The 72,089-nt window shown below is 40.4% G+C and overlaps 2 protein-coding genes across 4 annotated transcripts in view; both read right to left on the bottom strand.

Moving 5' to 3' along the window:
* Nucleotides 1-3,631, bottom strand: part of si:dkey-30c15.13 (uncharacterized protein LOC558731 homolog) — a 191,242-nt gene extending 187,611 nt beyond the window's left edge. The window contains exon 1 of one of the 3 annotated variants that reach the window (XM_051922419.1): nucleotides 3,499-3,631. The gene's annotated coding sequence lies outside the window, so the exon portion shown is untranslated. Of the gene's footprint in view, nucleotides 1-2,444; nucleotides 2,583-3,419; nucleotides 3,455-3,498 lie in introns of those variants that run through there. The other 2 variants (XM_051922416.1, XM_051922417.1) reach the window with 2 other exon arrangements.
* Nucleotides 3,632-20,325: 16,694 nt separating this feature from the next.
* LOC114645732 (apolipoprotein L3-like) lies at nucleotides 20,326-49,136 on the bottom strand. The gene is made up of 7 exons (XM_028793558.2): nucleotides 49,010-49,136; nucleotides 42,352-42,472; nucleotides 39,146-39,202; nucleotides 36,077-36,121; nucleotides 34,932-34,971; nucleotides 26,246-26,297; nucleotides 20,326-21,268 (listed from the first exon to the last, which is right to left on the bottom strand). Exons 3-7 carry the CDS (start codon nucleotides 39,188-39,190, stop codon nucleotides 20,473-20,475), a joined length of 978 nt encoding a protein of 325 aa, XP_028649391.2. The 5' UTR covers nucleotides 39,191-39,202; nucleotides 42,352-42,472; nucleotides 49,010-49,136; the 3' UTR covers nucleotides 20,326-20,472.
* Nucleotides 49,137-72,089: the final 22,953 nt, after the last annotated feature.

Here is a 72,089-nt window from a genome sequence, read left to right as displayed (position 1 = left end):
ACGAAGACAAAGGTGGTAAACGATTAATCTACTGTGTATAACAGAGTCGTGAGACTTTGTCTGGAGGATTGTGTGCAGATTTGGTCTCCATATTATAGAATAATAATCAATAAGACGGTCATTCAGGACGATGCCATAATAATGTGGAATTTAAAAAAGAAATTTTAACTTGGTTAATTAATTATTACCCTGTGTTTGGATTCAGCGGGTTGGAAAATTGAATTAAATATTAGTTTTGCCTTCAGCAATACAGGTAATTAATTAAATAATTCAGCAAACCTCCTATTTTATTTACCTTTCCATTCTCTGTTGTTGGCAATGGTGGTCTCAGCCTTTAGACTTGTATCAAGGTAACTGAGGCACACTCGTTATAAGAAACAGAATAATACAATAACAAAAGGATTATCAAAGTATAATAACTACATATATATATATATATATATATATATATATATATATATATATATACAGTAGGGCGGCACGGTGGCGCATTGGGTAGCGCTGCTGCCTCGCAGTTGGGAGACCTGGGACCTGGGTTCGCTTCCCAGGTCCTCCTTGTGTGGAGTTTGCATGTTCTCCCCGTGTCTGTGTGGGTTTCCTCCGGGCGCTCCGGTTTCCTCCCACAGTCCAAAGACATGCAGGTTAGGTGGATTGGTGATTCTAAATTGGCCGTAGTGTGTGCTTGGTGTGTTTGTGTGTGTCTTGCGGTGGGTTGTCACCCTGCCCAGGATTGGTTCCTGTCTTGTGCCCTGTGTTGGCTGGGATTGGCTCCAGTAGACCCCTGTGTTCGGATTCAGCGGGTTGGAAAATGGATGGATGGATTATTACAGTGAACTTCCTAAAGAAAGGGCCTGAGTTGGCTTGAAAGCTTGCATATTGTAATCTTTATAGTTAGCCGATAAAAGGTGTCATTCTGCTTGACTTCTCGTTGCATCTATAATGGCTAACACGGTTCAACACCCTACTACTACAGTGATTCCAACTGCTATTTTAAAATAAGCTCTTCAGCCCCTCCATTTTATCTGTTCTTTTTGCGTCTGTGAGGGTTTTCTGCTATATTACCAAATATATTCAGGTTAGGCTGTTAAAGGATGATTCCAAATTGGTCCTGTCAGTATGCATGTACTGTAAGTGGGCCCTGTGAAGAACTCGTGCAATGCCCCACCTGTTTAATTCCTTGATAAACATATGAAAAAAAACTAATTGGTTCAAAAGTTGTAATATTTATAGCTGTACTCACAAAGGTTTTATTAGAGGGGTACATCCAGACGGGACATGAAAGGGGTACAGAGTCACCTGCTACAGCAAAGCCATGTCTGACCTCTCCTCAATGGAAATGCAATATAAGAAGTGTTACTCAAGGCATGAAGGAATCTTTAAAACACACTTTCCACTGTTGACATCCTTGACCAAGATGTTGAAAGAGAGTTAGGGCCAACAATGGAGACATGAGCAAAGAAAAGCCACACTCCATTGTTCTGAATACCTTTCAAAGAAAGCTGCCACAAATGCGATACAGTGAGACATGCACTTGAAATCGTGTCACAATCCTTACACATTAATTTGTTTCTGCGGCATCATTTTACATAAGCTCACTGATTAAATGCTTAGGGACACCTGTACACCTGCTTATCCATGCAGTTATCTAATCAGCCAATCATGGGACAGCATTGCTATGCATAAAGTCATGCAGATACAGGTCAAGGGCTTTGGTTCATGTGCACATCAAACTACATAATGGGGAAAAAATCTGATCTGAGTGACGTTGACCGTGGCACGACTGTTTGAGAGTTTCTGTAACTGCTGCTCTCCTCTGATTCTCGTGCACAACAGTCTGTAAAATTTACTCAGAAAGGTGCAAAAAAGCAAAAAACACCCAGATTAGCGACAGCGAACTGATGGAAAGGCCTTGTTGATGAGAGGAAAACAGCCAGACTAATTTGAGCTGACAGAGAGAGACTACAGTAACTCAGATGACTATTCATTTCAAACTGGGTGAGTAGAAACGTATCTCAGAATGCACAACACGCCGAGCCTTGAGGCAGCAGAAGACCATGTTGGGTTCCACTCCTGTCAGCCAAGGACAGAAAGCAGAGGCTGCAATGGGCTCATCAAACCTGGACAGATGAAGACTTGAAACAAGTAGCCTGGTCTGATGAATCTCAATTTCTGCACACAGATGGTAGGGTCAGAATTTGGCTCCAACAGCATGAATCCATGCACTCAACATGCCTTATTTTAACAGTCCAGGCTGCTGCTGGTGGTGTAATGGTGCAAGGAATATTTTCTTGGAATATTTAATACCAATCCATCATTGCTTGAATGCCATGGCCTATTTGAGTATCGTTGCAGACCTTTATGTCTGTGGTTTACCCATCTTCTAATGGCTGCTCGCAAAAGTCTCAAAGTGATTTCATGAAGCTGGTGTTCTTCAGTGGCCTTACCAGTCACTGGATCGGAATCCACTAGAACATCTTTGGGATGCAGTAGAACAGGAGATTCCCAGAGGGAATTGTGTGATGCAGTCAGGCTAACATGGACCAGAATCTCAAACAAGTTCTTCCAACATTAAGGCTGTTTTGAGAACAAAAGGAGGCCCGACCCTCCATTAGTATAGTGATCCGAAAAATGTACTCAGCAAGTGTATATTGCATTGTTGTTCTATTTTTTGCACTATTGAACTAAAAGAAATAGTTTTTATCAAACTACGTTACAGTGACAATAAATTGAATTAGACTGAAGTCTTAATTCACTTAACTTAATTCACTTAATTAACGTAAAAATGTTTTCCTTGCTTACTTTTTAATTCTTTTCTTTCTTCCTAGATTATTGTATTGTACAAATGAATATTGATTTATTTTTAAATTGTATCAAATAAAGGTGTCTTAACTAACAAGGAAAATATTGTAAATTTAAAATGATTGCTATCCCTTCTTTTCTATTGTCCATGTTTTTAGTGACTAAGTGACATAAATTTAATACATGAAATGAAACTTTACAAATACATTTATACTGTACGCATACACATCGAAGAGGTCTCCTCCTTCCAGTCTTTACTGAGTTGTTATTCTCTGAAACTGCAATCTAAAAAATTAATTATTCTTCATTTTTGTAATTTGAATTAAAACACTCCAATGAGGAAGTGTTACTTTCCGTTACACTTTGCCTTACCTGTCGGCCACAACTGGCCACTAATTACATTGAGACACTGTCAAATATTACATCTGTCATATCATTCCTCAGTATACTAATATAACATGAAGGCGCTGCAAATGGTAAAAATAATCAAATGTTATTTAAGCAGCTTTGATTTTTTTTAAGGTTTCTTTGGAGATTTTCACGTCTAACTTGTTAAAAGGGATAGACTGTTCTGCAAATTAATGTTCATTTTCTATAAAGTTTAATACAAACTCACTCACTTTTAATGAAGTAAAGAACAGACATTTCACAGATTTTTACAATTCCAAGCTTAACAGAATAAATGTAAGATAGTCTCACCTCTGTTTGCATTCACTAGCATAAACTTGAACTCTGAGCCCGATCAAAGTTCATTGAGTAAATTATGACGTGACAGGCTGTTCAAAGCCCAAAGCCAACAGGATACAATCAAACCACAATTTTTTTTTTCTTATTAAATTTAATCAGAAGCAAATAACAATCCATACAATCCATACAATCAAATCAAATTTAACAAACCAAATTTCAACCACCACCCGAAAGAAAGAGAAGAGAGCCAGACAACAAAGCAAAGCGTTAAAAGCAGCAAGGAAGGAAGAGTATCCTTTCCCCGATATAGAAGCTTATTCTAAAATGTTAATGATTAGATCGTGTCACATTTTAAAAAGCTTTGAACAGATCCTTTGAGTGAGAATTTGATTTCAGGTAGTACAGAACATCACTTACCCCCTGACTTAAAAGTGGTGAGGTGGGATTCTTCCAGTTGAGCAAGATAAGTCTGTGTGCTAGTGGTGAGGTAAAGGCAATTACGATTTGTTTGTCCTTCTCCACTATAAACCCATCTGGGAGTCCATCAAACACAGCTGCTAGTGGGTCAGGAGGGATTGTGACACCAAGGCTGTCTGCTCATCAGCTAATGACAGGGGGGCTAAGATGCCAGCTATGAGACGAGTGTGTAGGGTACAATGATTTAAGCTTCGTGGTTAGAGGGGCATGGATGTAGATAACAATAGCGCCATACTTACTTTGGTTACACTGGCCAACAAGCATTTTGCTACTGGGATTCTTTCATCTGTACTTCAACAAATTTTACTTGCTGACTCCAAATCTGGAAACCGTTTTCGTCTAGCACGTCTCTTTTTTTTAGTTATGATGTTCCAGGTCTTGGACAACTAGGGTGACTGGACAGTAAAGGCGATGTGTTTCAGCATTTAAGAAAAAAGTGAAGCCAAAATTAAGGAAGGTGTTTTTGTTAGCCCTGAAATCCGTGAACTGATGCTTGATGAGGAGTTCAAAAGGAAACTGAAGCCCACTGAATCAACACTCTCATTCGTGCGGGTTGTCCAGAATTTTCTTGACGGTCACAAAGCAGAGAATTATACTGAGCTTGTGGAGAATATGCTGAAAGTATATTAGCTTATGGGAGCCAGAATGTCACTGAAGACGCATTTTTTACATTCTCATCTCAACTTTTTTCCACCAAATCTAAGTGATGTCAGAGATGAGCATGGGGAAAGATTTCATCAAGATATAAAGGTGATGGAAAACTGAAATCAGGAAAAATTCACTCCGAGCATGATGGGTGACTACTGTTGGTTCTTGCAAAGAGAGATGGATGTGCAGTACAAGTGCAAAAGCGAGTGCCTCCAACATTTTTGGGCACGCTGACCTCACTTTTATATTGAGTTAAATTGACATAAATATGCTGTAACGTGTCTCTGGTATCGTCTTCTGGTTTGTTTTTCTGAATAAACACTTCAAAACCATTTTTTTTTGTTCTTTATTTCGCCTTATACAATTTCTTGTATTAGGAATTTGTTAGTTTTTGCATACCCCTTGGGGTCAGCGCGCAGGGTCAGCCATTGTACAGCGCCCCTGGAGCAATTTCAGGTTAAGGGTCTTGCCCTAGGACCCAGCAGAGTAGGATCTCTTTTGGCAGTGACGGGGATTCGAACCAGCAACCTTCTGATTACCAGCACAGATCCTTAGCCTCAAAGGTTGGGACATATTCCAAACTCCAGATATCGTGTTGATATATTCTATTGATATTCAAAATTGTCAAAACGTCAATGATGTGTATTTCAAAAACCTGACGTGCTACCTTAATTCTGATTTCATATATGAAATCAGTGTAAAAAAACTTAATAAAGAGTTGGTCTGAAGTTCCCAGAAGCAAACAAAAAATATTTTTTTGTAGACCAGTGTAATGGGCAAAAAATGATTGTCTATGAAGAAATGATCAATTCATCAGTAACTATGATGAACTTATGAGAAGAAGGAGTATGTTCTTAGGCTAGAATTTAAAAAGCTCCATTGGTCTGATAAATTCTGATTCATTACAAACTGTGTAATTATTTTTGCATTAAGAGAGCCATCCTTTGGGAGATGAAGAGACTGGAAACATTTCTACAGGAGCAGCGTCACAGACAATAGAAGAGCCCTCACCAAACACAGGATTTATGCCTACTACTAAACTGAACTATTTAAGGAATAAAAACTTGTAAAATATGAAAATAAAAAACCATTTGAAACCAAACTTGACTGCTTCACAAAGGAAGACTCGAGACTAAACAGTAAGTTTATAAACCAGCTTCATTGACTATAGTTTTTTACCCAGTTATCAGAATGATCTCCTCTTGTCTCAGCAGAGGTTCCTTGAACAGCTTTTTAGCTGCAGCTCTGGTGAAGATTTGTGAAATGCCAACCACCATGGCCTGACATCCATCTTGCCTGTTTCCTGCATAAAGCACCTCTGGTCCCTTCTAAAAAGAAAGGAGACTTGGCTCCAAGGCTTATTCAATAAAAGTGAAGGATAAGTTTGGTATTTTCTAACCCTAAAATGTTATTGAGTATTGAGGCACATCTTAACATTGCACACATATTGCAATACAGGGTATCCATATCATTTTAGAAAGCAAAAATAAAATGGAAAAACTTACACCTTTGTGAGATTCAGACATATTAAATTGTGCACTTCACTTAGTGAGATTGACAGGCGGATCAATGCGGCATCCGCAGTAATGCGTGCTCTGCATCGGTCTGTCGTGGTGAAAAAGGAGCTGAGCCGCAAGGCGAAGCTCTCAATTTACCAGTCGATCTATGTTCCTACCCTCACCTATGGTCATGAGCTATGGGTAGTGACCGAAAGAACGAGATCGCGAATACAAGTGGCTGAAATGAGTTTCCTCCGCAGGGTGTCTGGGCTCCCTTAAAGATAGGGTGAGAAGCTCAGTCATCCGGGAGGGGCTCAGACTAGAGCCGCTGCTCCTCCGCATCGAGAGGAGTCAGATGAGGTGGCTCGGGCATCTGATCAGGATACCTCCTGGACGCCTCCCTGGTGAGGTGTTCCGGGCATGTCTAACCGGGAGGAGGTCCCGGGGAAGACCCAGGACACGCTGGAGGGACTATGTCTCCCAGCTGGCCTGGGAACGCCTTGGAATTCTCCCGGAAGAGCTGGAAGAAGTGGCCGGGGAGAGGGAAGTCTGGGCATCTCTGCTCAAGCTGCTGCCCCCGCAACCCGACCTCGGATAAGCGGGAGACAATGGATGGATGGATGGACTTCACTTAGCTGCTTGTCTTCCTCCACAGCAGGGCTGAGCACCAATGGTCCTGGAGGGCCATAGTGGCTGCAGGATTTTGTTTCAACCCAATTTTTAATTAATGAGAACTCAATTATTGCTGATAAAGCACTTATTGCTCAATCAACACTTTTCTGTTTAATTTTAGGTGTCTTGCTTGTTAAGATTTTTAACTCTTAATTGCTTATTTTAGTCTTAAACAGCAGCATTTTTAATTGGCCCTTATTAGCAATAAGATACAAATATCAAACGAACCAGCAGTTCTCCATTTAACTTGCTTTCATTTACACCTGTGTGTATTTGTAGTGGACCATCTATCCAGCCCTGCAAGCTGGTCCTCCAACCTGGGGGATGACGGCAGGATTGGCTCTTTAGCCAGAGGCGTAGCTTGAGTTCGTGTCACTCGGGGCGGGGCGGGGCTTCAATTTGCCACCCTCCAACGAATCTGAATATGTTAACCTATTTAAATAGAAAATTAAAATGACGTATAGAGAAAAATTAAAATACATTTTGCATAGATTTATTTATATACAGAGAAGCAGCAATATTTTTTTCACATATAATTATTTATAAGCATCAACTAGACAAAAATATAGTATAGACGCACTGATAAGCCATGTTCTGATTATTAGTTTAATATAATTACGCTGCGAAAACCAGAACCAGTGTGGTGTACAAGTGATAGGTGGGGATGAGCAAGAACGAATTCGGATTTATAACGAAACGAAATTATACATTGTGAATTAGTTGTTTATCTTCCTAGAAATTATTATCGGTGTAATGTTTCTGTTTATTTTTGTTATTGCCTCATAAATTTCAACTGCCGTGTCTGAAGCCGTCACAGAAGGACCATCTGAAAATTATTTTTGAAGCATTTGTGGATGAAAATCAGAGAATTTGACTTTTTTTCATTCATGAGTGATATTTGTCCGAACCCTGCTGCTTACACGTGAAGTGTTCTGAGCCTTTTGGCCAATAATGCCACCCCCAAAAATGTGCCGCCCGGGGCGAACCGCCCCCTCCGGCCGCCCCTAGCTACGCCACTGTCTTTAGCCACCATAAAAAGACTCACAATGTTCCAATGTGGTGCTGAGGTGTCACCCGCTGCATTCGGATCCCAATTCAAGTGGTTCGTCGTGTGTTTGGTGATATCAGTGCATGCTCCCAGCATATGAGGGTTGTCTGGGTTCCGCGCGGAATTTTATCGTTTGTTGAGTGTCAGCCTGTCGAAACCTGTTCTGCTGTGTAGAGGGATTATTCAAGTGGTTGCATGTTTTTGTTCAGATGTTTTGCTCCCTCTCTTCCTTCAGAATGAACACGAGAAGCAAACGAACTGAGAGTGCGCAGCCGGTGCTAGCGGTGAAGCTCCCGACTCCGTGCGTGCGTGACTTTCGAGTGATGATTTTTTATGACTTTTCTGATGGTTTAATCGCTCGTGGAACACACCATGTTTGCCATCTTTTTTAACATCGATGGCATTGTTGTGTCAATTCCGCTGATAGAGAGGAAAACTGTGACCTCTGAGTGGTACACCACTCAGTGCCTGCCTGACGTTTTTTCTGCGATGGCTAGAGGCTGGTCCAAGAACTTGCAAAGGCACTTTTTGCATCATGACAATGCGCCAGCCCACACGGCTAATGCGACGAAGCATTTCATTGAAGACAGTGGTGTCAACGTTTTGAACCTGCCACCCTACTCGCCTGATCTTGCACCATGTGACTTTTGGCTCTTCCCGAAGGTGACAGAACCCCTACAAGGCCACAACTTCGAAACTCGGGAGGAACTGATTGCAGCTGTCAAAGAACAGCTGGACAACCTCCCAAAGACAGCCTTTCGCGAGTGTTTTGCGGCGTGGGTCAGAAGAGCCCAAAAGTGCATTGATGTTGGCGGTGAATACTTGGAAAAAGTTTAAAAAGGATCGAAGTACATGAGAAAAATAGAAAAAAAAATCCTTGGCTACTTATTTCGAGTGATTCCGCTCGGAACCCAGACAACCCTTGTATCTAGTTTAATGAAATATTTGGAAGGACAATGAAAAGGAATAAGTGAAGGACTGAGGATTATTCATCCATTTTAGTCTTCAACTCATTTGGATGATATCCTTGGAAAGGAAAACACTACGATATAAAAATGACCTGGCATATATTACAGAGCTAATATGTTAACATGTCAAGAAATTAAAAAAGATCTGTCATTGACAATGACTTGTTTCTAATTAAAAAATTGGGTGGGAACAAAAACCTGCAGCTACTGTGACCCTCTAGGGTTGATATTTCTCACTCATTCACCATAGCAGCCTTTCAGAGCCAAGGGTGTGGATTTAATATTAAAAGTCATCGGCAAGAACTGTTATTGACTGTGGCAGGCAGCCGGGGTCCATGCCCACCAGGGACGCCCCTGCACTCTATATCCAAGGGAAGCAGCCCTGAACGGTGCAATACCTCCCCCTGGACGCTAGATGGCTGCCCCCCTGGGTTGGAGCGGTACCTTGGTTTCCCGCAGGGCTCCATGGGAATTGGAGTTGGATGCAGCCCTGTTGGGTCCTGCAGGCACCAGCAGGGGATGCTGCAACTGGGACTACTGAGCCCGTATGGGCAACACATTCGCCACACCTGGAAGTGCAGCCAGAACACGGCAATCAAGCACCTGGAGCACTTCTGGGTGAACTATAAAAGGGGCCAGCAGCCACCACTCGAGGAGCCAGAATTGTGAGGAGGAGGACAGGGAGGAGTGGTGGTGGAAGAGAGAGTGCTTATTTGTGTTTTACCTGGTGTTGGTGCTTGGGAACTATGTACTGCCTGTGGGACACAGGGAAGATGTGCACCCAACAGGTGAAGACAAAAATAAATAGTTTATTTATTTTACATGTGCCTCCATATAAATCTGTGTCAGATCGGTGCCTATATAGCACCTTTTTCACATGACATAATTGAAAACTGAAGCCCAGACAAAAATTGCTGTCTCTGTTCTATAGACAACTAGACAATAGTAACTGAAAAAGTCATATTTTTGATTGCTGACATTCCTTTACGATACAGAAGCTTATTTTGTTATTTCACAAAGATATTGTCTGCTGCTACCAGTATGGTAATGCACACCTATACTTCAGTGGTCTAGAGAGAGAAAGACTAAGCAGGAGTGTAGCATGCAATCAAATAACTTGAACTGAACAGATGTTATAAGTATACATTTTATTTTATTAAGTTGAAATTTAATAAGTTCAGTACAGATGTTTTAGCATAGGCAGAGTTGTGCAGAGCTGTCATTTTGGGCTCACAGCTCCATTTTCTTCATGGAGTTTGCACATTCTCCCCATATATTTACAGACTAGTGTCAATGAGTTTTCTTTCAGAAACGTACTCAGTTATTTTATTACCATATCCTCAGCAAGAGTAACTTATCAAGTCAAGTCAAGTCAAGTTGGGGAGCATGCACTGGTACAGTGCGTTGCCGCACCCACTACATGGAGAAACAACTCAGGATCCCAGTTTGCAACCCCCCAGGCAGACATGTGGTCCAGTCCCGCCCTCCGGAAATAACACTCTATCTGCCGCAGCCAGGTGTTACATGGGCAATCCCATGGCCTGGTCCAGCCACTCGAGTCCCCAATAAGGAGTATCTTACGAGCTGGATCACCCTCGGGGAAACACGCCATATGGCCGTAGTGCCGTAACTGACGCTCCCTCACAATGCAGGTAATGTGCCTCATTCGGGACTCCATAAGCAACCGCTCATTCAACAAAAAGTCAAACCAACGGTACCCAAGGATTTTCCAGAGAGACACAGTACCAAAGGAGTCCAGTCTTTGTCTCAGGTCACTGGATAGCGTCCATGTCTCGCAACCATATAGCAAGACAGAAAGCACCAGGACTCTAAAGACTTGGACCTTCGTCCTTTTGCATAGATATCGGGAGCGCCACACACCCCTTTCCAGTGACCTCATGACCCCCATGCTCTCCCAATCCATCTACTGACTTCACAGGAAGAGTCACCAGAGACATGAATGTCACTGCCGAGGTAAGTAAACCTCTTGACAAGGTCAACACTCTCTCCGCAAACAGACACACTGCTGATGGCTGTGCCCAAGAGGTCATCTTGGTTTTTATCCAGGACACTCGCAAGCCCAGACACTCAGACTCCTCACTCAGCCTCCCGAGTGTCCTGATCAGAGCCTCCATTGACTCCACAAAGATCACAGCATCTTTAGCAAAGTCAAGATCTGTGAACCTTTCTTCACCAACAGATGCCCCACAGCCGCTGGACTCCACGACCTTGCCCAACACCCAGTCCATACAAGCACTGAACAGAGTAGGAGCAAAAACACACCCCTGACGAACCCCAGAATCAACTGGGAAAAATGCAAAGGTCCTGCCTCCACTCTGCACAGCATTCACAGTACCAGTGTACAGGCCAGCCATGATATCCAGCAACATTGAAGGATGTCCACATACAGTTAAGTCAGGATAGGGAGCATGTGCTAGTACAGTGTGTTTCCACACTCACCACTTGACAAAACAGCTCAGGATCCTGATTGGCAACCCGCAGGGCAAACACACAGTCCAGTCCCACTCCTGTGAAATGACCATCTATGCTGCAGCCATGTGTTACGTGGGGAGTTCCCTTGGCCTGGTCCAGCCACTCGGGTCCTCAACAATGAGGATCCTGTGAGCCAGATCAGCCTCGGGGAATTGCACCACACCAGTTTCGATCTCCAACAGGCCTCACCCCATTTGACTCTTCCAAGAAGGAGGCTCCCGAGGGCTTTCCCCCATCCCCTTCATAATGTGAGCAGCCTTCCTATGGTCAGTTGCAGCAGAGTTAATCCCACAGAGAGCAGAAAAAAGTTCTGTCTGCTGTTTCAGAGCTGCGTGATGTTTTTATGGTGGCTGATGTGCCAATCCTGCCCCCAATCCCCAAGATTTCCCTGCAAGGTTACCATCATGAGTAGTGAGAAAAGATCTAAATAAATGCAAAGAATTATTATTATTATCATACCCAGGACATACAGTGGATTTAGAAAATATTAAGACTCCTTCAGTGTCTTCAAATTTTGCTCTGTTGCATCTTTGTGATAAAATCATTAAAATGTATATTTTCCTCAAATAAAGAAACACTCAATACCCCAGAATGAGTGAAAAAAAGGGTTTTATAAATAACTGGAAACTAACTAAAAATAAAAAAATGAAATACCACATTGACACAAGCATCCCCTTTGCTATGACACTATGAGCAAGACTTGTTGCTTGTATGCAAATGCTCATTTAGACAAGCCAGATTCATTTTGGAACAAAGTGATTTGGACTGATGAGACAAAAATTGAGTTATTTGTTCATAACAAAAGCACTTTGCATGGTAGAAGAAGAACCAAATTCCAAGAAAAACACCTGCTACCTACAGTCAAATTTGGTGGAGGTTCAATCATGCTGTGGCGCTGTATGGCTAGTTCAGGGACTGGGGCCCTTGTTAAAGTCGAGGGTCAGATGAATTCAGCCCAATATCAACAAATTCTTCAGGATAATGTTCAAGCATCAGTCACAAAGTTGAAGTTACACAGGGGTTGGATATTCCAACAAGACAATGACCCAAAACACAATTCGAAATCTACAAAGGCATTCCTGCAGAGGGAGAAGTACAATGTTCTGGAATGGCCGTCACAGTCCCCTGACTTGAATATCATCAAAAATCTATGGGATGATTTGAAGCAGGCTCTCCATGCTTGGCAGCCATCAAATTTAACTGAACTGGAGAGATTTTGTATGGAAGAATGGTCAAAAATACCTCCATCCAGAATCCAGACACTCATCAACAGCTATAGGAGGCGTCTAGAGGCTGTTATATTTGCAAAAGGAGGCTCAACTAAGTATTGATGTAATATCTCTGGTGGGGTGCCCAGATTTATGCACCTGTCTAATTTTGTTATGATGCATATTGCATATTTTCTGTTAACCCAATAAACTTAATGTCACTGCTGAAATACTACTGTTTCCATAAGGCATGTCATATATTAAGAGGAAGTTGCTACTTTGACAGCTCAGGTAAAGATAAACAAAAATCCAAAGAATTAAGAGGGGTTCCCAAACATTTTCACATGACTGTAGTAGGGAAGAATGAGGTCCTGCATCCTTGGTTTTAATTTCATTTCTGAATTCTCTTACGTAGAATTTCACTTCCTCACTGTATCTGTTGTTTTTTTTCATTCCAAATCATAAAAGACCTACATGTTATTTTATAGGTTTACAGGGTAATTACTATAATGTGTATGGAGTGCACTGAAATCTTTTACTTGCATGTACTAATCATACAACACATCGCCACATTCAAGTGACATGATGTATAGTGCTGTAATGACCCCTGAGAAAATAAAAAAATTTGCAGGGCTAGCAGTCAGCTGGACTTTAGAGAAAAGTGTGTCTGCCAGGTCAGAGGGTATCGAATATGCTAAATGAGGCAGCCAAACTGTAAAAGGTAACAGACCAATCAAAATCATGAACCTGGGCAAGAGCAAATCCATCAAGCAAAAGAGCAGCTGAAAGTCACAATGGGCAGAACTCCCTGAAAAGATGATAAAAGAAGGATCATGTACTGCTGAGAAGCATTGTGGATCATTTCTGTCTATGCCCTGATAGATAGATAGATAGATAGATAGATAGATAGATAGATAGATAGATAGATAGATAGATAGATAGATAGATAGATAGATAGATAGATAGATAGATAGATAGATAGATAGATAGATAGATAGATAGATAGATAGATAGATAGATAGATAGATAGATAGATAGATACTTTATTAGTCCCAAGGGGAAATTCACATACTCCAGCAGCACCTTACTGATGCAAAAAAACATTGTTGTAGTGATGCGAGTGTGCCATGCTCCAGGACCGTGATACCAAGATAAGTCTAGTGAAAGTAGGACTGGAGTAGCAGTAAATGTATTGATGTGTTCTGGTGACCTAAAACCAACAAGAACAACAAAAAGGGCATCCCCCTCCACCATCAACAGACGGGGTATGTAAATATTTACATTTTGATTAAGTTTTTTGTTTTAATGAAAAGCCATTGTGCTGTCTTTTTGTTCTTCATTCTAGTGAAAGTATTTTATTTTTTCCTTAAGCCATAAGGTGATTGCTAAATAATTATGCCTTACCACAAAACCTCAGACTTCATTACCAGAAAAATCTCAAAACTATATGATGCTGTGTACTGAATTGAAATATTTTGTCTTATAATGTAAAATTAGCACTAACCATTACAATTGAGGTGCTCGTACTTTTTACTGGTGCCTCTCAGTTGGTTTCCTTTGAGTGGATGTGTGTGCCCCATAAGGTTTAAGTTCCTGAATTCAACTGGCCAGAACTGACTCATCCCCTAAGTCATTCTACTTTGGATGAATGAGACTGCAGAATGTTGTGTTTTGTAAATGAAAGTGTATATTAGACAAAAACAAACCTGCAAAAAGGACTTTGTAATAAGATGATGTGATAGACTCCGACTCCTTGCTGTCCTGTAACAGAAAAAGCAGGTTGGGTGGATTAAGAAATCTGCAAAAGGAAATACTGAAACATGTTATCTCTTCAGTCATCTGTTTTCTTCATTATTTTTCTCTTGGAACATCTAGTATGTTGTTTTCAACATATTAAAATATCATATGGTAAGGGAAGACCATGCTGGGTCATATGTAGGCTTATACAGTATATGGAGAGACTCGTGAGGTCCTGTGTTACTTCTGAACCACTCAGGGTCTTAATTAGAAAATTAGAGCAATCAAGATGAAAACAGGCCATTCAGACCAACAAAGCTCGCCAGTCCTATCCACTTCTTCTTAAAAAACATCAAGTCGAGTTTTGAAAGTCCCTTAAGTCTTACTGTCTACCATACTACTTGCCAGCTTACTCCAAGTGTCTATCGTTCTTTGTGTAAAGAAAAACTTGCTAATGTTTGTGTGAAATTTTCCCTTAACAAGTTTCCAACTGGGGTGGCACGGTGGTGCAGTGGTAGCGTTGCTGCCTCGCAGTTAGGAGACCTGGGTTTGCTTCCTGGGTCCTCCCTGCGTGGAGTTTGCATGTTCTCCCCGTGTCTGCGTGGGTTTCCTCCAGGTACTCCGGTTTCCTCCCACAGTCCAAAGACATGCAGATTAGGTGCATTGGTGATCTTAAATTGTCCCTAGTGTGTGCTTGTTGTGTGTGCCCTGCGGTGGGTTGGCACCCTGCCCAAGGTTTGTTTCCTGCCTTGCGCCCTGTGTTGGCTGGGACTGGTTCCAGCAGACCCCCGTGACCCTGTAGTTAGGATATAGAGGGTTGGATAATGGAAGGATGGATGGAAGTTTCCAACTGTGTTCACGTGCTCTTGATGAACTTTATAAAAACAATCTTGATCCACCGTACTAATCTCCTTCATAATTTTAAACACTTCAGTCATGTCACCTCTTAATCTTCTTTTGCTAAAACTGTAAAGGCTAAACTCTTTTAATCTTTCCTCATAACTCATCCCCTGTAGCCCTGGAATCAGCCTAGTCGCTCTTCTCTGGACCTTTTCTAGTGCTGCTGTGTCCTTTTTGTAGCCTGGAAACGAAAACTGTACCCAGTACCCAAGATGAGGCCTCACCAGTGTGTTATAAAGCACCTTGAGCAGAACCTCCTGTGACTTGTACTCCACACATCAAGGCGCTATATAACCTGACATTCTGTTAGCCTTCTTAATGACTTCTGAACACTGTCGGGAAGTCGATAGCTTAGAGTCCACTATGACTCCTAAGTCCTTCTCATAAGATGGACTCTCGATTTCCAGACCTCCCATTGTGTTTTCAAACCTTACATTTTCCCTTCCTATGTGTTGTCCTTTACATTTACTGACATTAAATTTCATCTGCCACAAATCTGCACAAGCTGCTGTCCAAATTCTTCTGCTTCAACGGATTCCAGATTATCTGCCAATCCACCTATTTTGGTATCATCTACAAACTTAACCAGTTTATTATTTCTATTCATTATCTTAATGAATGGTGTCTGGTGATGCCAGCTCTGTGTGAAATCACACCTCAGTCCTGACTCTTTACATCAGTAACTCTAGATGGTGCAATGAGCTGCCCACCTCCATCTGAAATTCCGACTCCATCAATGAGTTTAAGAAATGTTTGGGGACTTTTTTGTTTGGAGAATTTTCTAACTTATATTAGCTGTTAGGTTTTGCAGCATAGAAAGTGTAACTTGTTTCAACTTTGTTCTGAGGGCATATGATGATCACTTATGACAGTTGATTTTGTAGCTTTGTCTTGTAACATTTGTTTTTAAACAGTCCCCCAGACTGATGTGTACTCGATTAGGTTGACCTCTTTTGTAAGTTGCTTTGGATAAAAATCTGTTAAGCAAATTAATGTAAATGTAAGATATGCAAATCTGAAGTAGATAATAATGTAATGTGCAAAGAAAAACAATGCCACTTCCTCTTCTTTGTCTTCCAGCTGCTTCTGTTAGGGGTTGCCACAGCGGATCATCTTCTTCCATATCTTTCTGTCCTCTCCATCTTGTTCTGTTACACCCATCACCTGCATGTCCTCTCACACCACATCCATAAACCTTTCCTTAGGCCTTCCTCTTTTCTTCTTGCCTGGCAGATCTGGGCGATTTGGCTGCAACATCTGTCACCCCATTGTCTGTTAGGGTTCATTCTGCTCATCTGGCTGGCTTGGTGGGTATCCCCTTCCTCCCTCACTGCTCCATGTCTGTTCCTTCCGAAGTCCCGCGCTCTGTTGAAGAGGATGAGCCGTCAATGCCATCTAATAAATGTAAGTGTGAATATTGATGCCCCAGCTCAAGTGGTCCTCCATCATGTCAAAGGGCCTCAAAATTGTCTTCACATTGTATTTATGAAATTCCCATGCCTGTCTAGCTGCAGGGCCAAGTTCAGTTGGAACTCTTAAGTAAAGTGTTTTAGGTATGATGACAACATAGCCCACACATCTACCAGGAAGTCTTGGATCTTGTTCTTACTCGTACTAGAGTTTAGTTTAAAACTGATAAACACATTTCAGGACTTTTTCTCAATTTCACACCTGTGATTGTCTCTCTGTGGTATTGTGATATAGCACGTCCGAAGCTCAAAAAGAATGGCGAGCTTTATAATAAATAATCGCCACATTCACGGCTTAAAGAGGGGGCTTGGTAGTGTGGCCGGAGTGGCTCCCGGGTGCGATATAGCCTTCAGCGTTTCCGCAGTGAAGTGCACAGGTGTGGGATCGTCCATGTCCATAACTGATACTGGGAGCGGCTAATCGCCACCCCTGTGCCATGTCCCCATTATCATTAGGAGAAGTGTGACTGCGTAAGAGGAAAGATCAGAAAAGGGGAACAGAGGTTAGAGGAGAAAGAAGAGGAAGCTAGAGGCTGAGAGCCGGTGCAGGTGTGAGTGACTGAGTGAGCAAAAGAGCAGGAAGAGTAAGCTCGCTGGTAGTTGTAGGCAGCTGGGAAGCAGTGGCGTAGCTAGGGGGTGCAAGAGGGGACATCTGTCCCGGGCGCAGCATCCAGGGGGTGCCAAATTTCCCTTCCCCATTGCATTTTGGCAAACAGGAGGGGGCGCAAAATCTTCAGTTGTCCCCTGGCGCTGAAAACCCTAGCTACGCCTCTGCTGGGAAGTGAGCCCTGGTGGGCTTTTTGGCCAGAACTCGGGGTGGATGGATTGGGTCACCCCTGCTGAGTTTTTCAGAGGAGCAGGAATGACCAAGAATATGGACTTCTTGCCGCATAAGGCCGTGGAAGAGAGCGGGAGTCGGGGGCTTGGGAGGTTGAAGCCCCAGCGTGAGTGCCCTGGTCACTGGGGAACCCAAGTCTTGGTCTGGCGAGAACCGTATGGAGCCAGGGATCGAAAGGATACCAGACCAGAAGGAGAAGGTCAGCTGCAGGTAGGGCGACTCCCCTGCTGCAAGGCCCGGATGGGAGAAGCAGGGGAGCCGCCAGCTGAAGAAGGGTTTGCTTCCTGCCAGTATTTTAATCTCAGTTTTAAATGGAATATTTATTGGGATTTTAACCTCCACATTTTTACCCTGGTTTAATGGATTATTTATTTAATGACTTTTGGAGCACTGCACTTTGTTCGGGCACTGTTTGGATTTGTTTCTTTTAAATAAAAGCACTGTTTGCACTTTACACCTTCCCCTTGCTTTGTTCGGTGTCCTCATTGTCCAGCTCATCCAGTTACATTACAGATGGTGTTGGGTTCAAGATGCTCCCTGAAGGAGTGATGGGAGCATGGAGCAGGAACCGCATCATCACAGGTATTCCATTTGAACAGCATGGGAGTGCGTGCGTATGTGTGTGTGATTGCACAAGAATTTGTAGAAAAGATGTGACCTTGGGATTCGTTGTAAAAAATAACATGAGTAATGGGCAGCCGGGATGCTTACCTGGCCGAGACACCTCCATAAGAGAAGGACCCAGGGAAGGAGCTTGCCCGGGGTAATACTTCCCCTGGGATGGCAGAGGCCAGTCCTCCTGGCTTGCTACACTGCCACAGAGCAGAGAAGCTCAACCCTGCTGTGGATCATGGACACCACCAGGGGGTTAGTGGAGAACGGCTGAGCCCTCCTGTGCAGTGCTGCCATAATAATAATAATAATAATACATTTTATTTATATTGCACTTTATATTTTAGCAATCCCAAAGTGCTACAGAGTAAAAATAGAATAATAAAATAAAAAAAAAAAAAATAAATAAAAAAAAAAAAAAAAAAAAAAAAGAACAGAAGAGTCTATAAAATACTTTAACAAAATGACTTTCTAAAAAGATGAGTTTTTAGGTTTCGCTTAAAGGCCTCAGTCGACTGTGGGGCTCTCAGGTAATCAGGGAGGGCATTCCACAGCCTCGGCGCCACCGATGAAAACGCCCTGTCACCCATGCTGCTGAGCTTAGTTCTGGGGACTTGAAGAGTGTTAGTGAGTACAGAGCGGAGGGAACGTAAGGAGTTATGGGGGGTAAGGAGTTCCTGTAGATAAAGAGGGGCATGTCCATAAATGCACTGATGGGTAAGAAGGGAGACCTTGTACTCTATTCTGAATGAAACAGGGTGCCAGTGAAGGGTTTTCAGGATTGGGGTGATGTGATCATACTTTCGCACCCTCATCAGGATCCTGGCAGCGCTGTTCTGAATATACTGGAGTCTCTGGATACTCTTGCCAGGAATCCCAATGAGGAGTGCATTACAGTAATCCAGCCTGGAAGAGACAAAGGCATGGACGAGCTTCTCTGCATCTGCCAGGGTGAGTAATGGGCGGAGTTTGGCGATGTTCTTGAGATGGTAAAAAGATGACTTACAGAGATATTTGATGTGGGTGTCAAAAGTAAGTTGGGAGTCCATTCTAACACCCAAATTAGTAACAGATGTGGAAAGAGGAATATTTTGGCCAGAGAAAGTAATACTGGTGATGGTAGAAGAGCGAAGATGATGTGATGTACCAACTAAGATGGCTTCTGTTTTGGATCTGTTCAACTGAAGAAAATTGAGCCTCATCCAAGCCTCTATCTCCTCCAGGCAGGTAGACAATATAGATGTTGGCAGAGGAGCAGTAGAGGAGGTGGGAGTAGTCCTGAGGTAAAGCTGAGTGTCATCGGCATAGCAATGGAACGATAAACCATGTCTGCCAATGACAGTTCCAAGGGGGAGCATGTAGATAGTAAAAAGGATAGGGCCCAGCACAGAGCCCTGTGGAACACCACAGGCGACGTTGTGGGTGTGGGACTTTGCGCTGCCAAGGGCGACATGCTCAGTTCTGCCAGTCAGGTATGATGTAAACCAATTTAGAACAATTCCTGAGAGTCCAATAGTGTATTGCAGGCGGTGAAGAAGGATGTTATGGTCTATTGTGTCAAAAGCAGATGTCAGGTCAAGGAGGATAAGTAGTGAAGGTGAACCAGTATCTGCCGTCATCAGAAGATCATTGGTGACCCTGACCAGGGCTGTTTCAGTGCTATGGCCAGGGCGAAAACCAGACTGGAGCACTTCCAGGTCCTCTATAAAAGGAGACAGCTGCCACAACCCAGCGAGCCAGAGTCGGGTGGAAGGAAGACTGAGCTTGCTGGGAGAAGGAGTGGAGCCAGCTAGGGGAAAGAAAAAGGGACTTAGAACTGTGGTGACTGGTGCACTGTATACTGCTGCAGAAAAGAAATTAAAGGTGTGTTTGTGTGAGAAAGGCGTGGTGTTTGTTTGTGGTCCGGGCTGGTCTGTTACACATGACAATGGCTGCTTTAACCAGAGATTCGGAATAATGGTTGATTCATCTCTCCTTTGACATTTTAAGATGCGATGACTGAATGACATTACATGAAAAATGAAAAGCGTTAGCCAGTTGTTCAACAACATATCCAGTGCAGTATCTGGTGAAGAACCAGACACCAAAAAAGAAGTAAAATATAGAAAACAACTGCATATTCAATGTCAATGTATTTTCACAAAAGCATTTGTATTGCACAAACTACAAAGTTTAATGAAAACATTGGAAATAGAGTTCATAAAATACATTACTGAAAATACAATGAACGAATTAATATATGAACAAAAAAACAATGGAACAAACCTTTAAATGCTAAATACCCGAGGATCAGAAACACCTTGAGAAATAGTTTCTATATAAACAGTAGCCAGTAGAGGAAGTAGACTACTTAAGTGAACACACTCTATGGAGTGGTGGGCTTTAGCATAAAGAAAAAATCAGTTCACACATACAGGTTACTGAATGAGACTTTGTAAATCTGTGCAGATTTTATTGAGTTCCTGTAATCCAGATTGCAATTCATCTGCCACTTCACGGATTTTAGTTGCAAATTCAGTTTTGGCTCCATTATGAAGGTCAATGGAGTCTTTTGCAATGAAGTAGACATCCAGCCCAAGGAACAGGCCTGAGAGGACTCCAGTTGCCACTCCAGCCACCCTGATTGCCCTTGTCAGTCCTCCTGACGCTTTTGCTAATGTGGCCACCCTGGCAATCTCCGCAGCATTGGTTAATGCTTTCCCAGCTCTTGCCCCTAACTGAATTTTGTTTGATGTTTTTAGCAAAGCCTCATTTGCCAGAGACTCTTTTAACTTGGACTCATTTAACTCTTCCACGTTCTTTAGGCAGGAGTTGACAGTTTCCAGGCATTCTACAAAAGCCTTCATATCCTTCTGGTAACTCTTTATAATCTCTTCCACTTTTTGTCGCTCCAACGAGTTGCTCACAGTGTCTGAAATGGTAGCTGAAGCGCTGGTCACCCCCCCTGCCACAGCCACTCCCAGACCCACACCTGAGACCATAAGGGAGGCGCCCAGAGTAAAGGGGGCCAGGATCAGTCCAGCGATAGTTACAATCCCCCCAGCGGCACTCACGGTTCCTCCAGTAATGTTGGCAATGGTGGCTTTCTTGTGGAAACTGTCCACGCCATCTGCAATGATGTGAAGGTCATCAATGTTCTTTTGTAGATCCTGAATACGATCATTGAAGAGTTTCGAGAAAAGTTTAATGGTCTTGTGCATATCTTCATGTAACCTGTCGATGTGAGACAAGACAACTTAAGACAACTTAAACAGCAATCAACTCATTTGAAGTTATTTAAACATGAATTACATGGCTTTAATTGTATTACCCAAAAGGAGGTGAAGCTCTTGAACAAATGTAAGACAAATAAATGTGGAAATATTTTCAAAAAATACTTTTATTAATCCTGGCACTTAAAGTAAATCTGACGCTATCACAGATCTAGCCATAATGTTTTGCTTTTTAGGTGTTTGTACCTTTTACCGTTCGATTTCTGCAAAGTGTATTTTGCGTTTTCAGCGTCACACGCCAAACATTTCTTAATTTATGTTAATGGAAAATTTATGCATATGTATGTACACAGCTATTTTGCACAAGATGAATTTCATCCAGTTTTTCCAAAATATGTTCCTTTACATTTTAAGACATCTGCAGTACATTTTCAGATATCTTAAATGTATGTCAAGATATCTCAGATTCACCTTGCATACATTTTAAGATGTCCGAAACTCATTTAAAGATATCTTGGAAAATCACTTCTTGTTTTAGTGGGACTTCCTGTTTATTACAACATTAGAACAATTTAGATGACAACTAAATAGGCCATTCATTAGACAGTTACAGCAATCAAGACGAGAACAGCCCATTCAGACCAACAAAGCTCGCCACTCCTGTTCACTTACTTTTCGAAAATAACATTAAGTGTTTTGAAAAGTCCCTTAAGTCCTACTGTCTACCACTCTTCTTCTTAACTTATTCCATGTGTCTGCAGTTCTCTGTGTAAAGAAAAACTTCCTAATGTTTGTGTGAAATTTACACTTAACAAATTTCCAACTCTGTCCCCATGTTCTTGATGAATTTATTTTAAAGTAACAATCTTGATCCACTGGACTGATTCCCTTCATAATTTTAAACACTTCAGTCATGTCACCTCTTAATCTTCTTTTTGCTTAAACTGTAAAGGCTCAGCTCTTTTAATCTTTCCTCATAACTCATCCCCTGTATCCCTGGAATCAGCCTAGTCGCTCTTCTCTGGACCTTTTCTAGCGCTGCTATGTCCTTTTTGTAGCCTGGAGACCAAAACTGCACCCAGTACTCCAGATGAGGCCTCACCAGTGTGTTATAAAGCTTGAGCAGAACCTCCTGTGACTTGCACTCCACACATCAAGGCGATATATAACCTGACATTCTGTTAGCCTTCTTAATGGCTTCTGAACACTGTCTGGCAGTTGATAGTGTTGAGTCCACTATGACTCCTATATCCTTCTCATAAGGTATACTTTCAATTTTCAGTCCTCCCACTGTGTATTCAAACCTCACATTTTTACTTCCTATGTGTAATACTTTACATTTACTGACATTAAATTTCTGTATGCTGTCCAAGTCTCTCTATAATGACTCAATGGATTCGAGATTATCTGCCAATCCACCTATCTTGGTATAATCTATAAACTTAACCAGGTTGTTGCTTACATTCCTATCCAAGTCATTTATATTTATTAAAATATACATACATACAGTATATACAGTATTTAAGATATCTTATGTTAAGATATCTTATAATGCATTTTAGAAATCTCAATATAAGCATAAAGTTATTATGAGATATGTTGAAATGCCTTTCTGATATCTGAAAATAGATTGAATGATATTTTGAGATATCTTGAATTGTATTGTACATGTCTAAAAATTAAACTTAGATCATTTGTGTATGTAGCATGACTCCTGGGGTTGTGAGATGGCATTTCGGGGATGCAACAAAGAAGGTTGCATAGCGATTGGACAAAATTGCTATCCAACTTCATTATGCTGCAATCGGTGTCTTGCAGTGTGCCATCATCTGTAGGTCATTTATTTGTTAGTGCACTTGTTCTAGGAAAAGAATCAAGCATTTTGTGTACAATTGTCACCTGTGAATAGCCACAATAATGCCCATTCTTGCTGGTTCCTTGCTGCAGGCAGAGTGTTTATAAAGTTGAATAACTTTTTTTTAAAGAGAATGGAGTTTGGACTTTGCACTGACCCACAGAGAAGGATGAGGTCTAATATTGATTTATGTGCAAGCCCTGATCATGAAATGTCACTGATTTCAAGATTTGATTGACATTTTTGTCAGTCAGGTACAAGGGGGACTGAATTGGATGCAACACCCGCTGCTTCCACTCAGCCCATCTCTCCAGCTGGCGGTCCTGGCAGTAGTGCAGCAATTTTAACTGTGCGGCTCATCTGTGTTTGAACTGCAGTGCAGGTGTTATTGGGGGACAAAGTTCATGGACTCTTTTTCATTGCTTAATGGTGCACCGTCACCCAGTGCTTCACAGGGGTCTCCAATCCCCCAAACCCCTTGATTGTTGTTCATGTGTCATTTCCTCATGGCGCTTGATGCTTTGCAGTATACCCCAACCCATGGATTGTCAATTGAGTGTGTCTAAACTTCACTGGATACACATTTATAAGATTATTGAGAATTATAAAAGGTAAATTGCTTAATTTATATAAAAGTTCATGCATTAAGGTACAAGATTATTTTCTGAGTTCAGGTTGTTCACCTGAAATACTGTATGTCATTCAATTTGTGGTTCAAAAATGAGAAATTTTACTTATTCATCCTAAATAGTGATATTCCTTATGTAGGGGGTGTGAAAATAAATCAAACATTTATGGGGTTGGGAACCACTGTATTAGATAAACGTGTCTGCTTAGCAAATAAACATAAATGTAAATGCAGATACCTCAAAAAAAATTTTCTATATAAAGATATCTTAAAATGTTTTTGAGATATTTTGAAAGGAGAGTCAAGATATCTTGTAAATGGAATTCAAAGTATTTAGAAATGGAAAAGACTTATTTTGAGATATCATAAAATGAATTTTTCAGGAAGGCCTAAGAGAAGGTTTATGGATGTGGTGAGTGAGGACATGCAGGTGATGGGTGTAACAGAACAAGATGAAGAGGACAGGAAGATACGGAAGAAGATGATCTGCTGTGGCAACTCCTAACACGAGCAGCTGAAAGAAGAAGAAGAAGATAAAATGAATTTTTCAGATATCTGAAAATCACATCTTAACAATATTGGGATTTTGGAAGTACATTTTAAGATATCTCAAACACATTTCCAAAATATCTTAAAATAGCTTTGTGTACATTTTACGATATTGTCACGCATGCACGTCGGACAGTCTTCTCACTGGCATATTTAAGGTATGTAACAACCCGTTGGGGCAATAGGGGGCGCTGTCACTAACATCTCCTTCTCTCCACCCAGTGGGGCGACTTAGCACCGCCCCTTCCGGTTCCCCAGCTATAAAAACCCCAGCTGCCCAGAAAGAGGTGTCTTTTGTGACCAGAGCGACCCACCGGACGGAGCTCCTGACAACCGACCCTGAACCTGCGGCTAAAGCCAAACCTTTTTTTGTTTAGTTTAAAGCCGGAGGGGGAGAAAGTTAAACACAAGGAGGTGTTGTCAGTCAGTCATTTTCCAACCCGCTAAATCCTAACTACAGGGTCACGAAGGTCTGCTGGAGCCAATCCCAGCCAACACAGGGTGCAAGGCAGGAAACAAATCCCGGGCAGGGCACTAGCCCACCACAGAGGAGGTGTTGTTTTTTTTTGTTAAAACGTTCAGTTAAATTAAACGGGACAGCCCAGTTGACCTCTCAACTTTTATTTGTTGAGACTTGTCATTTTTGCACTTGGCCACAATATCCCAAATTAAATTCAAGGAATCTTAAAGTAGAAAGAAAGCCTCTTTGAAAAAATAGTCAATTTTACAGGAACTCATTTTGGGATATCTTGAATTGCATTTCAAATATCTGAAAATGCCTACATGCTTACTTTAAGATATCTTGAAAGGTATTTGAGATATTTCAACTCCAATGGGATATCTGTTACGTCTAAAAGGAAGAAAATGTAGAGCTGTTTTTTAAACAGAGATTGGGAGATGACTACGAATGACAGGCAGAAGTGATGGCGTACTCACTGGCAATCGGCAAGGCCATGTTGGTCTAACACATCATCAGGTGTCTTATGATATCACTATGAACGCAACAACTTGAGCTGCTTGAAGTAACAAAGGTTGCAGCCCCTTTGAGGACATTGCTTCAGCTGTCAGAAACCATAAAAGCAGCCTTATAAGCATTAGAGAGTATGGCCAATGCACTGCTGGAGGTGACAGAAGCAAATCGAATTGTAGTTCCAGACCTTTCGAAGACCTCTGAGCCTACTGCGATGAGCTCTAGCGAAGTAGACGTACTAGAAGTGCTTCTTGTCTGCAATCCTGGTGTGTGGGAGGTAATTCTGGGGTGAATGGCCCCAGCCTGGTGCTTTCAAAGTCAGGCAACAAGTGCTGATGAGCGCTCAGTTGTTCAGAGAAGGAGGTTTTTAGGATTAAGATTGTCGAAAAGGAGAAAGGAAAGAGTTTGTATTAGATAAGTTAGTTTAATAAAGGTATTATCTTGAAAAGTCTGGTCTGCATCAGTTGTGTCTTGGGGTTTAGGGTTCTGTAAGACCACCCTGACTGTTCCCTCTATGTGCTCTCCTTATTTAAGGGCAGCATTTTGGCAGAGTGTTGTCTCTTAATGTTTTCCTACTTGCCAGAGGTGTTCCCGTTAGGCTACCTGTCAGTCTGACTGTGCGTCTGAACTGGCCCTGTGATGTACAGACCTCCAATCCAGAGATGTCTACTGCCAAGAACTGCCCTGCACTTGATAAGGTGGTTAGAAACTAGAGAGACCCTTTTATTTAAGAAGTGACTGAAAGCTTTTCTCACACAGCATATTACTTTTCTCTGCTAAGAATTTCAAGTGAACATTAAAAAACTACTAGGAATAAAAAATGTCAATGAACCGATACTGGCAATACAAAACTAAAGAGCAGCTCAAATAAGGAAACATCTGATCACTTTACTCATTTATTAGTGAACAGTTTGCGGCCAAACATAAAAAAACAATGCCATGTCTCATGCTTTTGACAATGGCTGATTTGGCTTACCTAAATTCTTCATCTTCGGATGAGCTTTCTCCAGACATCTGCTCCTTCCAAACTTAAATCATAAAAATATTTTAGAATGAGGACAGTGACATAATGCACTTAATTATAAAATATGACTGGTTAGAAATCTTTACCAATTGTATGTTTAACCCTGTGCAACCCAACGGGCTAATGACTGGTGCTGTCTCCTCGCCATTCCAGTAATCCTAGTTTTAAATTCAGCATTGTGTGGAATTCTGTCTGTGTCTGGGTGGGCTTTTCTTTGGGTACTCAGATGTTCCTCCTGAATTCCTAAAAAATGGTGATGTCTGAGAGTTGATGTGTGTGTGTGTGACTGGGCCCTTTGAAGAGACTTTTGCCCAGGCCAGGCCTTTTTTATCTGTTTTGTGTACAGTGCTGCCAAGTTAGATCCTGGCACCTGTTACCTGGAATATGAGGAAGCAGGTTTGAAAATGACTGTGACAACATTTAAGATTTCATGGAAATATTTTTCCTCCAAAAGACAAAGCCTTCACCTAGCAGTAGTTTCATTCATTCAGAAAAACCTGATGGCATCTTGCTGCAGTGGTTAGCACTGCTGACTCATGGAAGATGCCCTCAAGCTTCCTTTCTGTATGTAGTCTGACTGCTATTCCCATGTGAATGTGGGTTGTGCCCACTCATGCCAGCATCCATCAGCATCAACAAAATGCAAGTGGAATATGAATACCCAATGAGTACATTTTATTGGTAAAAGCAGTGAGTGAAGAGCTCGGATTGGTCAGGGTTGCCCCTGTTTAAGACTGCACCTCTACCTGAGGGCCAGTCTGGGGCACTTGCACCAAGTATATTGCCGTTAGGGTGTTTTTTTTTAAATAAATAAATATTTCTACATGTCCGACCCTCCCAAAAGGATAAAACAATTTACATTTTAATTAAATTTATCTAGTAAGAGTCATTGTGAAAGTGCCTTTTGGGAGTCATGTAGCAGTCACATATGTAATGAAATAACAACAACATATAGGTGAATGGAGATATAATATAATATAACTAGACATTAAGCCCATTACAATAACGGGCGCTAGAACAGTAGTGCATAAACATTAGTAGGAACAGTCTATATTAAATGGCAAGGGACCTTGACCTCATTCTGTTTCTTGTCTTAATTTTTTTTTGTCAAAAATATTTTTGCAAGAAGCCTAAAGTAAAATAATAATAAAAATAAAATAGAAACTTATATGACAATATATTAAGTATAATTAATATTACATTTATCCTTTCCTCTATGGCTGTTGATTGATGTGTTGTGTCTGTTTGAAGATCTCCTATCCTGCTTCTATTTATTTTAGCTTGCTGTGGCGTCTCTCCAGCAAGTACTGTGCAGTTCCCCAGCAAGCATTTTAATCTGTGCTGGCGTGCAGCTGATTATTGTATGTGTGGCGTCTCCCCAGCAATGCATTTTATGTGCGTGAAAATAAATCTACTTTTAAGTTATCCTATTGTAATATCATGAAAATTCGTATATTTAGGAAAACCCCTTCAAAGACTGACACTTTACACTTTACTGGGCCAAGCTTCTTAATCGCAAATCTGACATCCTCAGACACACACACACACACACCACACACACACACGCACACACACACTAATCCCACCTCTTTGGGGAAGCTGTTCTCCGCGTCTCAGTACCCGATTGGATTTTTCGTGCCTTATGTTTTAGGTGTTACCTCATTTACCAAAATCCGATTGGATCGGTCGTGTGATATTTTATAGGTCCCGCCCTCTCTGTCTTACATGACGTGTCAGGCAGCCTTTGAAGCATCTGCTAGAGGCCGGTGACTCTGCCACTCATTCCGCCCCTCCCTGTACTTTCGCCTTGTCCGTAATATCCGTTTAATTTTCTGTCACAACAGTGGGCAATGAGCAGAGTCTCCCCAGGAACTGATGTCATGTGTGGCATGCAGCTGATAATCGTGGCTGTGGCGTCTCTCCAGCAAGTACTGTGCAATTCCGCAGCAAGTATTTTAATCTGTGCTGGCAAGCAGCTGATTACTGTATGTGTGGTGTCTCCCCAGCAACGGATTTTATGTGCGCGACCGCGAATACCCAATCAGCACTCTCCCCAGCAATGATGTCCTTTATTAAAGAGAGCCCCGCGCATGTGCACTTCACCAGAAGACACACACACACGGACACATGGACGCACACAGGGATTTTATTAAAGAGGATATCTATACTAATAAAAGGCAAAGCCCTGACTGACTGACTGACTGACTGACTGACTGACTGACTGACTGACTCACTCACTCACTCACTCACTCACTCACTCACTCACTCACTCACTCACTCACTCACTCACTCACTCACTCACTCACTCATCACTAATTCTCCAACTTCCCGTGTAGGTAGAAGGCTGAAATTTGGCAGGCTCATTCCTTACAGCTTACTTACAAAAGTTAGGCAGGTTTCATTTCGAAATTCTAAGCGTAATGGTCATAACTGGAAACCTGTTTTTTGTCCATATACTCTAATGGAGGAGGCGGAGTCATGTATAGCGTCATCACGCCTCCTACGTAATCACGTGAAATGAAAACAAGGAAGAGATTTACAGCACGAGTCAAACGCGGGAACGAAGGTAAATGACGTTAATTGTTGAGTGTCTTTTAATACTGTGTAAGCATACATATTAACACATGTGCAATTAAACGTGTGCATTTACGGGGTGATTTCTCAGGCTTAAAAGCTCGCCTTTTATTAAAAAGGTAAATGCAAACTGTTTTCATTCTGAAGGGCACAAACCACATTAGATTTCATGCTCAAGAGTAAGCTCAGCACACAGCTTGGTCATATTACAACCGGAGGGGCGAACTGACAACGTGGTATACAAAGAGATCCTTAACAAACAATTATTGATTCATTTTCCCTCAGTTTAAAAAGGTTTACTTTTCTTCTTAATAAAAATTTTAAAGCAGTACTTCGCCATTGCGATGCGCGGGTATTTCGATATATATCAAAATATATCGCGTCATCACGCCTCCCACGTAAGCACGTGAACTGACCCGCTGCCGTTTGCAATGTCATATTCGCGAGATACAAGTTTAATGAGAAGACACGAGGTATAAACGACAGTTTGGATCACTTTGTAACAGAGTTAAAATTGCTGTAGCGAGAAACTTTTAACTGCCGGGTCTTAGCTAACATTAAATAAACCCGTGGACATCGCAGCATCACACAAGAGAGCGGCTCACGTGAAGTGACTGAACGCAGCAGGAGTGATCACTTTGATGAATCAAACCTGTTCAAAAAACACATTACACAATTGATAAGGTACGAAAACAATATGAAACCGATTGTGGATTTGCGTACAGCCACCAAAACTTTGTGACGGCACGAGACTTCAGGTAACGTGTCTGCAAAAGAACCTCATTCAGGCAACTATTTTTACTGGCGGTGGCTCAGGGGAGAGAGTTTTTATTCCGCGCATCCCCGTTATACCCTCTGATCTCCCATTTCAATTCAAACGCCTCCAATTTCCACTAAGGCTCTGCTTCGCAATGACAATTAATAAGTCTCAGGGACAGACCCTACAAAAGGTTGGCATTGATTTGAGGCAGGACTGCTTTTCACATGGCCAACTGTACGTTGCATGCTGAAGAGTAAGCTCAGCACACAGCTTGGTCATATTACAACCAGAGGGGCGAACTGACAACGTGGTATACAAAGAAATCCTTAACAAATAATTATTGATTCATTTTCCCTCAGTTTAAAAAGGTTTACTTTTCTTCTTAATAAAAATTTTAAAGCAGTACATCGCCGCTGTGAAGCGTGGGTATTTTGATATATATATATAATATATATATATATATGTAGATATGTATATATATATATATATATATATATATATATATATATATATATATATATATATATATATATATATATATATATATGTCAATGTATGTATGTATATATGTATGTCTAGATATATATAGATATGTATATATGTGTATATATATGTATAATATATATATATATATATAATATATATATATATAATATATATATAATTATATATATAATATATATATAATAATGTGTATGTATGTATGTATGTCTAGATATATATATATATATATATATATGTAGATATGTATATATATGTGTATATATATGTAGATGTGTATATATATGTAAATATGTGTATATATGTAGTTATGTAAATATATATGTATATATATGTGTCTGTGTATATATATATGTGTGTGTGTGTATGTATGTATGTATGTGTATATATATGTATGTGTATGTATGTGTATATGTGTATATGTATATATGTATATGTGTGTGTGTATGTATGTTTGTATATATATGTGGATGTGTATATGTATATATATATGTAGATATATGTATATGTAGATATGTGTATAGGTAGATATGTATATATATGTATACTGTATATGTATATGTATATATATGTTTATGTGTGTGTGTGTATATTATATATATAAAAGACAGCAACACTCATAACAATGACAACACAATTACATTGACAATCATGTTACGCTATTTTTAAAATGTTTCCTTTTTTTTTTCATAACCTCTTTAACACACTACTTGTCCGCTGCGAAGCGCGGGTATTTTGCTAGTAATATAATATAATATAATATAATATAATATAATATAATATAATATAATATATATATATAATATAATATAATATAATGGGCAGCACAGTGGCGCAGTGGTAGCGCTGCTGCCTCGCAGTAAGGAGACCTGGGTTTGCTTCCCAGGTCCTCCCTGCGTGGAGTTTGCATTCTCCCTGTGTCTGTGTGGGTTTCCTCCCACAGTCCAAAGACATGCTGGTTAGGTGCATTGGCGATCCCAAATTATCCCATGTGTGTGCCCTGCGGTGGGATGGTGCCCTGCCTGGGATTTGTTCCTGCCTTGTGCCCTGTGGTGGCTGGGATTGGTTCCAGCAGACCCCCGTGACCCTGTGTTAGGATATAGCGGGTTGGACGATGATTGACTGACTCTCTATTATAATAAAAAAATCTTGGGAGACGAGACTTTTTAGCCTGGGATGAGACGTGATCTTTTGAAGAGAGACACTTTCATGTCCCCCGAGGCGAGACTTTCTGCCAAGAGATTTCACCAGGCCCGGGGCCGGAAATAAAAGACAAAGAGTAGATGACAAAGTAGAATGCCGTAAAGAATTCAAAAATGTTGCCGCAATACACATGCAGAGCAGGTTAGAGATAATGGAAAATGAAAACTTGGAAGTCTCAAAAAATTGATAGTAAAGATCACATTAACGCAAACAAGTGGAAATTATTACTCTGTGAAATAACGGAACAGCGAAAAGAGATCAAATATATTGTTCGGATTTAAACTTTAAGTCGGAGACTTGTAGAACGTCTAATTCGTGTTGCCATCACGGAACAGTAGTTTTTCTTCCCAATGAAGAGGCGTATCCGTGAGAATTAAAAGATTTGTTGTTTGGTGAAAGTGAAATCCTCATACGCTGTCACGCTTAGGTCACAGAGTTATACAGATACACAGAAGATTTTAGAGACAGAAACGTTATTCAAACACTTCAAACAAACATAAGTCTCTTTGAGAAGTGAATCAAGCTCTGTATATAGTCGGAGGTTACAGTTCCGTCTCTCAATTAAAAGAACAGAAAATCATCCTCTTCATTGGGGCATGCCTCGGGAGCGGGACCCCCAATAGGAGCAGAAAATGTCTGGGGGAGAAGAGAGACAAGGCAGTGAGACAAAAAGGATAGCTGCTGTACAGACTTTTAAATGTTCGAAGCGCCGCATGCAGATGCAGATCATGTGACACAGCAGCAGCAGCAAGCCAGCAGTTGATCGTGCAAAGAGGAGGTAAAAAAAAAAACTGTATTTGTTTCCCATTATATCACCGTTTAAGATGGGGTTTCGGAGGAGTGACTGCATCTCCTTGGGGTGTGTTCAGCCCCTCTCTTCACACCACGAGCAGCAGAAGACGCAAAGCGAGCAGGGGGCACAGCCCCCTAGTAATATAATCTTCTTATATATTACACTACCATGGCTGTTCGTTTATCTGTCCAGGATTTTAAATCACCTGTAGCTCGAAAACCATTTGACCAAATGACCTGAAATTTGGTACACATATACTACGTGACGTCTACTATCCGCGTTTTGGGTGATGATTAACCTCCAAGGTTATTCCTCTTTTTATTTTTTTTATTTCATTGTAGAATCTAGTCTCGGCAGTGGCCAACAAGGTGGCCGTGCTGTGCATGCATACTAAATAATCAACAAAGTAGTCAATACAAACACTGACTTAATCAGTTTTAACGCGAAAAGATGCTGACGGTAGAAGAGAAGAAGTGGGCCGCTAGGGTGGAGAAAAGAAGATCTGCTCAGGAAGCAGCAAGCACATCAATCTCTGAGCAAAGAAATGGTAAACATACAGAGAAAGAGTATGAAAGCTATGTATGCTCAAGTCAAGTGGATTCACTGCATGTTATTGTGCAGTCGCCATTACTGGTATATATAAAAGGACGACACGAAAGTGCAGTGGAAGCACTGCTGCCTTGCAGTAAGGAGACTGCTTGCTGGGATAGGTACCTGCCACCGTGCTTAGAAAAGATAAAATACAGTTAGATAATATACAGTGCCTATGAAACGTATTCACCCATTTGGATGTTTTCATATTTTGTTGTTTTAAAATATTGAATCACAGTGGATTAAATTTGGCTTTTTTGACACTGACAAACAGAAAAAACACTCTTTAATTTCGAACTGAAAGCAGATCTCTGTAAAGTGGTCTTAAATAATTGCAAATACAAAACAGAAAATAACTGATTATAAGAATTTGCGCCTTTTAATATGATACATCCATAGCAGCCAATCGGTTTTAGAAGTCCCATAATGAGTTCAACAGAGATCACCTGTCAATGTGAAGGGGATGGAGACAAGAAAATATCCAAAATACTGACTATCCAGTGAAGTCAATCATGAAGAAATAAGAGGAGTATGGCACAGCTGTGCATCTGCCTGGAGCTGAGTGACGATGCAAGACGAAGACTAGTGAGGGAGGCCACCAAGAGACCTATGAGAAGGAGTTACAAACTACAGCAGCTGAGATCGGAGAGACACTATGCATGTTAGAGCTTTTGTCCAGTGCTTCCACAGTTGCAGCTTTATGGGATAGTGGCAAAGACAAAAAAATGCACAGGTCATCTTGGCCAAAGTCTGCCAGAAGGCACATAAGGAACTGTGAACCGGAGTTGGTCAATTCAACAGGCAACATAGGTGGCCATCTGGGGTGGCGTTATCTGTGGGGTGCCATTTATGAGAGTTAAGAAGCAGACACTCTGGACACAAATGGGTACCCCTAGGGTCATTGAACTCTTATGACACTGAGTGAGTGCTTTTACCCAATAGGCTCCATTTATAAAAGTTAAAGTGTGAACATTTTGTATACTATGGGGTGCACGCTCCTTAAAGTCTATTATATATATAAAAAGGGACACTGTTTGTGGTACTGAAGGGGTGTGCACTAGATGGACACACAGGTCATTAAATGCTAATAATGCCGACTACACACTGTGGACAGCAAGGGGTGACATCACTGCATACTGCCCAGGGCTCCAAATGGGCTTCAAATAGCACTTCTATAAAGTTAGTTGGAAGAAAGTTCTATGGTCTGATGAGTCTAAAATGTAGTTTTTTGACCAACAGATTAAACAGCAAGTTGGGTGTAATCCAAATACTGCACATTATCACAACCACACCGTTCTCACTGTGAAGTGTGGTGACAGCAGCATCATGTTAAAGGGATCCTTCTCATGAGGGAAAAACGAATGCAGTAAAATCCTGGAGTAAAATCTGTTGTAGTCTTCAAGGAATCTGAACCTCTGGGAAATTATTTGTTTTCCAGTAAGACAATGACTCCAAGAATAAAGCCAAAGATACACAACAATGGCTTAAAACAACAATGTGAATGTCCTGAAGTAGCTGCATCAGAATCCAGAGCTCAATCCAATTGAGAATTTGTGTCAGGACTTAGAAAACACTGCTCACTCACAATGAACATGCAGCCCAACGGAGACTGAGCAGTTTAGAAAAGAAGAATAAGAAAATGACAGTGTGCAGATGCAGAAAACTAACAGAGACAGAGGGACCTGCACACAGACTCAAGACTATCATAGATGCATCTGCTCAATCCTGACATGAAGGGTTGAATACTTTTTATAGGCACTGAAATAAATGCTGGAGCAATCGTTACTGCAGATGCCTCTTGGATCCACCATGCTGGGTTTGAATCCTGAGTCTGGTCAGTGAAATTGGGTGCCAGTTCAAACCCACGGTGTGCCCTCTGTCACCCCTCTGCTTATTCAAGTGTTCTTTGATTGATATTTTTATTGAAGTCTGCTTACTGTAATTATTAATATTTGGGTATATTAAGAGTCATTTCTTTAAACAGTCTATAAATATATACATATATTATGTGTTAGGTTTGCTATTCTTTTTTGTTTTGCCACACTGATTGCTACAATATATTTGCTTAAGAAATACATCAAATTCAAATAAGTTAGAGAAATTAGTAGAGTTTGAAGACTGAAGAAATGAAAGAAATGATTATGGACAGAACTGTCCCATAGAATAAGTTGTAAGACAGACAAAAATAGAACATCTTCTTATAAATAATAACTTACAATCCTCCGAATAGTGCCAGTCCAATAGGCTAATATTGTCCTGTCAAAGAAAATAAATGTGACATTAAGTTACCATCCATCCATTATCCAACCCGCTATATCCAAACTACAGGGTCACGGGGGTCTGCTAGAGCCAATCCCAGCCAACACAGTGCGCAAGGCAGGAAACAAACCCTGGGCAGGGCGCCAGCCCACCACAGGGCACACACACACACACACACACACACCAAGGACGCACTAGAGACAATTTGGAATCACCAATGCACCTAACCTGCATGTCTTTGGACTGTGGGAGGAAACCCACGCAGACACGGGGAGAACCCAGGTCTCCTAACTACGAGGCACTGTGCCACCGTGCCGCCCCTAAAGTTACCAGGTACTGTACTCTTAAAGTTAAAATCATTAAGCTGTCCGATTGTGTCCAGAGTCTGGGGTTTTACTAAAGAGGAAGACACAAGTGAAAGTCACAAAGAACTCATTTAAATTAAAACAGCACGAAAAGATCATCTATCCTTTAGAATAGGATACAATAAAAATCAACAGTTGCTAAATGTCTCCTTGGTACAAATAAAGCATGATCTATCTATCTATCTATCTATCTATCTATCTATCTATCTATCTATCTATCTATCTATCTATCTATCTATCTATCTATCTATCTATCTATCTGTCTGTCTGTCTGTCTGTCTGTCTGTCTGTCTGTCTGTCTGTCTGTCTGTCTATCTATCTATCTATCTATCTATCTATCTATCTATCTATCTATCTACTGTTCAGTTATTTTAAGCAGAAGGTTGTTCATTTTTTTAAATTGACTTTACTGTGAAAAAAGTTTCCATTAATAGATGGCTGTGAACTATCCACTGTGGCAACCCCTAACAGGAGCAGCCAAAAACAAGAAGAAGAAGATGGGTGTGAACTAAAATGACGCAGCAGAAAAAGTGTGCAGGCTCATTTTATTTCTGTTAGGCACCTATAGGGTGGAGCTGTCAGAAAGTCTGCCCATGCTGAACAAGAATTTATCATAAACATTTTTCAGAAATCACTTCATGTATAATTTTTCACATCACTATAAAAACAAGGAAGTCACTGACTTAATTTCTAAGACATTAACACTTTAAAAAAATGAGGAAGAAAAACAAACAAACCTGCGGTCTGTAGAAATAGCTGCTGTCTTGTAAAAGGGCCTCTTCCTACAGAGAAGAAGAAGAAGAAGATGTGACACTTAGCACAAACACACCAACTCAGTGTATGGGGGCACCGTGGCCTGATCCACATTGACTGTGCTGAAAGCCCTCCTTTCTGGCTGACCTTATGGCACACATGAACAGGATTTGGAAAACAAAAGAAACTCCTGTGATCATACTGACAAGAGAATGTGTCTAGGTGACAAGATGGTGGATGAAGGTGCCATCAATCTCAGATTCACTGACAGAGTGTCTTACTTGTGTTTCTGAATGGATGAGTAGTAATTTTCTCAAACTAAATAAAGAGAAAACAGAAATTTTAGTGATTGGCAACAATGGCTATAATGAGGTTATTAAAAATAAAGTTGATGCATTAGGATTAAAAGTCAAGACGGAGGTAAAGAATTTAGGGGTAACTGCTGACTGTGACCTGAATTTTAAATCACATATTAATCAGATCACTAGGACAGCATTTTTTCACTTAAGAAATATAGCAAAAGTTAGATCTCTTATAACATTGCAAGATGCTGAAAAATTAGTTCATGCTTTTGTAGACTCTAAACCTCATGAGTGGAATTTCAGGCTTTAACTTCATTAACTAAAAATGGATGCAGCTCATCTGTAATTTGCTTATCATAAACTTATCAGCTACATACGTAAATAAATCTAAATTATGGGTAGCATTATACCAAAGAACTTTACAGAGACAGTTCGACACAATTTTGTAATGTAATTCAAATAGAAATTAGTGGGATATCTGGCATTGCCCAGGTGTGTGTATGTAATGGATTAAGGTAGGAAAGCAGATGTTTCTGTGTTTTTAAAGTGCTGGCCCATTGTCATTGCTGGCTGAAATGCACATTTCCCGTCCGTCATTTACACTGCTCAGCTGAAAATGTGTTCTTTTTGTGACTGATTTGATTCCATAATTGGCAATAAACACTTGCTGGACTGGAACCATGAATGCTGTCTCTTTGGATTTCCAGGTTTACTGTGGCTTCATAAATTGTTGTTTAATCCCACATGAATGAACTGGATAGCTTGTTGAGCAACTGAATCCATGAAATACTGAAAGCATGTACAATATGGGGGGGTAGGGGGGACTGAGGTTCACAGACATCACTGCAAGCCTTTTTATTATTACAGGAGAGAGCACCAACAGTGGTATTCAAAAATGTTATAAATGCAGCCATTTCACCACTAAACTGGCCTCTTATTCAGAATGTAATGAGGGAGGCACATCTAACCTACTCAAGAAAAACCCTCAGATTCAACTTATCAATTTATTATTAAATCTGCTTCTTATCTGCTATTAATACAATGTAAGGTAATGTTTTGTAAACACTCACCCTTAAGTTATCTACACAACATACATTTTTTTTATTTTACATACATATATACAGTATAGCTATATACACACACCTATACACTTGTTTGTACTTTACATGGATATTCTTGGAAAAACATAGGAGGCATAGGCTCCAAACTTCTTCCATTTCATGATTATTAAGGACCCTCTGCTCCTGGGAACGCTCAAAGCTTTAGAAATTGTTTAATCCCCTTGTCCAGATGTATTCCTCATCACAATTTGATCACTAAATTTTACAGAGAGATCCTTGTACTTCATGGCTTGGTTTTTGTCCTGACATGCAGCGTGAATTGTGGGACCCTCTTTACACAGATACATGTGTGCCTTTCTAAGTGATGTCCACAGGCGGACTCCAATCAAGTTAGAGACGCATCTCAAGGATCAGTGAAGCAAACAGGACAACCTGAACACCATCTGGATTTCCACAGAAGAGAATTTACAGTATATGCTTTTATTCCACAACAAAGGTTTTGATTTTTAATAAATTTGCAACCTGGGTTCTCTTCCCAGGTCCTACCTGCGTGAAGTTTGCATGTTCTCCCGTGTCTGCGTGGGTTTCCTCCGGGCGCTCCGGTTTCCTCCCACAGTCCAAAGACATGCAGGTTAGGTGGATTGGAGATTCTAATTGGCCCTGGTGTGTGCTTGGGGTGTGGGTGTGTTTGTGTGTGTCCTGCGGTGGGTTGGCACCCTGCCCGGGATTGGCCTGCCTTGTGCCTTGTGTTGGCTGGATTGGCTCCAGCAGACCCCCGTGACCCCTGTGTTCAGATTCAGCGGGTTGGAAATTGGATGGATGGATGGATAAATTTGCAAACATTTCTGAAAGTGTGTTTTCACTTTGAGTTATCAAGTGTTCATTGATAAGCAAAACTGGCAAATTTATAAATTTAAAATTAAATCTACAACAAAGTAATCTATCTATCTATCTATCTATCTATCTATCTATCTTATCTATCTATCTATCTATCTATCTATCTATCTATCTATCTATCTATCTATCTATCTATCTATCTATCTATCTATCTATCTATCTATCTATCTATCTATCTATCTATCTATCTATCTATCTATCTATCTAATTCTGTTTTTCTCTCTTGTTCTTAACCTAACACAGTCAAGTTATTCCATTTAATCAGTAACATTCAGGCTCACTAAGAAACTGATTAGCGACTACATTTGCTTTTCTCTGTTTTGTCCTTTGCTGCCTGTGTTCAAGAGTGTGTGGGTGTTTTTAGACTAGCAGTAGCCTTGAGACATAAGAGCCTGGTTGTCAGGCAATGTGTACCACCTCACAATACACTTATAGAAATGCAGCGTTTCCTGAGATGTCCTTTTCTTTTCACAATCTAAGTTGTGCAGGCTGGAAAAATCATCATAGGAAGGAGAGATTTGAGAAATGAATGTGTCGTGATGAACTTTCAGTGCTGTTTATGAATAACCTTTTGTTGGAAATAGATGGATGTATTGCTTTCAGAATATCAGAGCATTAACCCTTCTGATGATGAAAGAGCGAAGAAAATGTATGACTAAAGTATACAATAAAATAAAGAATATCATAATTTAGGAATCAAGATGATCAGACATGTAGAACGTATAACCTTGCTTGAAAATTGTTTGTCATTTGCAATTTTAAATATTTAGTACCTAAACAAACAAAACCTTACCTCCAGGTTTGGGTCTCCATTAACATTCTTGGTATTTTTGTACATGTTTCAAATTTTCTGAAAGTCCAAACATAAAAGTTTAGAATTACAGACTTCAAATTATAAAACAATCGGCAGAGATGGAGAATCAAAAACCCTTCTAGTGAAGGCCATTTTCTGATAACACATATTAAATGTAGGCATCTGGAATTAAATGTGCCAAACCTGCCATCAAACAATGAAAATATTTATGGCTTGTCTTTCCTCTGGGCAGATTTGTTTCATCTCTGTCTAGTGATTTTCCATCTCAAGTAATACATTGTCTTTCTAGGATTACCAAACGTCTGTTCAGCCCATTTGACGCTGACCATGGAAGAAAATGTTGCTGCAGTGAACCAAATCATAATGGGGAATTAAAACGTGATGGTGCATAAGGTAGTAGAACTGCAGTGAGTTAGGTTCAGTGCACATTAGATTTATAAAATGTTGACTTCTTAAATGAAGCATCACCACATCCAGTGTTCCACAGAAGATGTCAAATTTCAAAATTTGGGACACATAACAAGCATTTTAGAACTGACAATGAAACATGCTTTTATCACTATGACCATGTGTCCAAACAGCTACTGACACAAGGGAAGCACCGTGATTTATTACAGTCAAGTCAAGTCAAGTTGGGGAGCATGCACTGGTACAGTGCATTGCCGCACCCACTACACGATGAAACAACTCGGGATCCCGGTTGGCAAACACCCAGGCAGACACGTGGTCCAGTCCCACCCTTCGGAAATGACCTTCTATCTGCCGCAGCCAGGTGTTACATGGGCGACCCCTTGGCCTGGTCCAGCCACTCAGGTCCCCAACAATGAGGATCTTATGAGCCGGATCACCCTCGGGGGAACACGCCACATGGCCTTAGTGCCGTAACTGATGCTCCCCCACAATGCAGGTAATGTGCATCATTCAGGACTCCATGAGCAACCGCTCATTCGACACAAAGTCAAACTAGTGATACCCAAAGATTTTCCGGAGAGACACAGCACCAAAGGAGTCCAGTCTTCATCTCAGGTCACTGGATAGCATCCATGTCTTGCAAACATATAGCAAGACAGGAAGCACCAGGACACTAAAGACTTGGACCTTTGTCCTTTTGCAGAGATATCAGGAGCAGCACACACCCCTTTCCAGTGACCCCATGACCCCCCATGCTCTCCCATTCCGTCTATTGGCTTCATAAGAGAGTCACCAGAGTCATGAATGTCACTGCCAAAGTAAGTAAACCTCTCAACAAGGTCGACACTCTCTCCGCAGACATACACACTGCTAATGGTTGTGCCCAAGAGGTCATTAAAGGCCTGGATCTTGGTTTTTATCCAGGACATTCTCAAGCCCAAACACTCAGACTCCCTGCTCAGTCTTTTGAGCACCCTGATCAGAGCCTCCATTGACTCCACGAAGATCACAGCATCGTCAGCAAAGTCAAGATCAGTGAATCTTTCTTCACCAACAGATGCCCCACAGCCGCTGGACCCCACGACCTTGCCCAACACCCAGTCAATACAAGCATTGAACAGAGTAGGAGCAAAAAACACACCCCTGATGAACCCCAGAATCAACTGGGAAAAAACGCAGAGGTCCTGCCTCCACTCTGCACAGCACTCACAGTACCAGTGTACAGGCTGGTCATGATATTCAGCAACCACGAGGGGATCCGGCAAACCCTCAGGATATTCCACAGGGCAGCTCGGTCAACTGAGTCGAACGCTTCACGAAAATCGACAAAGGCTGCAAAGAAACTCTGCCGATATTCGCGTTTGTGCTCCATGAGCACCCTCAGTGCCAGGATGTGGACGATGGTAGACTTCTTAGGAGTAAAACCAGACTGTTCCGGTTGCTGGTAGGTGAGCAAGTGATCATGGATCCTATTGAGGACGACCCTAGCAAGGACCTTACCCGGGCACCGAGAGCAGTGTTATCCCCCTGTCGTTGCTGCAATCCAGGCGATCACCCTTCCCTTTCCAGATAGGGACGACAAGTCCCATTTTCCAGTCAGTTGGGATGATGCCAGTCTCCCAAATGGAAGCAAAGATTGCATGCAATGCCAGGAGGACAGCCTTACCACCAGCCTGGAGAAGTTCACCCCGGATACTACAGATCCCTGCAGCCTTTCCTCTCCTCAGCTGGTTCACTACCTGTGCAATCTCAGTGAGACTGGGTGGTTCACAGCTAATTGGAGGATCAGCCTCAAGAACCTTATTACAGTAAATAAAGATATTTCTTAAGCAACAGACAATAACAACAGCAACATCAACAAACACTAACAATACTACAGAATCCCCATATCCATGGATTTGGTTTCTGCGGTTTTAGTTTTTTGTGGTTTACAGTGGCCTGAAAAAATTAAATACAAAATTCTAGAGTTAAAGAATTCATCATTTTCAATTTGTGCACAATTTTGAGCAAACATTTCACCACTTTTCATACATGGTGCTATGTTTGCATTGCTGCATTCTGTGTGCAGCGTGTGGCGAAAACCCAGCATGCACCTGCAGCACGTGGGGTCTGCCTCTGAGCACTGACATTTTTACTGCTCTGACACATTCATTTAAGAGACAGAGATAAAGGGAGAGAGAGCACAAGTATAATAATGTACAATGTATTTTATTATTATTTGATGTATGTAATGTCATATTGAGCATAATGTATTAATTAAATATCATAGATATCTATGTCTGCGGTGGGTTGGCACCCTGCCCAGGATTGGTTCCTGCCTTGTGCCCTGTGTTGGCTGGGATTGGCTCCAGCAGACCTCCGTGACCCTGTGTTCGGATTCAGCGAGTTGGACAATGGATGGATGGATGGATATCTATGTAAATTAAATATGACTTATATGTAGGGTTCACTACTATACACAGTTCTCAGCTTCTGTGGTACAGTACATCTAGGAACATGTCACCTGCAGATATTTGGGCACTACTGTAATAGTGATAGTAATAAAAATCAATAAACAAATAAATAAATAATAATTTTAAAATATCTACCAGAATTAGTCCTAAGAATAAATTAGACAGTGTAACATCTTTAACTGTAAATGTAGGAATCAAAAATGATTTAAATACACAGAACATTAAGAAAAGAAATTCCCAGTGATTCTAAAAATATTTTGCCTTTCCTCAAAGACTAAACTATAGCTAAGTATCACCTTAAATACAACAGTTATTAAGTACCTTTTCATTCAGCTGCAGACAAAGAGAGAAATCAGACTGGAGCTCAAGGTCTGCCTAGGTGTCTCCCCTAATGATCGCTGACCTGCAGGAATAGGAGGACCTGCCTCCTTTGGCTTCAATGCTAAAAAGCAAAAAGAAAGCAAAATAATTATTACAAAATACACATTACAACACATATAACACAAAAAATTATGAATAATATTTGAATTTCAAACAAATCAAAAAACTCATATGAACACCTAGTCAAACAAATAACATAAAAAAGCAAAACACTGAAAATAAATCAACACAAAAGACTACGTTGGAGCTCCAGTGTAATCCTGACGGTGAGAAAACTACAGTACCTGGAGAAAAGTCCACACAGAAACAGGAAGAATATGTGGAATACTAGTGCCGAGGATGCTGAATCCACTGAGTTGCTCATACTGACCACAGGCAGTCATTTAATAAGTTACACATCAGTCAGACATGTTTAGATTATGTACAGCTTAGGTCAGGGGCATACTTCTTGGCTTTATGTCGGAGAGTATGGCAGAGTTAAACATTACAGTTACTGGAACCTACTGCCTTGAGGAAGTCAGATTATACATTCACATTGTAGGTGGAGTGGTGGCTCTGGGGCTAGGGATCTGCACTGGTAATCGGAAGGTTGCTGGTTCAAATAATGCAAATGCCAAGAGTGACTCTGCTTTGTTGGGCCCTTGAGCAAGGCCCTTAACCTGCAATTGCTGAGCGCTTTAAGTAGTGAGAAAAGTGCTATATAAATGCAAAGAATTATTATTATTACTGGAGACGACGATTATGTGATGTTTAAGCGCAGTTTCAGATTTCCAATTACCAGTGCTTTTTGACAGCACTGGTGCCTGTATGAATGTTTTCCAGGTTTGGTGAGCTCAGCTGCAGGCTCATCCTGTCATTTACTTTCTTTCCTTCTATAGTGACACAGCAAACATGAAACACTGGAACGCCAAGCCTCTTTCTTTTTGTATGGTTCAGAACACCCACCTTTCTTCTTTATACAGTGCATCCGGAAAGTATTCACAGTGCAGCACTTTTTCCAGATTTTGTTATGTTACAGCCTTATTCCAAAATGGATTAAATTCATTATTTTCCTCAGAATTTTGCACACAACACCCCATAAATGACAACATGAAAAAAGTTTACTTGAGGTTTTTGCAAATTTATTAAAAGTAAAAAAAACTGAGAAATCCCATGTACATAAGTATTCGCAGCCTTTGCTCAATACTTTGTCGATGCACATTTGGCAGCAATTACAGACTCAAGTCTTGTTGAATATGATGCCACAAGCTTGGCACATCTATCCTTGGCCAGTTTCACATCTATCCTTGGCCAGTTTCACATCTATCCTTGGCCAGTTTCGCCCATTCCTCTTTGCAGCACCTCTCAAGCTCCATCAGGTTGGATGGGAAGCGTCGGTGCACAGCCATTTTAAGATCTCTCCAGAGATGTTCAATCGGATTCATGTCTGGGCTCTGGCTGGGCCACTCAAGGACATTCATAGAGTTGTCCTGAAGCCACTCCTTTGATATCTTGGCTGTGTGCTTAGGGTCGTTGTCCTGCTGAAAGATGAACCATCGCCCCAGTCTGAGGTCAAGAGCGCTCTGGAGCAGGTTTTCATCCAGGATGTCTCTGTACATTGCTGCAGTCATCTTTCCCTTTATCCTGACTAGTCTCCCAGTTCCTGCCGCTGAAAAACATCCCCACAGCATGATGCTGCCAACACCATGCTTCACTGTAGGGATGGTGCCAGGTTTCCTCCAAACGTGACGACTGGCATTCACACCAAAGAGTTCAATCTTTGTCTCATCAGACCAGAGAATTTTCTTTCTCCTGGTCTGAGAGTCCTTCAGGTGCCTTTGGCTAACTCCAGGCGGGCTGCCATGTGCTTTTTACTAAGGAGTGGCTTCCGTTTGGCCACACTACCACACAGGCCTGATTGGTGGATTGCTGCAGAGATGGTTGTCCTTCTGGAAGGTTCTCCTCTCTCCACAGAGGACCTCTGGAGCTCTGACAGAGTGACCATCAGGTTCTTGGTCACCTCCCTGACTAAGGCCCTTCTCCCCCGATCGCTCAGTTTAGATGGCCGGCCAGCTCTAGGAAGAGTCCTGGTGGTTTCGAACTTCTTCCACTTACGGATGATGGAGGCCACTGTGCTCATTGGGACCTTAAAAGCAGCAGAATTTTTTCTGTAACCTTCCCCAGATTTGTGCCTTGAGACAATTCCTTTGACTTCATGCTTGGTTTGTGCTCTGACATGAACTGTCAACTGTGGGACCTTATATAGACAGGTGTGTGCCTTTCCAAATCATGTCCAACCAACTGAATTTACCACAGGTGGACTCCAGTTAAGCTGCAGAAACATCTCAAGGATGATCAGGGGTAACAGGATGCACCTGAGCTCAATTTCGAGCTCATGGCAAAGGCTGTGAATACTTATGTACATGTGCTTTCTCAATTTTTTTATTTTTAATAAATTTTCAAAAATCTCAAGTAAACTTTTTTCACGTTGTCATTATGGGGTGTTAGGGTTAGGGGTAGGGTTCCAGTTGTCAGCTCTATGGACCCCAATGAATCATGACAAACTCAAACTGGTTTGATTTTGTTGTGGCTGAAATTGGAGATATTATAGCCTTTTAGATAGATAGATAGATAGATAGATAGATAGATAGATAGATAGATAGATAGATAGATAGATAGATAGATAGATAGATAGATAGATAGATAGATAGATAGATAGATAGATAGATAGATAGACTTTATTAATCCCAAGGGGAAATTCATTTACTGTTATGGAAAGCATTTTTGTGTACTATTGTCAGGATCGCATTTCTAGGGATGTGGTCTCCAGGATCGTGACCATGAATTATTCAGCAGACAGGATAAAAGGTCATCCTTTGCATAAGCCAGCGTTTCTCAACCTTTAAGTATTAACAACCCGAGTTTTCATAACAGTTTTAATCGCGCCCCCCTAACGTTTTTTTGAAACCCTAATAAAAATTATTCCTATATTTTTTGCTGCTGATACACCGCTACAAGTTTAAAATTTCCCTACGAATAGCGAAATTACGCCACATATGGAAACATTCAAGGCCCCTTTTTTTGTTACTTTGCACCAGGGGGGCACACCCCACAGTTTGAGAACCGCTGGCATAAGCCTTACCCAATCAGCAGATTAAACCTTCCAAAACTTTATGAATTCTCTTTGTGATCATTTTTCATATTTTACCTGGTTTTCAAGTTCTTGCCCGATTATTGACTGTGATTTTTGCCTCTCATTTGGGTTTCAGTCACTTCATTTTATTTTTATTTTCATTTGTTTTGCCTTTTGCAGGCATCTCCCGGTTTAACTCTAGAAACTAGATATCTGTTTTTCGGCCAAATCAGGATAGCGGTAAGTTGGAGTGCATGTTAAACTCTAATTCATGAAGCCTGTTCACGATGGGAAAAAATGCTCTTATTATTGACACTCGCATAGAGATACCATAATAACCAGAAGGAGACAACTGAATTACAGATGTTGATTACACTTTTTAAGTACACACTTAATTACAGAAGTGCATGATTAGTGGGCATTTCTCATGTCCTTGCAAATTACTGACAAATGGACCCTTGGAGTTAGAATTCTGCTACACTATGATTCTCTTATCAATACCTAAATATGTGAAAAAATAATAGTGGGACTGGGTCACAGACCAAGAGGCTTTAATTAAATGCTTTCTAAGAGTGCTAAAGGGAAAAGCTAACAGTTAACAAGAATATAAGTCATTCAAAATCAATATATAATCAAATAGTGAAAATCATATTTAGCAAAAGAAATTATCTCTGACAGTCCCTATGCCTTTTGTTCTGCTAGTACAATAATAATCAATAAACATTTACCTCAAGCATTTGAATCAGGCAGCTGTACATTAGCATAAGGCAGTTCAAGTGATTAGGCAATATAACCAAATTACAAAAGTTATTAAAGCAACAAATACTGCTTTCAGCCAAACTGTTGGGCAAGGTTGTGGGGTCCAGCGGCTGTGGGGCATCTGTTGGTGAAGAAAGATTCACGGATTTTGACTTTGCTGACGATTCTGTGATCTTCGTGGAGTCAATGGAGGCTCTAATCGGGGCGCTCAAGAGACTGAGCGAGGATTCTGAGTGTCTGGGCTTGCGATTGTCCTGGATTTAAACCAACATCAGGCCTTTAAAACTGGATCAGCTGTGTGGAGAATTTGATAAGCCAGATCAGATATCAGTATATTGTGAGAAGAGTCCAGGGTGTAGGAGCAACATTTCTGTTTCCTGCAGGTACCACCCTGGGCTGCCAAAAACATTTCCAGTGCCATCCCATTTTGTAAAATCATGGTTTTTGTATCAAGAGCATCAGAAAAAAGTTCTTGAAGAGCCTCAATGGTGAGATTTGCTTCCAGCTATGGTTCATTTATGCATGCCTCATCTGCAGGCCTAAACATGTGAGGAAGAAATCTTACTCCATACAACAGTCCATCTCCTTTTAAAAAAACATTAGGGGGCACGATTAAAACTGTTATGAAAACTCGGGTCACAAATACTTAAAGGCTGAGAAACACTGAAGTAGATGTTGTTAGGTGGCTCAGGCTTATTGGTGAGCATAGCTAAAATTCAAACTCCAGAAAAGTTGAACAAGTGCAGGCTAAAACTCCCATACACAAGTGAGAATGTATTTCAGCAGTTCTAGGTTTTCCATACAGCAGTAGAGGTGGAAGCGCTGTTCCTCATAAACCAGGAGAGTGGCTTTGTGTGAGTGGTAAAGGTGCGATTTTTCAGTCAAGAGAAATCATAATATACGTGAGCTGTATAGTCATATTGAGAGAAATCCCCAAGTTTCTGCAGGTTATATTCGTCTTTTTGGTATGATTCAAGAAAATTAGATGCCAGGTGGAGATATCACTATCCATTTTAACATAATAACATGCAGGGAGGACCCGAGATGTGAACCCTGGGCTCCTTACTGTGTGGCAGCAGCGCTACCACTGCGTCACTGTGCCACCCGATGTTTCAGAGTAATACTCTTAATAATGAATACTTGTGCAAAAGTAACAATGGGACTGGGTCACAGATCAAGAGGCTTTAATTAAAATGCTTTCTGAGAGTGGAAAGGGCAAAAGCTAACAGTTAACAAGAATATAAACCATTCAATAAATTAATCAAATAGTGAAAATCATATCTAACAGAAAAACTAAGCTCTATGACTGAATTGTTGGGAATGCCACACTTCATGACTGGTGTGAAGTTGTAAATGAAGGCTTCAACTGAAAATTGCTAGTAAAATCATGTAGTGTGATACCAGCATAAAAGCGTGAACATGAACAAGAGCTGATTTCAATGTTTGGAAACTATAGACAGCGAAACAAGTCTCGGTTTAAGAAATACTAACAACTGCGCCAGAGTGCTTCCGTCTATACCAGTTCTGAGATTACTGAACTTTATGGTGGTAGGAAGTAATACTTTGTGAACCTTCAAAAGTCAACCCAGTGTTGTTTTGGAGAAATGCCTTTTCACATCAAAAGTTTTAAAGATTTTATACTTTAGGGAAACGTCCACACAGAAACTGGAACTTTTAGAGAACCAGAAACTACTCCAGTAGCCTAATGTGCAAGAAAGGATCCAAAAACTACAGAGGAACCAGTCAGTCTCTGGGCACATTGATTCACATTCAGACTCGGCCACTTTGGAGTCTCCAGCATTTTCATTTTCAGGGTTCAGTGAAATGCTGGATCAGACTTTGACATCACTCAGATTTGCTTGTCACATTTTTTGAATTACAGGGTATACTCCTCGTCACGGTTAAATATCCATTGATAGACAACAGAGTGAAACTCAGAATAATAAACAAACAAACAAATAAATTAAAAAAAAAAGTTTTTCTTACGTGCTTTCTTTAATTGAATTTAAAGTATTTAAGTCGCCCAAGCCTATGGCAGAAAAACCCGTTAAGCAAGTGTGCAAACTTTTTAAAAAGATATGACATGATCGTACAGCACCGTCATGTCACATGCCGGCACAGGGAGCACGTATAACACCAGACACATTTACACAGCGCTCTTTTCTACATAAATTTAGCTGACAGACTCAATTATTCCATCCTTACTGCCCGTGCGACAGAACTACAGAACGTCAACGAAGGGCTAAAGGTTAGTGTCGGCCCGGCGATGAGCTCTTAGGAGTGACGCGTGGCTCCTGGTCGGCTTCGATTCCTTCATAATAAAGACAGTTGTGTTCGTCACCTTGATATTGTGCAACGTTAAGTTGTTAGGTGTTGAGAAAAAAGGAAAAGAAAACACACAGAACAAACTGAATTACTTTGTGAAGCGCACGATTTTAAAATACAGTAGTGTTTGTTATTTGGGTGGTTACTTGCTTGATTTACTATCCTGTCTGCTCCACTTTGCACCTCGAATTTAAAGGGAAAGGCAAATATTTCGGCCGGAAATTCACATTTCTGTCAAGTGCTAATAAGCTTAAAGCGCGACGCACTAACAACTTCTGCAACAAAGTCCAAAACGGCAGCAAACGTTCTTAACATAAGGTCATTAAGCCGGCTTTTATTTATTTATTTTTTTACAGTAACATTTATCCAGTTTATTGTTACTTGGCTGTCGCTGGTCCTTACCTTAAAATGAAGAAAATATAAAACTTGTCATTTGCTGAACGTCTCCAGCGCTACAAGTAATGTATACCCCTGGTTTTCTCCGCGTATACTTTCACTTCTTTAAAGTACCTCTAAATACAGTAACCTGCTTTCGTTTCACCGCAGCCGCCTCTAGCAGGCCACGCCCAGTCATATTCAGAAATGCGCTTTATGTTTTGAATGATATTCTATGGTTAGGAACGCGTGATGGCGCAACCTAATGGTAGTTTTTAGAATGTTTCCTTCAATAATCTATTTTTCTGAGATGCATCTTACTGATAGAACTCAATCTTATATTTTCAAAGTGTATAATAAAATAAGTGGGTACACAGGGGCACAAGAGATGGCCCTGCTGCCTCACGGATGTTGTTTGCTGCATACACCTGTTTGTTGTCTTTGTGGACAGTGTATGTTCTCCACGTGCGTGTGACTGTTTTCCTCTCACATCCTCAGAGTTATGCATGCTATGGCTGAGTGGTGATTCAGAATTGGTCTCATGTGTGGGTACCTCTGTGCATAAGTGGGCACTACAATGGACTGACACCACATGGCTGAGTCCTGCCTTGTCATTAATGTGCTGGGATAAGCTGTGACCCCACCATCCAGCCCTCCCCAAACTCTCCTAACTCTAAAGCAGGTTATAAAATTACATTATTAATTAGGTACAGCAGTCCTATACAAGAGACAGAGGACACCTACGGTGGGATGAGATGTGACTTTTTCAGAGAGATACTTTCATATCCCGCAAGACGGGAATTTGTGACAAGAGATTTAACTACATCTGGAGCAGGAAATAAAAGACAAAGAGTAGATGACAAAGTAGAACATCGTAAAGAACTCAAAAACATTGGCGCAATACACATGCAGAGCAGGTTAGAGATAATGAAAGTACTAAAATTCAAAAGTCTCAAAAAACTGATAGTAAAGATCACATTAGCACAAACAATTGGAAATTATTACTTGGTGAAATAACGGAACAGCAAAAAGAGATTGAATATATTGTTCAGATTTAAACTTTAAGTCGGAGACTTGTAGATCATCTAATTCAACAACAACAACAACATTTATTTATATAGCACATTTTCATACAGAAAAGTAGCTCAAAGTGCTTTACATAATGAAGAAAAGAAAAATAAAAGACAAAGTAAGAAATTAAAATTAGACAATATTAGTTAACATAGAATAAGAGTAAGGTCCGATGGCCAGGGGAGACAGAAAAAACAAAAAAAAAAAACTCCAGACGGCTGGAGAAAAAAAATCAAATCTGCAGGGGTTCCAGGCCACAAGACCACCCAGTCCCCTCTGGGCATTCTACCTCACATAAATGAACAGTCCTCTTTGTATTTAGGGTTCTCACGGAAGGACTTGATGATGATGGTCATGCAAACTTCTGGCTTTTAATCCATCAATGTTGGAACATCACGGTGCTTTGAATAGATGGTTGTGGCACAGAAACCGGAAAAAGAAACAGAAGAGCGAGTAGGGGTTAGTACAGATTTTAGAGCACCATGAATAGTTGTTATAATGAATTGAATATACAGAGTATCAGGATTAAATTAAAGTGAAGTTATGAGAAAGCCATGTTAAAATAATGTGTTTTCAGCAGTTTTTTGAAGTGCTCCACTGTATTAGCCTGGCGAATTCCTACTGGCAGGCTATTCCAGATTTTAGGTGCATAACAGCAGAAGGCCGCCTCACCACTTCTTTTAAGTTTTGCTCTTGGAATTCTAAGGAGACACTCATTTGAGGATCTGAGGTTACGATTTGGAATATAAGATGTCAGACATTCCGATATATAAGATGGGGCAAGATTATTTAAGGCTTTATAAACCATAAGCAGAATTTTAAAGTCAAACCTTCGAAACCTTGTCCACTCTTCACCCGACTCCAGTCCTTCTCTGCAGGGAGGTGGCCCCTTTTATAATTACCCGGATGGGCTCCAGGTGATTCCCGACACTCCCTGGCCACTCCCCTGCGTGGCGGAAATGCCGGCTGTGCTCCCGGAAGCCGTCCGGGTGTTCCCAGTCTTCTTTCCCCCAACACTTCCTGGTGTGGCAGAAGAGTTGGGGTTCCAGGTCCTTCAGGCATGGGGGTGCCCCCTGGCGGGGATCACGGGCCCCTACAGGGTTGGGCTTCCAAGCCCTGCACCCGTGACCCCCAAAGGAACCAGGGCGGTCGCCCCCTCATGGTCTGGAGGAGGCATGAGCCCTCCTCCTGTCCTCCTGGGCGTCCCGGCTGGGTGCCACCCCCAGCCGTGTGCCACAAACCTAATAAATGGATGCATGGTTGCACAGCAGTTATACTGTAGTTTCCATTACATTCTTTGTGTCTTGGGAAGGGCATCTTCTCTGTGGAGTCTGTCTGTTCTCCCTGTGCTTGCTCTCTTTTTCTTCCTGTATTTTAAAAACATGGCCTCAGATTAATCAGCAACTGTGGCCTGGTGTCAGTTAATATACTGTGGATGTGTCTCTGAAGATGATGGATGAACATGCTGGCATGTACCTTATGCCCAGTTCTGTTAAATTATGATGTGGTGCCCTCCAAGTCTGAAATGGAGAAAGCAGATCAAGGAACTCATTGAGAGAATACATGGAAGCTAGCAGGAGCCTTCGACATGGAGTCATATTAATTAACATGTTTTGTTTTGTACTTTAATAAAAAAAAGTACTTTTTAAAAATATTTTGGTTTTTAAATATTTAAAATTAATGCTTCACACAGTTTTTAAAAATGTTACAACTTGATATTTATGATACATATATAGTTTGTACGTTTTCAGTACTTAAAAAATCTAATTTTTCAAAAACTGTGCTTCCTCTTTTACAATCTGCCATTAGCAAACTAGAAATATTGAGACCTTGGTTTGTGTGCTGTTAACAAATGGTATCTCCTCTCAGAAACAGAAAGAAGGACAATGAGAGCATAAGAGTGAAAGTGGCTTGAGCAAATCTATCTATCTATCTATCTATCTATCTATCTATCTATCTATCTATCTATCTATCTATCTATCTATCTATCTATCTATCTATCTATCTATCTATCTATCTATCTATCTATCTATCTATCTATCTATCTATCTATCTATCTATTGTTCATCACCATCATCTCTCCTCTGGGACAGAGTACATCTCTCTATTTAAAAATTTTCAAAGACTCGCCAGATCAGACTTTTGCAATCCATTAAAATCAGTCTTTGAATACCCTCAGAAAGCACAAATTAAACACTGATTAACTTCAGATGAAATCTGGAAAAAATGAGGAATGATTTAAGCAGACTTATGTTAGGTAGAATGCTCAGGGGGGCTGGGTGGTCTTTTGGCCTTGGAACCTCTGCAATTTTGTTTTGCTTTCCAGCTTAACTGTTTTTTTTTCTTTTTACATTATGATATTGTATCTAAGGACCCTTCTACTAATTATATCTATGTTTTATAAGATTGTATAGATTTATTTATTTATATTTATTAATTTTCTTTGTTATTTATTCTATATTATTCTTACCTAATCTTATATGCTTTTTGTTTCCTTTCTTGTAACTTTCTCTTTGACATCTTACAAATCACCTTGAGCTACATTCTTTGTATAAATATGTGCTTTATAAATAAATGTTGTTGTAGTTCTGCATATTCCGTTCAGTGGTCCAAAGTCCACAACTTGCAAAAGCAACTGGTTTATCTTGCCATCACATTTCTAAAAGAGAGAATAACCCCTAGACCAGGGGTCCGCAACTCCATTCCTGTGGCCTCATGTATAAATAGCGTGTACGCACAAAAATGTTGCATACACCCATTTCCATGCTCACATTGCGATGTATAAAAACTAAACTTGGCTTAAAGCCACACACATTTTCACCCCAGCTCAATCCCTGCCGTACGCGAGTTCTCCACTCGGTTTTGCAAACTGGCGGCACCCAGCGTCAAAGCAGTGCTACTGTTCCTGTGTGGTTTCCCTTTATTGTTTAGATTCACATCCCTGACGTGGCTTTATCAAATGAACTGAAATTAACCGCATATTGTTTATTAGTTTAAGGCATCTGATTGTAATCAACCCGTAACCATATAATGGTGCACAGAATGGCCACACTATTCCAAATTTCCATAGCTGCTTTGGCGTTGTTATTCTCAGTGCAACGCTGAGTATTTAACCCACTGTATTTGAGTGTGTAATCACAGCTGTACAGCAGCTGGTCGGATTATCGGGATACAGCATCTAGCACACACTGTCTCAGCCATGAGCACAGTCTATTTGAACTTCTCTCGTACAGCAAATGACTCAGAGCCTTTCCTCACGCTTCAGAAACAGTTTCATCCCCAAGTGCTCTTAACGCACTCTATCAGTCCATCAAGTGTTCCTGGTAGAACTGTTTGTACTTATTAGTACAATTACTTCACTGTAAATTTGCGATACACTTATAATATTGCACAACCTGAGCCACTTTATAAAGCACGTATTTACATATGATGACGATTGGCTTCTAAGTCGATTTAGATTTCCAAGCGCTATCTTCTTGTAGCTCTTGATATCATTTTTAAGATGAAATACAGTAAAGAATGTTTATTACAATATACAAATAAGTTTTAAACTTCATTAAAATAATGTATTTTGTTAATAAATAAACGTGTAAGGTCATGGTGGACAGAGGCAGTGACGAGCTGGCACCCATTCAGGGATTGTTCCTGCCTATATGCTTGCTGAGACTGGCACGACCCTGGATGGATAGATGGATGGAATAATGAAACATGTACTACAAAGATATTTCAATGTTTCTTAAAAGTTTTGAAGAATTGGCATTCTAAGCTTACAGATGGCTTGGCATCTATTACAGAGCTGATCATGTGGCGATTGGTTACTTGGAGAAAGAAAGGAAAGACAGGAATTGGAGGTTAATACATTTGAGAGAGACAGTACTGCTGCAATAAATAATCAAAAGTCGCACATGGAGCAGCAAGCATCTTACGGGAGGCAGGAACAATCTCTGGACAGGGCACCTGCTCATCGCTACTGTGCCACCGTGTCCCCAGGTTTAATAACATTCTTTAATTCCTATCATTATGAAAATGATATGAAGTATACATCTTAATATTTAAATTATTCAGAGAGCTGTAACATCATAAATGTAATGGATTCCGTGTCCTCTTGGCGGAAGTTAAAGCCCGTTTAAGAACCACATAGAGATTCACACACATAGAGCACATACTGTAAAAGAACCAGGAAGAAGCACTTAACTTGCTACTTTAGTTATGATGGGATCTGAGAAACTAGTAAATTAAACGATTCTAAGATGAAGTTTATGACGTTCTACTTTAATGACAAAATTAACTACATCGTTCAAGTGGAAATTTCAAGATTATAGTTGACATTTGGACATTTTCTTCAACTGTGTCCCTATTTTGTTTTTCTTTTCTCTGTACCCTAATACGCTTCCATATGACACTCAGACGGTGGCTAAGACTCGCCTTTTCACGGAGACTTTGATATCTGACCACTTCTTATTTATTTCGGGCACTTTGCGACTTTCTGAACTTTCGATTTCTCCGCCACTCTGTCAATTGATTAACTTTCTTTTGTTGTTTATATCACTTTTTAAACCAACAAATAGTATGTTTTTCATTGCCTCCACTTGGTATTCGCTGAAATTCTTCTTTTCTCCCCGTGCTTTTGCCATTGTCTTTTCATAGAATGCTGAACTTAAGGGCTATTTATATTGATTTGCTTATTCAAAGAGGTGTAATTCTGGGAGGAATCTGGGAGGGGCAACAGGCGCGTGCACAAGCGTTACATTTCATGCAGACCGGGATTTATGTAGCAGAAGAACGTGGAAGCTGGTGAACGCACAGATTTATTGATCTGGATTTTTTTGTGCGTACGCACATTTCCGTTTTTGTCCGTACACATGTGTTAGTGTGAATTCTACTCACGTCATTATGCATGAGGCCCCAGGAAGGCCGCAGTGGCTGCATGTTTTCTTTCTAACCCTTTTCTTAATTAGTGACGTGTTTTTGCTGCTAATTAACTTCTTTTGAATTAATTTTAATTAACTTGCTCTTGAAGACTCAGAGCCCTTAATTGTTTCTTTTTCCTTAATTAGCAGCCAAACAATAATGAGATACAAAATGAGTCAAAACATGACCAGCAAACTTTGTTGATTATACAATATCTGAAAATAAAGAAAGATGAAGGTCTCAGGATTGTTGATCTGTTCAGTTTCCCAAAATATTTAACCAGTGCTCTTAGAAAAGAGAAAATCAACAAGTTTGGAAATGTGTGCTATTGCACAATGAGAGTAGCAACAAGCCATGGAATTAAAGAACGAGTTTAATTAACAACAAGAATCTGTGCCTAATTAAGCAACTGGTTGGAGTGAAATTGGTTGACATTTTTGAGACCCTGACTTCGTTGGTCTTCTGCTGGCTCACTCACATTTCATTTCTGTTTGGGTGCCATTAATAGAAAGACATGAAGCAATTTAGGGGAGTGATGAAGAAATTCAGGGGAACAAACCTTAAAAACAGTCAATTAAAATTAATTTCACAGAAGTTAATTAGCTGCAAAAACAGGTCACTAATTAAGATAAGGATTAGAATAAAAACCTGCAGCCACTGTGGCCCTCCAGGACCAGAGCTGGAGACCCCTGCCCTAGACCACCATGAAATGGCACCAGTTTCCACTTACAAAAGACTACGCAAAGTTAGTCAACAAAGTGTCACCACTGGACTTGACACCAATGTTTTAAGGCACTGGAAGCAGCTCTCACATTCTTCTATGCCCATCTCTTGAAGGGGTCTTCCTGAGCCTCTGCTTTTCTTTGATCATGTACACTTTGCTACTAAGTTGACGGCCTGTCAACTGAATGAACCCATTTACAAATCTTCAACAATTCAGATTGCCTTGTTTCAACATAATTAAATTGTGTTAGTGAAAGATCTAACCAATTTAAGTCAATGTAACTAGAAAAGGTTAAGCTTTTTTAAGTTAAAGTAACTTAAATTAAATGCATACATTGAACATCCCAATAGTTCATTTTTGAGTACTGTAGTGTCGTTTCCACCCATCAGACCGTCTTCCTTATCGGCTTACTCAGGGTTGGGTTTATTCCAGCAGTCATAGGGCACAAGGACAGGACACCAGTTCATGACAGATTAACACACACACACATTCGAGCCAATTTAGCAACACCAGTTCGCCTTGCATGTCTATGGACTGTGGATGGCAATCACAGCAGCTGATGAAACTCAGATGAGGAGAAAATGCAAACTCCAAGGGAAGCAACCAGAATCTGAACCCCAGTCTCCTTTGCCATGTCGCTTTTTTTTCGCCGATTGGGATTTAATAAACAACGACACTCAGGTGTTACGTAAAATAACGTTTTTTTTTTTTAAATAATATATGTTATGCATGGGCGGCACGGTGGCGCAGTGGGTAGCGCTGCTGCCTCGCAGTTGGGAGATCTGGGGACCTGGGTTCGATTCCCGGGTCCTCCCTGCGTGGAGTTTGCATGTTCTCCCCGTGTCTGCGTGGGTTTCCTCCGGGCGCTCCGGTTTCCTCCCACAGTCCAAAGACATGCAGGTTAGGTGGATTGGCGATTCTAAATTGGCCTTGGTGTGTGGGTGTGTTTGTGTGTGTCCTGCGGTGGGTTGGCACCCTGCCCAGGATTGTTTCCTGCCCTGTGTTGGCTGGGATTGGCTCCAGCAGACCCCCGTGACCCTGTCTTCGGATTCAGCGGGTTGGAAAATGGATGGATGGATGGATGTTACGCATTTGGTGCTCGTTGCAAAAATAATGCATATTCGTGTTCGATTTTTTTCTTATTTATATGTTTGTCACATCTTATTGCTGTTTCGGAGCTGTTATATAATTATACTCAACTTTGTAGAAAGTGCAGTCGCCACAATTTGTCCGATAAGAACAGTTATGAAGAGCAGATGTCTAAATAATTATTTATTAAAATACATATCCATGCTTCTCATTTCAAGAATTTGATTACACCAAGAGCATCAGAGTCATTGTTGGAATGGAATAAATGTGATATGATGGATCCTGCTGCAGAAGAGAATTTTTTAAGAGGTTTCTTGTAACGATTAACTGTAAACAGCTTAACAGAAGATGCCACCACTCGGTTGTTCCTCCAGAGTTGGCTGATGCAATAACTGTGGGGCGGATATTTACTCAAGGGAGGCAAAAGTGGTTGGGCCAGTCTCCTCAGGACTTTACAAACTGACAGGTTATAATAAAAGATTATTATTGGGTGCGCTGTAATCTGTTGATGATATTCAGGGTTAATAATAATAATAAAACATTTTTACTGCCATGGGCTGGCGCCAGGCCTGGGGTTTGTTTCCTGTCTTGCGCCCTGTGTTGGCTGGGATTGGCTCCAGTAGACCCCTGTGACCCTGTAGTTAGGATATAACGGGCTGGATAATAAATGGATGGAATACATTTTTATTTGCGTAGCGCCATTTCTATGAAATCAGGAAACGACTGCAGCTGAACAGCGGATTTTTCATACAATTGCATTATGATGTTATTGTAATGATCGGGATGGGGATTCAGAGGGCCATGTGACTGGACCAGTTCATTATATTATGTTTACTTCATATTACTTTTCACAACTTTTTTTGTCTTTGTAAGGGAAGATTTTAGCGTCTCATTATAATGAAAGTACTGCCAGTTGAATGACTTCTCAATCGACTTGTGGTTAGCTAAGTAATGCTTTATCCTCGCTCGTAAAGTGGCAGCTAAACCGCGCGAAAGCAGCTCGTAATTTAAGTACGTGCATCATAAAGTCGCTCGCTAATCGTTAAGACTCTTCCTTGCCATCATGAGTTGACGTTGTGCACTGAAATAATGTGAAGTAGTAACCAGCATGTTCTAGTTTTCATCTGTCTAAATTAATTTTTGTCGATTTTGTGCATGCGGAGCTCATTCAAGAGACACAGATGTCGATCCGTTACAAAATGCATTTAAGCATTAACATACGTTGCAAAATTCACGATACATAAAATCAGGATAGAGTCACTTTTAGCTACAGTAAGACTCGCGTCTCATCAAACTTTTTATGTCAATAACAAGCATCAAAAGACACTATTGGTGTTTAAATGCTTAATATGGGAACGTGAAATCGCGCTTTATGAGCTACGGTAACGAACCTGTGATGGTGTGGCCTCCCGTCCAGTGATTATTTTTGCCTTGTTACATTTTAAAGGTATTTAATCGTCCACTTATATTTTTATGGGTGAGTGAACTGTGATTTAGGCCGGGCCTGGTGGTCGTTAAAGGTTCCACTTTATGCGATATAAACTTCTTGGCGAGGCAGGACATCGCACAGCACACTCACAAACACGCAGGTTGCTAACGCTTTTAACATTCCCGTGGTGGTGCTGCGAGAGATATACGCGGGACACCCGGGAAATCCCCACACATACACGCAGAACGTTCCAGGCAGCACCAGGGAGAGATTCGAAATTACTCCTTGGAGCTTTGAAGTAGCGACAGGCAATCCGTTGCCTTCTTCCGTAAAAGTGACACATTTGCCACCGTCAAAAGCGTTTCCTCTACGCCTTTTTATTCTGAGGCCACATTTCAGCGCTTTGATTGGACCTGGAAAAGACGAATGGGCGTGTCATTGTACCGGGACTAACCTGAGGGGCGCGTCGGTGTTTTAAAAGAGTAGGCGGGCTAACTGAAGTCGACTGAGTTTGACAAACAGGTGAGGTGTACACATCGACTTGTGAAGTATTTGCTGCACACTGAGAGCTGTTCGAAGAGATAAGAAATTTTAGCAGACCTCGTTGAGATTTGGTTGTTTTCTCTGATGATAATGTAGAGAAAAGCCAAGCAAAATGACACCTTTTATTGGCTAACTAAAAAGATTACAATATGCAAGCTTTCGAGCCAACTCAGGCCCCTTCTTCAGGCAAGATGTAATCTGATGGTAAGGTTATATGACCACGTATCATAAAGGAAAGTCAGACTTTTTCAGCGGTTTGCTATTTAGTAGTCACTATGAAATATTTACATTGTCAGAATGAACCATTTTCCCGCGGTATAAAGAATATATATTACAGCAAAAGTATTTAGTTAATGTTTACAGGCCACTTACATATACAATAACTGATTTATCACATTACAGACCACATGATTGTGGGTAACTGAGTTTGTAATGTTTATTAAATTAATTCCGAAACCTATAACGTATCGACCACGAAAAGAAGAAGAACACGGAATTGATTATGCATTTAAAAAGGACAATTTACTCACATCCCAAATGCGAATGTGTGTAGAAAAATTAATGTACTAATAATACTTATCTTATTCAATCGATTTTTTTATATTCTGCACTACAAAATTTCACAATATGTGCAACATTGTATGTACAACTGTATGTATACAACTAAAACTCTTATTTAAAATTTGGAAACCTCTTACTATATATATATATATATATATATATATATATATATATATATATATATATATATATATATATATATATATAGATTTACAACATGTTCCCGATAAAAGAACAGCCAAGCGAATAAGGCTTACTCAATGCCAATTTTACGCGTACAGATTAGCAATGAGGAACACGTTTAGTATTTTGCACTCCAGCGGCAAACTATTCCAACAGTACATCGTAGATGTGTATGCTAAAACAGAGGGCACGCGTCTCAACTATCTCAGATTACATCAACAAGATCTGCACGTGGAACAATACAAACGACTATCAGACGCACTGCAAGCAAATGCTGAAAATAACAACGTACGTGTAGGCAAAATGATCATATTACCATCCACATTACCAGGAAATCCAAGATACATGCAACAAAACTACCAGGATGCCATGGCCATAGTACGTAAATTCGGAAAGCCTGATTTCACAACTGCGTCTTTCAAGAAGTATTTATTTCTTCTTGATTTCAGAATTCCTTTCTCACCGTTTTCCATTCCTATTCTTATACCGCCGTATGCTATGACGGGTGTTGGTTAGTAAGATAATAATAAGCAAGTTTACTTTTTACTCCTGCTGGATGTGTTATTTGGTCATTATGTCAATCTAATGCAATACAAAAATCTAGAATGCATGAATAAGCATAAAAGTAAAGGAGCAATTATATACATAATCATAACCATACAACTATAACACGGCTAGAATGTGACAAATCCTGGAGATGAGTTTCATTCATAACATCTTTGGCCCATCACATTTTTCTTCCAGAAGGTGCGTTAATAACTGTATAACATAAGCCATGACTGTAAAATCCAGCGAATCCTAGTAATGGAAAATACTGAAAATTGAACGAAGCTACAGAACAGAAATTGGAAACAGTGATTACTGTATCACAAAGGAGTACCCTAAATACACTGAAAAGGAGCAAAGTAAACTTGGAAATTAAAATGCTGCAAGTATAAAAACTTATTAATTAAGTACAAAAAGTTAAAATAAAAATGTGCAAAGTATCACCTTTTCAAAGAGAAAATGATTTTATTTTCTCCATTAAACTACTGTGTTTTGATGTTTGCAAATTGTAAATGAATTTGAAGAAATGTTAGAGGGTTACCTTCTGTTATTAAAACAAAATAAGCGTTTATGGTTTTCATTAACCGAAGGCACATAGTATATTCTTATTTTAACCTGAAGTGCACTCTTCTGAAGAAGACATGACATTTTGATCAAACAAGTGGTCCAATACAACCAGCTACGGTGGATATCCATCCATCCATTTTCCAACCCGCTGAATCCGAACACAGGGTCACGGGGGTCTGCTGGAGCCAATCCCAGCCAACACAGGGCCCAAGGCAGGAAACCAATCCTGGGCAGGGTGCCAACCCACCACAGTACGGTGGATATGTTACTTAATAATAGTTCAATCATGAGACAAAGATGGTGAATGGTTTCTGCTGTACTGAACTAAGATGACTGTTTAATTATTTTAGTAAACATACATAGATTGAATAATGGAAAACTAAAACAAAGAATTTTTGAGGAATTTTGTAAAAACAAACATGAGAAGGGAGACTAAGAGGATATACACGTTTCCTTGATTTAATGCCTTTGTCCATCTACTGCAATCATCATAAAGTGCATTATATACATGATTTCAGTTATTCCATAGGTGTGTTACAAAAATCTAAGATTGATTATAGGGTAATATCAGAGTATCCAATAAATAAAGAAGTACTGATTTATATCTCTGTCTTCTATCTGAATAATTTTCTTTATATGACTCCCCACCAAATCAGCATTGACTTCTACTGCTGCTCAAGCCGCACTGATTTAATTTTCATGTCAGAGTCTTCTCTACTGGACCTCACAGTCCTGGACTTTGTAACATTATTGATATATAGAATCTCTTACTGACAGGCCTCTTGCTAAAAATGCATTATTGAATTTGGGGCTTATTTTCTATGACTGCTGTTTAATATTAACTAAATATACCACTTGTTTCCCTTTCTTTCTTGTTCACATTATTGGCATTGTCACAAACTCCACTCTGAGTCATAACAAGGTTTGTGGCAACCACCCGTATATTTGGTATCCTGGCTGCGAAGTTGCAAAAGTATCAACAGCACTGACGTGCACAAAACCGAGTCCAAACAGAACTGAGGGAATAGGGAAAAGGTGGAGGCTTTTAAAAGGGAAGACAGGAAGTGAGGTCAAAGGGGTCCGGCTCATAAGGGTCTTCAACCATAGGCTCGTGCCCGGACATGACATCATAGGGAACGGAGCTGGCAAGGTCTTCTTCCATAGGCTTGGACCCGGAAGTGACGTCAATAGAGCCAGGTGGGATCTCCCGTGAATGGTCTACAGGCAAGGGAGAAAAAGAGTCCGTGCACTCTGCCACATCCCGACCTGATTCGGAATTGCCCTTACTCAAGCCCTTTAGCTGCCTCCCATGCGCACGTGTGTGACAGCATTTATGACCATTACTCAGTTTTGTGGTTCACAAAGCATTTTGCTCACCTTCAGAAGTTTTCCTTTGGACACCCATTGTAAGAGCCAATCTTAGAAATTTAATATTAATGTTAAATTCACATAAGCTTCTGTTTAATTTCATTAAAGTTTTGATCTTAACACTGTTTTGCAGAATATATGATCCCACTCCCCAGAGAGTAAAAAGTACTCTCGCAGTTGTGATGAAGTTTTGAGTGTTGAAAAGACACCAAGTAGTGCAGAAAATGAACACCCCTGATGTAAATCGCTACACTTGCTGGTGTAGAACTTTCATAGTAGAACACATTTCAGTGTTAAGAAGACACTTGTAATTTAAATTGTTTCATTTACTGGTGTTGTAGAAATATAACACTTCTATGATTGAACACTTAAAAGATTGTTGATTAAATTCTCATTGCTAATTCTTGGAGTTAAAGCTAATTTGTTATCAAGTTATATTGTATCTGCTTACTCTGATTGTTTATACACCACATATTTTTAATTGTTTTGTCATTATTGTTATGCATTAAATGTATTTCATATGTTGCCAGGTAAAAACAGTAGAGTATTTACATCATTCATTGATTTGTATCACGTTACAGTATGGCACAATATACCAAAAAAAAAGTCATTTTCTCCTTAGGCCATCTGTAGATCTTGTGGTTTACAGTAAGTGAGTTCATCAACCCTGAACACCTTACATGACTCACCTCTTTTCAGGGCAACTTTAAAAAAATGATGATCAAAATAAATTGTTTCAAGAACAGAACCAGCCAGTAACATGTGGTCTTCTTTAGCAGTTAGAGTTTTGATCTGGTAAAATAACGAGAACTCCATACAGCCAAGTCAGGGTAATATTCAGTGCCTAAGGTTTTCACCCATTTAACAGAGGGCAGCACATTAGTGTTTACAGGCACAATTATGCAGGTGGCAATCTCAAGTCCTTCCTTCATGTCACACAGCATTGCTATCATTTCTGGACTGATTATTAATCTTCCCAGCTGTATGCCATATAAACCAGATGCTTTCTAGCTAATGAGGTGATATTGTTGGTGCATTGGTAGTGCTGCTGCTTTGCAGTAAGGAGACTGTTGGAAGATTGTGGGTTCGCTTCCCGGTTCCTCCCTGTGTGGATAGTGCTTTGAGTACTGAGAAAAGCGCTATATAAATATAATGAATGAATTATTAACTTTTCTGCTGTTTCATGAAGAACCTGGGCTTGGCCTCACTGTGCATTGACAACATATAAAGAGTAGGACCAACGTTTCTGATACAGTGTGGATAACATATCATGAAGTGATGCTTACGCAAAACAATTTTGTTAGGAAACAAAAACATGAAGAGCATATAATGATGAGAAATCAGATGTTTTAGGTATATAGTAATGCCCTCCGTTAAAACTGGGGAAAATTCAATGTTAACTATCTTCAGCTAAAGCAACATTAGTTGCCAGTGTTGGTCATGTCTACTGATCAAATCAACAAATATTAATGGAATAGTCTGCAGAAGACACCAACACTGAAGAGCATTAAGGTCAAGATCATTGCTTCCATCGTCCAGTTTCATAGTTGATGGACGATTCCTCCTCTTTGTTTAGCCATAGTTAAATTAGCAGATTCTGCTATGTAGTTCTCTTGCAGTTACAAAGTTAACTTGTAAATACTGCAATAAAAGTTTTACTTCATATTAATAATAAATAATAATAATAGGTTACATTTATTGAGCGCCTTTCACAAACTCAAGGTCGCTTTACATACAGAGTAAAAAAAATTACACAGATGACAAAAGTTTGTAGAAGAGGAAAGTTTTCAATTGAGATTTAAAAGTGCAGAAAGAGGAGCAATCTCGGAGAGACTGAGGAAGAGTGTTCCAGAGTTGAGGTGCTACAGCATTGAAGGACCTGCCTCCCAAGGTGGAGAGTCTGGTACGTGGGACAGTAAGAAGATTACTGCTCGAGGACCTGAGAGAACGACAAGGAGTGCAAGGAGCTAGGAGCTGAGTGAGGTAGAGGGGGGCAAAGGTTATGTAGGGCTTTGAAGGTGAGAAGCAGAATCTTGAATTTAATCCTTGATGGAACCGGTAACCAGTGAAGCTGGGAGAGAACAGGGGAGATGTGAGCAAAATGCTTTGTGTGGGTGAGGACTCTGGCTGCAGAGTTCTGAATGTACTGTAGCTTCTGTATAGATTTTGCAGGAAGGCCAATGAAGAGGGAATTACAGTAATCAATACGAGACATTATGAAACAATGAGCCAGAGTTTGAGCATCAGACAAGGACAGAAATGGACGGAGGCGGGCAATGTTATGGAGATGATAGAATTAAATTTTGGAAAGAGACCTAATGTGTAGCTGAAAGTTAAGTGATGAATCAAACAAAACACCAAGATTTCTGACAACAGGAGCAGGTTTGACAAGTGGACCATCAACAGAAACAGAGAAATTGGATGCCTTAGAAAGTTGGGATTTTGGACCTACCAGTAACACTTCAGTTTTATTGGCATTAAGTTTGAGAAAGTTATTTTCCATCTATAGGTTAAGATCAGTGATGCAGTCAGTGAGTGTGCTGGGAGGTGTATCTGTAGGGGAGTCTGTACTAAGATATAACTGTATATCGCCTGCATAACAGTGGAAGTTAAGGCCATGTCTGTGAATAATCTGACCCAAAGGAAGGATATAAAGTAGAAAAAGTAATGGCCCAAGGACTGAACCCTGAGGGACACCACGCGACACAGGTAAGGTGGAGGATGTATATCGGCCGAGTGTGACAAACTGTTGCCTATTAGAAAGATAAGATGTGAGCCATTGAAGGGCTAAGCCAGTGGTGCCTACAGCAGAGAGACGTGACAGGAGGATTTCATGGTTAACAGTGTCAAATGCTGCACTTAAGTCAAGAAGGAGGAGATTATTAAGGGAATCGCAATCTGCGGTCCGGAGAAGATCATTGACTACATGGAGAAGAGCTGTCTCAGTGCGGTGCTGAGTACGAAAGCCAGACTGAAAAGACTCATAGAATGTATTATCTAGAAGAAAAACATGGAGTTGTGTAGCAACCACGCGTTCCATCACCTTAGCCAAAAAAGGAAGATTAGAGAAAGGCCTGTAACAGGAGAGAGAAGAAGGATCCAGGTCAGGTTTTTTAAGGATTGGTGTAACTGCAACAGTTTTGAGGGCAGTAGGGACAGAGCCTGAACTGAAACATGAATTTATCAATGAGGCAATAGGAATACTAATTATGGATGAGCATGTCTTAAACAGAGTACTTGGGGCAGGATCAAGAAGATAGGAGGAGGCAGTAGACATATTAATAAGCTCAGAGATGGCAAAAGAGTCAACAGGCGAGAAACAAGCGAGTCTTGATGATGGAGATGGCAGATCAGAATGACTGAGTGACTATGGTGTGGAGGGGAAACTGTGATAGATTTGATCAATTTTGGTATTAAAGAAATGTAAGAAAGCCTGACACTGTTCAGCTGTACTGGGGAATGCTAGAGGAGGAGGTTGATGGAGTTTATTAACAGTTCTTAAAAGAGTTCTAGGCCTAGACTTAGCACCATTTATGAGAGAGGAATAATAGTTGGAGTGAGCAGTGTTAAGGGCATCTCTATATTTAAGTATGTGCTCAGTGTAAAGCTGTGAATGAACTATGAGGCCTGTTTTCTTATAAAGCCATTCAAGACGCCGGCTAGTGGCGGAACTCCTTCTTAAATATCATGCATTATATCCACTGAATCATTTTCTGCAGTATTCAAGTAGCACAAGTGCTTAACACTGCACACAAATCAGGTAGTACTGGATTTGATTGTACAGTCTTACAATTTTCAAATGCATACTTCTGGTGCGTAAAGTTACATGTGGGTCATCTTCACAGAACACTGACTGAAGATCTCCCTTTCAGTTAGACAAAATCAGCAGCAATTTCAAGCACTATAGGAGGCTAAATTAAAAAGTATCCACAATATATTTATCAATTTTACAAGGTAAAGTTGTTACAGTATAGTGGCTAATCATGGAGACTGGTAATCCATGTCTCTGTGTTGATTAGCACATGCAAGTAAGAATTTCACTGTCCTCTGTACACGTGACAACTTTGGGATAAATTAGTCACAAAAAATTAATTTCACAAATTAAAAAAATTTCTGTCAACCAGAAATTTGAAGTTCGATAAACTGTTTTTTATTTGTCAATTGGACATATAATCCTGTATCAAACCTACATACATTCTGTAGTTTAGCCATACCTTAATTTTGAGAGGTTAACAATGGTATTAAAATTAATAACATTTATTGTGTGACTAGACATTGCTTAAAAATTCCTTTAAATTCAACTGCAAGGCTGATTAGTTGAGTTCACTTGAAAATGCTATGCATCTGGTTGCCACATTATCTTAAGTTTTCAGAATTTCATATTTTCTTTACAGTGCAATGCTGCTGCTTCCTCAGACCAAATAATCTTGTTATTTTGTAACCCTTATAAAATCCTAAGGATTTAAATACTTAAATAAACAAAACAAATTTTTGCAACAGTCAAAATTGTTTAATTACAATAGTTATCTGACTAACTACTACAAAAATGACAAATGCAATTTATTTCCAAAAATAAGAATCTTTATATATAATACGCTACCGTGGCTGTCCGTCTGTCTGTCGAGGATTTTAAATCACCTGTAGCTCTCAAACCGTTTGAACTATTAACCTGAGATTTGGTACACATATACTATGTGACGTCTATTATCTACTTTTGGGGTGATGATTGACCTCCAAAGTTATTCCTCTTTCTATTTTTATTTTATTATATTGTAGAATCAACTCTCAGCAACAACCAGCAGGGCAGCCGTGTGGCACATGCGTACGGGTGCCGTTCTCATTCCTACCACCTTTGCCGTCACTTCCCCTACCTCTTCATATCTTAAGTCATTCTTGAGGCAGATTGAAGACTTAAGTTCCAGCTTAAATGAAAAATTAAAAAAAAATGTACTAAGTAATTGCAACACAAACACTGACTTAATCAGTTTTAACGCGAAAAGATGCCAACGAAAGAAGAGAAGAAGTGGGCCACTAGGGTGGAGAAAAGAAAAGCTTCTTCTCTCTGTAAGCGCCGGCTTACTCCCGCTCTGAAGAAAAAGATATTCTTAAAGTTGATGATTTGCATATATTCAAAGAGAATCATAAGCATATTTGAAAATAAATATTAGATCCTAATGCACGCTAGTACAGTAAGGGTTAAACCATAAAAAGCCCTAGCCTGCATATTTTATTATTTTTCTCTTTGTAGCTGCAAACCACCAATATCTTGCTGCTAAGCTTAAAAGCTTTAGTCAAGGACACTGTGTATTTTGAGAGGGCTAAGCAGACCATTGTTTTAGAAATGCAGCTGCTTAAAACTTCAATCTTGAGAAAATGCTTGGACATCAGGTAACTTTTATTTGAACATCACAATGTCTCATATGTGGGTCCTCCTGGTTTCAACTTACATTGTGTACTTGATCAATGAATAAGTTTCGGACACCTCAACAGGGTATGAATTAATGATGACAGTTTTGGTCAAAGTGATGGACTAATTGAACATTAGGTAATTATGGGAAGAACTAGAAGGAGGCGAATATTTTGCATAAGTGATAAGAATTGCAATAAATGTCAGCTTACTGAATTCGCTAATTGCTCATTTCATTTGAAGTGAGACTGTGTATGCATCAATAAAGCTTGATTCTGCTGCCTCCCTGAGACTCCGTGTGCCTTCTTTGAACAGCATGTTTCTGCCACAACAGATCCCGCCTTTCTCTCCATCCTTTAACTTCCGCTCTTTCTTTCATCTCTTTTTTCTCTGTTTAGTTTCTACCCTTCATCTTGCACGTCTCAACCATGTACCGCAGGAAGCTAATGAAGCAACTGAGGAAGACAGCACCGTAAATGCCAATAGGGACTCTGCTCTGTTGGGCCCTTGAGCAAGGCCCTTAACCTGCAATTGCTGAACGCTTTGAGTAGTGAGAAAAGCGCTATATAAATGCAAAGAATTATTAAAAGAAGAATTATTAACCAACTCCCCGCAGTTACACAAATGCATCCACAGAGAACATCCTGGCCCAAGGATTATTTATTAAAAATGGCCTGTCTTGAACTGCGGACCTGCTATACCACAATGCATTTTGTGGATTTGGAAAGGCATTTGACTGCATCCCTTGGGGTGTCCTGTGGGGGATGCTTGGAGAGTACGGGGTACCAGGCCTACAGTTACAGGCTATTTGGTCAAAGTTAGCAATCAGCAAAACTAAAAGACATAAAAAAAATCACACAAAGTTGGAAATGCTTTTTAAAAAATCTTCTACATGATTCCTTCTATGAGTTTTTCTTATTCAGAGTTTTTTTTTAGTTTTCGTTTTCATTTTTGTTTTGAAGTAGTGGAAATTAATTCACACTGTTTGAGCAACACCATTTTGTTTTTTGAATGTCACCTCCTTTTTTTAAGCTCATTTGTTGCAATGAGCAAAACTATTTGTGTGAAAATGAATTCACAGTAAAATTCAGTCACAAAAAGAGTCGCAAAACAAATGGAGTTTTGCTTACATTGAAATTCCTGCCATATTGATATAAGCAGAAAGCCATTTAGTTTCTGTCTGGAAGTGTTTTCATAACATGCATCTGCCTTTTCTATAGTAGTTAATTAAAGATTCCTTAAGAAAAAATAACATGCTCACCTTCTGTCAAGTCACGTGAAGACAATTTATTGAACCTTTAGCTATATGTTATGGTTGTTCTGACATACTACCATGACCTCTTTGCCAATTAGGGTAACAGTCTTGGCACTCACAATCCAAAAACTACATTGGAAATAGTAAAGAAACTCAGAGATGAAAGCGCATATCCTCTGACACTACCTCAGAGAACATGGTTCCTAACACTTTCTTCACTCTGACCCATGGCCAGAGGACAAACTCCAGGATGAACTGAAACATCACCTTTTTTTTTCATGCCAGAGGCTCCACCTCTTTTACCCCCATGGGCTATTTAAGGAGCAATGGCACAAAAAGACCACGTTCATTAGGGAACTTACATCAAGTGAGTATGGAGCTCCATAGAGGAGAATGATTCTATCAGGAGAAACAACTGCTTAGTAGCCTAATGAAGAGGCTCCTAAAGATGCAAAATGTCTGTGAAATTGTTTCAACTTTTTGTATTTCATTTATTGCATTAAATAGCGTACCTGCTTGGTCCCCAACCCTTCACCTTTATCAGTTGTTTTCATATCTCACAACACAAATATACATCACAATATACGAGGGACACTCAAAAAGTTTCCACACTTTTATAGTTTTCGTTGGAAACGGTAAAAGCGGGATGAGTAGTAATTGGGCATTAAAAAGTTGGTACAACGCTGGGAAAATTGCATCACAAACGTAGGTCACTATGTTGAAAAGTGATGTAATTTGTTTTTGAAATTCGTAAGTTAAAAAAAAGTGAGGAAACTTTTTGAATGTCACTCGTGTATGTGGGGGGCACAAAAATGGAATTATTAAAAATGCCTTTCTTATAAAAAGTGATAGCACTTCCCTTTTATATACCTTCAAAATACTCTCCATGAGATAAAATACTCTCATCCAAGTGCTTCTCCCATTCCTGTTAACATCTCCTGTACTCATCTTTTGTTACTGTGTTTAGAGCATCCTGCGTATTTTCCTGTATTTCATCCACAGTAGCAAATCTTCTTCACTTCAGCCTCAGTTTTAATTTCAATGACGTAAAGAAGTCTCAGGGAGTGAGATCTAGTGAATACAGAGGATGCTAAACAACAGCTACCTTGTTTTTGGTCAAAAACTCTTTGATTGACATTGTGTTGTGAAGACAAGAAGCACAGAGAACAAAGATAAAGATTTGGGGAATTCCCCCGTATAATGTCATTGGACGTTGAGTAGCATTTTGAGACTAATATCAGGTCAAAACTGTAATACATTTACATCTGACAATGGAATAGGTTCTTTGAGTTGTTTTTATTTACAAGGAACAGGAAATGAAATAGCAGACAAATGGAAAAGACGTGGCAGGAGGTAATGGATGGAGATGACATCTTCAACAGGGGACATATCAGACATCATTATTAAGGGCCGGAAGTGAAGTCATCGTTAAGTCCTGGGATGCACTCGTGTTGCTCTCCTCTGCACAACTGCCACTGCTGCTATGTTTTTCTTGTACTGTGGTGACCAGAACTGCACACAGTACTCCAGATGTGGTCACATTAGTGCATTATACATATAGTCTGATCATAATGTCCTTTGATTTATAACCAGTAGTTTTTATAATATAACCTTTTATTTGACTTTTAATTGCTTCTGCCCATTGCTTAGATGATAAGAATGTTGTGACAACATAACACCCTAAATCTTTTTCAGAGGGTGCTTCCTGTATGACAGTGTCTCCCATCTTGTATTTGTAACTGACATTCCTTTTTCCCATATGTAGCACTTTGCACTGTATTTTCCAAGCCAGGCTTTGAAACCAGTCCAGAATTTTTTGATTTCCTCCTCAGTATCTGCCAATCCTCCAATTTTAGTATCACCTGTGAATTTCAGAAGTTTACTAATTATACTGAAATCAATGTCATGTACAGTATATATGAATAAAAAAAGTAACGGTCCAAGCACGGAGCGCTGAGGGACTCTTCTGATACCCTCACTTTACAGTGCATCTGGAAAGTATTCACAGCGCATCACTTTTTCCACCTTTTGTTATGTTACAGCCTTATTCCAAAATGGATTAAATTCATTTTTTTCCTCAGAATTCTACACACAACTCCCCATAATGACAACGTGAAAAAAGTTTACTTGAGGTTTTTGCAAATTTATTAAAAATAAAAAAATTGAGAAAGCACATGTACATAAGTATTCACAGCCTTTGCCATGAAGCTCAAAATTGAGCTGCGGTGCATCCTGTTTCCCCTGATCATCCTTGAGATGTTTCTGCAGCTTAATTGGAGTCCATCTGTGGTAAATTCAGTTGATTGGACATGATTTGGAAAGGCACATACCTGTCTATATAAGGTCCCACAGTTGACAGTTCATCTCACAGCACAAACCAAGCATGAAGTCAAAGGAATTGTCTGTAGACCTCCTGAGACAGGATTGTCTCGTGGCACAAATCTGGGGAAGGTTACAGAAAAATTTCTGCTGCTTTGAAGGTCCCAATGAGCACAGTGGCCTCCATCGTCAGTAAGTAGAAGAAGTTCGAAACCACTGAGCGATTGGGGGAGAAGGGCCTTAGTCAGGGAGGTGACCAAAAACCTGATTGTCACTCTGTCAGAGCTCCAAAGGTCCTCTGTGGAGAGAGGAGAACCTTCCAGAAGGACAACCATCTCTGCAGCAATCCACCAATCAGACCTGTATGGTAGAGTGGCCAGACGGAAGCCACTCCTTAGTAAAAGGCACATGGCAGCCACCTGGAGTTTGCCAAAAGGCACCTGAAGGACTCTCAGACAATGAGAAAGAAAATTCTCTGGTGTGATGAGACAAAGATTGAACTCTTTGATGTGAATGCCAGGCGTCACGTTTGGAGGAAACCAGGCACCGCTCATCACCAGGCCAATACCATCCCTACAGTGAAGCATGGTGGTGGCAGCATCCTGCTGTGGGGATGTTTTTCAGCATCAGGGACTGGGAGTCTAGTCAGGATAAAGGGAAAGATGACTGCAGCAATGTACAGAGACATCCTGGATGAAAACCTGCTCCAGAGCGCTCTTGACCTCAGACTGGGGCGACGGTTCATCTTTCAGCAGGACAATGACCCTAAGCACACAGCCAAGATATCAAAGGAGTGGCTTCAGGACAACTCTGTGAATGTCCTTGAGTGGCCCAGCCAGAGTCCAGACTTGAATCCGATTGAACATCTCTGGAGAGATCTTAAAATGGCTGTGCACCGGCGCTTCCCATTCAACATGATGGAGCTTGAGAGGTGCTGCAAAGAGGATTGGGCGAAACTGGCCAACGATAGGTGTGCCAAGCTTGTGGCATCATATTCAACAAGACTTGAGGCTGGAATTGCTGCCAAAGGTGCATCGACAAAGTATTGAGCAAAGGCTGTGAATACTTATGTAGATGTGATTTCTCAGTTTTTTTATTTTTAATAAATTTGCAAAAACCTCAAATAAACTTTTT

This window comes from Erpetoichthys calabaricus, chromosome 2 (genome assembly GCF_900747795.2).
Source record: "Erpetoichthys calabaricus chromosome 2, fErpCal1.3, whole genome shotgun sequence".
NCBI lineage: Eukaryota > Metazoa > Chordata > Cladistia > Polypteriformes > Polypteridae > Erpetoichthys > Erpetoichthys calabaricus.
This window is presented reverse-complemented; position numbering and strand designations above follow the sequence as displayed.

Coding starts and splice junctions, on each gene's coding strand:
- LOC114645732 (XM_028793558.2), bottom strand. CDS start 39,190: ATGTACAAAAATACCAAGAATGTTAATGGAGACCCAAACCTGGAG. Junction 34,972..36,076: donor GCTATTTCTACAGACCGCAG/GTTTGTTTGTTT, acceptor TTTCTTTGACAG/GACAATATTAGCCTATTGGA. Junction 26,298..34,931: donor CTGGCACTATTCGGAGGATT/GTAAGTTATTAT, acceptor TTATGATTTAAG/TTTGGAAGGAGCAGATGTCT.